General features: G+C 38.9%; 2 protein-coding genes across 4 annotated transcripts; both read left to right on the top strand.

The window, feature by feature from the left end:
* Nucleotides 1-1,911: 1,911 nt before the first annotated feature.
* LOC122638577 (probable inactive dual specificity protein phosphatase-like At4g18593) lies at nt 1,912-16,903 on the top strand. Of its 3 annotated transcripts, XM_043831442.1 has the most exons (4): nt 5,379-5,383; nt 13,897-13,906; nt 16,304-16,561; nt 16,655-16,903. In XM_043831442.1, exons 3-4 carry the CDS (start codon nt 16,333-16,335, stop codon nt 16,807-16,809), a joined length of 384 nt encoding a protein of 127 aa, XP_043687377.1. In that variant the 5' UTR covers nt 5,379-5,383; nt 13,897-13,906; nt 16,304-16,332; the 3' UTR covers nt 16,810-16,903. The 3 variants fall into 3 exon arrangements, with proteins under 3 accessions (XP_043687376.1, XP_043687377.1, XP_043687375.1); XM_043831441.1 differs by lacking the exons at nt 5,379-5,383; nt 13,897-13,906 and adding an exon at nt 1,912-1,976 and having other exon boundaries at nt 16,306-16,561; XM_043831440.1 differs by lacking the exons at nt 5,379-5,383; nt 13,897-13,906 and adding an exon at nt 15,806-15,950 and having other exon boundaries at nt 16,306-16,561.
* Nucleotides 16,904-49,727: 32,824 nt separating this feature from the next.
* Nucleotides 49,728-51,537, top strand: LOC122639392 (plant-specific TFIIB-related protein PTF2-like). The gene has a single exon (XM_043832241.1). It carries the CDS (start codon nt 49,759-49,761, stop codon nt 51,361-51,363), a length of 1,605 nt encoding a protein of 534 aa, XP_043688176.1. The 5' UTR covers nt 49,728-49,758; the 3' UTR covers nt 51,364-51,537.
* The last annotated feature ends 20,552 nt before the right edge of the window (nt 51,538-72,089 follow it).

Raw genomic sequence — 72,089 nt, forward strand, 5'->3', positions numbered from 1 at the left:
ATGGCCAAGGGCCGTGGGCGACAGGCCATGGGCATGGGCGACTAGCCATGAGCAACCAACTATGGGCAACCTACCACGGGCCACCGGGCAACGAGTGACCGTGAGTAGGCACAGACTAAGGCCAAACGGCCTGCTGCGAGCGACAGGCAACCAGCCAACGGGCGACGAGCCACGGGTGATGAGCGATTGGCCGCGGGAGAGTGATCGAGACGACGGGCGAGCGGGTGACTGACCGCAGGCGACGGACTACTGGCCGCGGACAACAACTGAGTGGACATGCAGACGAGCAGGCGAGAACGAGAGCAGTGATCGTGACCGAGGCCGAGTGATCGGGATAGAGCCGAGCGAATGTGACCAAGAGACTAGTGACCAAGGAAGGAGAAGGCTTATTTACAACAAGCACCTTACTGACACAAAAATAGGAAAACTACTCTCTTGAATACTCTGTACCAAAAGAGTGGGGGGCAAGTGATAAACTCAAAATTACACCGGCCAATCGTGAGCCGCCACATGTCCTGGCCCAAGTGGGAAGGCCATCCCAAGCCAGGCCACTTTACATCTCACTTGATTAGCCCGGAAGACAAATTAAGGACCAACAAGGAAGCCCAAGGACCAAGTCCAGGTACTATGGGCAACTACCATCAAGGACCAAGTTCAGGTACTACGGGCTACTACCATCAAGGACAAAGTCCAGGTACTACGGGTAACTACCATCAATGACCAAGTCCAGGTACTACACGCAGGCTACTACCGCCAACAACAAGATATACATCATCTCATGGGTACAGGGTACCGCCTACCAACAACATAGTTCCAGATGTACTCAAGCACCAAGGATCTTATCTAACACACTAAGACGTATAAAATGTCTATCTACTAGGAACATCCACCCTACCAGGACTCTATCTCCCGTAGGAGAGCAACCAACCAAGAGAAGAATCCTACTACCTAGGAACATCTATCTACTACGAGGGTTACTCGTCATCAACTGGGACTCTCCACACCGCCACACTCTACTATAAATACAAAGGTATTCTACCCCATCAACCCATCTTGAATTCTAACTATTTATCTGTTTGCTCAGAGAGATCTAACTTAGGTATCGGAGAGTCCTAAGTCGGAACCACACCGGTTCTCCTTTGTCACCCAGGTCCTTTTGCAGGTTACGACACTCGAAGGGATCACCGGACGATTTCTTGACACAACATTGTTCTCCAGCACTCCATGATAAAATCCTCTTGAAAATAGCTTGATGTCTCCACTTTGATGCTTGGACTCAAAGATGCATTTCTCAATGATTGAAACTTGGTTACTCATGACAATACTTGGAAGAGCAAATAGCTTTTTCATTCACAAATAATTTGTAAGCATCAAAACCTATAAATCATTAAAATCATGAATTTTTCCCTCAATGAATTCTTTTTTTGGGTCATGTAGGATGAGGATGATGTTATTGGCTCATTGGCACTTGTACTAGTGCAGGTGTGTAGAGATCTCTCAATTTGGATCCTCTATTGTCGAGCTGCCTGGCATGACTCTACTGTAAAGACACAGCAAGGTGATAAATGATCGCCTTACCCCCATTTGGGCAAGGCATTCGGGCAGGGGTAAGGTGGTAATTTATCGCCTTGCTATGTCTTGGCAGTAGGGTCCTGCCGGGCAGCTCAGCAGTAGAGGATCAAGGTCCGAGATCTCTTGCCCAAAAATTATTAGGTTGACCCAGCGAGTGGACTCGCCAACTCCTGATTACGGTTGGATTGGCATAACCAGCAGGTGAGACTTGAAGCAGAGAGCTCTCCCGTGGGCCTCCGGTCTATGTACCCACAGCCACGTGTCCGTACTGAGAATCGACCTTTGAGGGAGAACGAGAAGGAAGCCAGGAACCATAAACCCTTGGCGAGCGAGTTGGACGAACAGAACGAAGTAGAAAAAGCAAATACTTCTACGCAGGAAATGCAGAAAGAGCATACTATAAGGTACAAAACTTTCGCTTCTCTAATCTCTGATTGTTATGCGACATGCTCATGTCAAATTGTTCTTTAGGGCCGTATTTTTATGCCTGAAAACCTTAGTTTTCCTGAAATAGAACGTCGTTCATGTGTTCTTAAATTTGTTAGAAAAATCCACCATTTTTTCTGATAACAGATATGGGCAGTTGATGACTTCAATAAGAAATTACATTATAACAACATATCTTGACATTTAGGGTTTAAAGATATTGGTGCTCCACTGTTGCTATAAACGCATCAATATGTCCTTGAGATTGGAATCGATTCTATATCTACTGATTTAAGTTGGATGCAAAAGCAGAAAATTGAAATGTTAATACATAAAGCCTACTGCAGTTATTGATCTAGATTGTATGATACAAGTGAGCTGGTAGTTGTAGAAAAAAGTGACAAAATGTACTCCTCCAAATGGGATTTGGTTGTCCTTTGATCATTGAATTACTTAATGTAAGTAGCTTATATGAAAGGACAAAGTGTCAAGTCATGGAAATATTCAATTTAGAAAGGTCGTTTAGCTGCAATGCATGGCACTGCGATAGTATCCACGTATAATAGTATCCCATATTGGATGAGATGCTGCTAATAGTTGTTAGGATATTATAAATTAGTTTCTATTTTCTTGTACTGTGATTGAATTAATAGAGTCTATAATTAGACTTTCTATTTTTTTCAGCAAGTTCCTATTTTGGAGTTACAGTGTACAAGTCCCAATATTGTCTTGTACGGGACTTTCTTATTGTTTGATTTCCATTTTGGTTTTAGCAACTTTCATTATATATGTAATAGATCATTGGAGTCGTCCCCACAATTTAATGAAGCTTGAATTCTGGTTTTACCAATGACTGTGTGAAACAGTGTAGGAGAGAGAGTCCTATATGAGGTAAGAGACCTTGAGGTGAGAGGCCTAGGTGTGAGTGAGAGACTCAAACCATCTATCCCCTTCTTCTCCTTCTTCTCTATGTTTTGTTTTAGTTCTGTAGAATATCCATCATCTGAGAGGCAATCGAACCCTTCTGCTACTGTTGGAAGTTGCTGATTGGCCTTAGAAAACTATCCTGTACTGCTCCATCGAAGTACTGACTAACGACTTCAGAACATACCTCCTTCTCTATTTTCTGTTTTATTGACTACTGCAGTTACTGTAATTGGTGGTCTATTGTAGCAGACTTCAGGCATCAGAACTCCAGATCAGGTTCTTGCTTCAAGTCCAAAATCTGCCAGAGTAATACCTTCCTTGGAACCCTCCTTCAATTTTAGTTTCAGCCTAATCCAAAGGGTGGTTTTGGCTACAGACCATAGTTGCTTATTTGGGCTCCTACCTTCTAATTTTGAGAGCCCCACATAACTTTCAATCTAGCCTTCAGAATTGACTGTAAATTTGAAGAGTTCATCTATTCCTATTACCCTACATTCGACTGGAAGGTCTGTTCCATGTGGAGTTTTACTTTCTAAATCTGTAATTTGTTAAATTCTGGTTATTAACCTGCTTTCCTTGCTGTCGATAGACCAGAACTGGTCTTATTCTTGTTGTTCTGTTGCTGGAATCATCTGTTAAGCCTACTGTTAGTTCCATGATCGTACTGTAGGTTAGGACATCTTTGACCTAGCCCTACATTATTTTTGTGTCAAAGATTATTACTACAAAGAAGATGAAACCAGAGGTTCCTTACTTTGCTGGACAGACGAACTCATACCTGTTCCTTGATTGGTTAGATCATTTGGAGGGATATTTTAACTTGTACAACTTGACACAAGAGCTGAAGTTTAGATTTGTTTACTTGCGATTTACTGATTGTACTAAATAATGGTGGAGATTCCATGAAGAGATGCTCAGAGTTAGAAGACATGAGCTTGGGACTTGGGAGGAAATGAAGAACGAGTTGAAGAACAAGTACTTACTTGAACATATCCAAAAAAAGCTCTTCCTACGACAAGATTACCATCAACGGCATTTAAATTTGAAGAGAACTTGACGCAACCATCTATAACGTTCAGTTCGCTAGTCGAAGAGTGATGGGAGTCTAACACCAACAATTTTAAGTTAAAGGCTGAACTCTAATTGACATTGCCAGAGGAAATTTAGAGAGAAACAGTCAAAGAAAAGGAATCTGAAGTTGAAGAGAAAGCTGAAGTGATCATAGTGAAGGATCATGATAAAGAAGAGACTGTACTTGAAGCTTCAAAAACAAAAGATCAACAACTAGAAGATTCCACTGAAGAGGTTTACATTGAAACACTCAGAGCAAAGAAAGCTAAAATAGTGGAAGATAAGGTAGATGTTGAGAACACCCTATGAGAAATTGGCAACATTCATGATGTTTTTCTTGAAGAGGTAGAGTTTGTGCCTCAATTCTTCAATGAGAAGGCTCCCGAAGTTGAGGACTCCAAGGATATGACATCCACGGTTGATATTGACTTAGATATTGATCATATCGAGTTTATGATCCCATCTAAGTTTATCGTCGAGAAAGAACGACGTCTCAAAGATTTCATTCCCTATGTTTGTGAGTGGCCAGAATACTGTTTCGGTCTGAAACTAGACATGCACCACATCAAGCTTATCCCTAAATTCTATTAAACTTGAGGTCGAGTTTCTTCTAAGTGGGAGAGAGTTGATGTAGATCGAAGCATGAAGAAGTAGAAAAGGACCAAAGCACTGTTCATGTGAACAATGGTGTGGGACCCATATCTACAGATGGCTTGGATGAGATGCTTCTAATAATTATTAGGATATTATATATTAGATTCTATTTCAGAAGTTTCTATTTTCTTGTACTATTATTGAGTTAATATTTATTAGGACATTTTAGATTATATCTACTTATTGAGGAGGCTTATGGAAAGATATAGAGATAGCAAGAAGGATCTCCATATGGTGTTCATTGAACTGGAAAAAGCCTATGACCGAGTCCCTAGAGATATAATCCAAAATGTCCTAGTAAAGAAGGGGGTGTCAAGTAAATATGTGGATGTCATTAAAGATATGTACGAGGGTGTGGTGACTAGAGTGAGATCTATGGGAGGTCAGGGCAAGGAATTCCCAATTACGATTGGATTACATCAGGTCCCATGGTGTATGCTCTTTGCTGATGATGTTGTTATGGTGAATGAGACAAAAGAAATGATTAACTCTAAGCTAGAGCTTTGGAGGTCAACCTTGGAAGCAAGAGGTTTTAAGTTTAGTAGAACGAAGACGGAGTATATAATGTGTAATTGTAGTCACACCTTAATGGATACTGATATGGTGCGAATTGGGGAAAGAGAGATACCACAAAGTGACTATTTTAGATACTTGGGATCAATCATAAATAAAGAAGGTGACATAGAGGATGATGTTTCACAGAGAATTAAAGTGGGTTGGACGAAGTGGAGAGGTGCGTCCGGAATGCTGTGTGACCGACGTATTCCTCTAAAACTTAAAGGAAAGTTCTATAGGACTGCTGTTCGCCCGACCATGATGTATGGGCAGAATGTTGGGCAATTAAGAAGTGTCATATTGATAAGCTTTGTGTAGCAGAGATGAGGATGTTACGTTGGATGTGTGGAAAAACAAGGAAGGATAAAATACGGAATGAACATATAAGAGTGGACTTGGGAGTTGCCCCGATCAATGGCAAGCTCTGAGAGAGTCGTTTAAGGTGGAGTGGTCACATTCACCGGAGACCTAGGGAAGCCCCAGTAAGGAGGGGTGATATGATTCCGATTGAAGGAGCTAAAAGAGCTAGGGGCAGGCCTAAAATGACCTAGGAGAAGTGGTGAGGAAGGACATGCATAGTCTAGGTCTGGTCCCAAGTATGACCTCGGACAGAGCCTATTGGAGGGCAAGGATCCATGTCCCAGACCCCATTTAGCTGAGATTATCCTGATGTGTTGGGTTGTGCCTTTTGCCTCTTACTATCTTTCATCTGTCTATTTATTTTCAATCCTCCATTTGTCCTTTTCCTTTGTCTTTTCTCATCTCTTTTCCCATCCCTCTTCTCCAATCTTTTCTTCCCTTTTTTTTTAAGAGTATATCTATGTTTTTCTCTATTTTGTTTGTTTGGATCCATGTAGCTGACCCCATTAAGTTGGAAGAAGGCTGTGTGTTGTTGTTGTTGTTGTTGTTGTAGAGTCTATAGGTAGAGTTTCTATTTTTTTTCAGCCAGTTTCTGTTTTGGAGTTAGTGTTCAAATCCCAATCTTATCTTGTAAGGGACTTTCTAATTTGTTATATTACCTTTTTGGTTTTAGCAACTGTCATTATATATGTACTGGACCATTGGAGTCCTCCCCATGATTTAATGAAGCTTGAATTCTTGTTTTTACCAATGACTGTGTGAAGCGGTGTGGGAGAGTCCTATATGAGGTGAGAGGCCTAGGTGCGAGTGAGAGACTCAAACCATCTATCCCCTTCTCTTTTTTCTGTTTTATTCTTAGTTTTTATTTTATAGTTCTGTGGAATATCCATCATTTGAGAGGCAATCAAACCCTCCTGCTATTGTTGGAAGTTGCTGCTTGGCCTTAGAAAAATATCCTTTACTGCTCCATCGTAGTACTGACTGAAGACTTCAGTACATACCCTGCAGCTACTGTAGTTGGGTGGTCTGTTGTATCAGGCTTCAGGCATCAGAACTCCACATCAGGTTCTTGGTTCAAGTTCAAAGTCTGGCAGATCCCTGGAACCCTCCTTCGATTTTAGTTTCAGCCTAATTCAAAGGCTGGTTTTGGCTACAGACCATGGTTGCTAATTTGGACTCCTACTTTTAATTTTGAGACCCCCTCATAACTTTCAATCTAGCCATCAGAATTGGCTCTAAATTTGAAGAGTCCATCTATTCCTATTACCCTACACTTGACTGCAAGGTCTGTTCCATCTGTGCAGTTTTACTTTCTAAATCTGTAACTTGTTCAATTCTGTTTAACTGCCCATTTTTGCATGCCGCCGATAGACCAGAACTGGTCTTATTGTTGTTGTTCTATTGCTGGAATCATCTGTAAGCCTACTGTTTTTCAGTTCCATGATCTTACTGTAGGTTCGGACATCATTGACCTAGCTCTACATTAGAAGTACAAACCAGCATGTAGGCAATATTTATCTTGTAGCGACATATCTCCAAATAACAATGTTGTACATCATTTCTATCCATTATTATGACTTCGAAAATAGTGTTGCCATTAGTTACAGCTTTGATTAAAAAATTCTCTTCATGGTCTCAGAGAATATCAGCTAACTTGTCCTGCAAAGACCTAAACAGTCTTGATTGGATGATTTATTTATTCTCAAGTCAATCCTTGCCCTTTGTTCTCAAATTTCGCTATTGTATATTGTCCAACAGTATCCCTTTGTAATTCCTTATGTTGTTCATAGTATTCCTTTGTAATTCCTTAGTTTCATCCTTATTTATTTGATTGTCAAAGCTACATCCTCATCTGGCAAGGAAACTTAGTGGTAATGCTATTGTTATCATAGTTGTCATGGCGCCGCCATGGCGTCCTGGCGCTGGGGGAAAGGGCATATCGAGATCCGCCATGGTATATGTATAAATATCGAGCGATATGGCTTCCATGGCGTCGCCATGGACACCATACCACGATATATGGGTATGTCGACCGATATTTGAACATTTAATGTATAAAAGTCAGGTTTATATATATATATTTTTTTAAAACGATTTAATAACTTAGATGCTTTTTCGTTAATGTGTATTGGAGGTGTAACTTGAAAAGTTACACCTGCAATACACATTATCATAAAACTTAAAAATATTAAACATAATAACTTATACGGTTATACCCTAATGGGGAAATAGAAATCGCAAAAGGAAAATCGAGAGGAGAGGGATCGTGACTCGAACGGTAACTTCCTCGCTTCTGCAACTCTCGAGTCTCGGCAGCCTTCGAACAAGTTCGAAGTTCGAACAAGTTCGCAGATTCGAACTTCTCGAGTTCTCCGGCAATCTCCAGGACTCCAACTCTCCAAGTAAGTAATTTTTTTTTTTTTTTTAATTTGGATCTTCTTCCTCCTCCCAGGCAGACCTCGTCTTCTTCTTCTTAACTTCTTCTTCTTGATTCTTCTCCTCCCAGCCTCCGGTAGTGATTACCCGTAGTATCGTTTTTTTTTTTTTTTTCTCTTGCCTTGCTTCCTCCTCCCAGCGAGACCTCTTCTTCTTCTTCTTAACTTCTTCTTCTTGATTCTTCTCCTCCCGGCCTCCGGTAGTGATTCACGCCAGTAGTATCGTTTTTATTTTTATTTTTCTCTTGCCTTGCACAGCCACATTTACACACACAGTGGGGGAGAGAGTCGAGAGACAGAGGGGAGGGGATTTATTTAAGTTAGTAGTCCTCAACTCCTCTCGGTTTTTATTTTCTTTTTCTTTTTCTTCTTTGCTTGTAGATCCACGAAGACAGGGGACATAGTCGAGAGGACGAGAGGGGAGGGATTTATTCCGATCGTCTTGTAACCATAGCCCTCTCGGTTTTTTTTTTTTTCTTTTTCTTCTTTGCTTGTATAGTCACAGAGATAGGAACATAGTCGAGAGAGAGGGGGAGGGATTTATTCCGATCAGTCTTGTAACCATAGTCCTCTCGGTTTTTTTTTTTTCTTTTTCTTCTTCTTGCTTGCAACTAGCTTGCTTACGATTGCGAGACCTTGGGACTTCTTGCCTTGCATTTTTTTTCTTCTTCTTGCCCGCACTGCACACATACACAGAGTGTCACACACAGAGACAGGGTGATGCAGATTCATCATTAAATAGGGCTTGTTTCATTGGGAATAAGTGTAGGGTTGGGATATATATATGTTGGGCCTTTGTTCCCAAGGGTTTTCTATGTATTAGGCCACTTTAGTGGGCCCGAAATAGGGGTATATAGGTTGCATACGGGATTAGCCCAATACTTAGTTTTTATTTTGTGTTTTTAATTGAACCGGTTTAAATTGGTTGCATCCAATTGGTTCAATTGGTGTAATTTAAGTGAAGTGATCCTATTGGCTAAGAGGTTCTTATATCCTATTGGCTACTAGGGAATCTTCTTTATTTTAAGTAGTTTAAGTTGTTTTAAGTCATTAGGACTTTATTTTGAGTCTATTTGAGTTTCCTAGTCAGTTTAAGTTGCCTAATAGGTTAGGGATAAGGTTAGGCCATTCCTTTTTAGTGTCTAAGTCTATTTTTGAGTCTTCTATATAAGTTTGTAAGGGAGGCCAGCATTGTACACGAATTTGATTAATGAAAAGCTTTTGTTTGTTGCCATAGTCTTTGCTCTGCTCTGTTGAGTGAACCTTGTGAGTAATATCAAGGCTACCTTGTGGGTAATATCAAGGTGAAGGGATTGGTGGACTCGATCGACTCCTTGCATCTTGTAGATCGGAGGTCCTTCTTCTAGTTCTTCAAAGTGCTACCATTGAAGATTTAATCTTTCAAGTAAGTAGTTTATTAATTCAGCATTTAACCTTCTTCTAATCCTCTAACCTAAGCTCCATCTACTCCTATTATCACCCCTTCCATTAATCCATAGATCCATTAGAACCCTAAAACCCTAAATCCAATTCTGCCCTAAATTGCAGAATTTTGTAACTCATCCAAACCCTAACTTCTTTATACCAAAATAACACCCTAGACCTGCCCATTAATACCCTATAAACCTCTTTCCTAAAATCTGTCCCTAAACCCTAGATCTTACAACAGTCCATTTTCATAAGGCATCCTACCCAAAACCCTAGAATTCCAACCTCAACCAAATTTGATCCAACTTATACCATTAGACTCATAAAATTCTGCACATCATTACCAAATAAAACCCTAAGTCGAAACCCTAACCATAACCCTAATTTTGCCCTAATTAGCCTAAGTCGTCCCAATCGGCCACCTTGTTAAGAGATCCTATTACCCTGGTTCCTAGTGGGATTACTCCTACCTAGGACTACATTACAGGGAGAGAGTCGAGAGACAGAAGGGGGGAGGGGATTTATTACAGCTGAACTATCTCGCATTTTGTTTTTTTCCTTTTTCTTGCCTTGCGATTGCGGGTTGCACTGATCCACAGAGAAGGTGTTTGTTTTTGATTTTTCTTCTTCTTACCTTGCACACAGGCACACGACCAGGCCCACACATACACAGTTACACTTACACACACAGAGACAGGGAGAGAGTCGAGAGACAAGGGGGAGGGATTTAATAGTTATTACACCGTAGTCCATCACTATTCACGATTTCACTCACAGTCTCGATCCACAGACTCAAAGTGTCACACACACAACAGCAATGACAAGCACATATTCAACTCCATAATTTCAGTTTTTTTCCCTCCATCCATTAATGTTAATCGCTAAAACCAGTACTTGGATTTTGTGTTTTACGTTTTCCATCCTAGTTCACTTAATGTTAATATGCTAAAACCAGTTTAATTGTTTTTTTTGTTTTGTTACCTTTTGTAGTCTACTAGTGTCTTTCACTCAACTAATGGATGGTTCTACACCAATTAGTAGTGGGGGTGAAAATATTGTAAATCTTGGAGCTACTCCAGGATATGATCAAGCAAAGACCAGCAAGAAAGGCCAAATCAAATGACCCTGGGTGGAAGTATGGGTATTGGCGGATCTAACAAACAAGAATGTTGTTAAATGCACCCTTTGTGGCAAAGAAATGAGTTGTGGAATTAAATGATTGAAGCAACATTTGGTGGGTGGATATGGAGATGTTATTAAGTGTACCAAGGCGAATGATTCTATTTCTCAAGTGATGAGGGAAGCTCTAAATAAAAAAAGAAGAAACAAATTACGAAGTATTGGATGATGATGATGGTGATGATGATCTTTGTAGAAGTTGGAGGGCAAATACAATCGAAGATACACTAGAAGCACAATCCCGGACTCCTACGTGCTAGGGTGGCTCCTAGCTCGAGGACAATTGCTAAGAAAAGAAAGGTTACTCGCCTCAAGTAAGGGGTCCCATGGATGCTCATGTTAGACGGACTCTGAGCAAGTAGTCAATGAGAGGCATAATAGTAGTTCTACTCGGACTACTATGGAGAACCGTTTTAGGACACCAGAACAAAAAGCCGAGTTGATTATCACATTGCTAAGTGGATGTATCGCAAGGTATCCCATTCAATGCTATTAAGGCAAGGACCTTTGAGGTGATGTGCGAGTCTATTGCACAATATGGTTCGGATATATTCCACCTTCATATCATCAAGTGAGAGTACCATTGTTAAGAAATCGTGAATGAAAGCTGCAGAGATGAAGAAAAATATGAAGAGTATTGGAAGCAATATGGGTGCATTCTTATGTCGATGGATGGAAGATAAGCGGGAAGGCACTTAATTAATTTTCTCGTTAAGCGTCCGGAGGAGACTTATTTCATGGGATCTGTTGATGCATCGGTATGGTTCAAAGTGCACAAATGCTATTTGAATTGCTTGATAGCAAAATTGATGAGATTCGTGAGGATTATGTCATTCAAGTTGTATGACAATGCTTCAAACTATAAGTTGGCTGGTAAAATGCTTATGGAAAAGAGAAGAAAGCTATCTTGGACTCCTTGTGCAGCCCATTGTTTAGACCGATGTTGGAGGATATAGGTGGTCCGAAAGACTTTAAGAATGTGATAGGTAAGGCAAAAAAATAACCACCTTCATCTCGAGCACACACGTCTTCTTGATGCAATGAGGAAAAGAAGCTGGACAAAAGGATCTTGTGAGAGCTGCAGTTACTAGATTTGCAACTGCTTGTTTGACATGTCGAGTTTGGTTAAGCATAAGGATGCATTGAAGCATTTGTTTATTTCGATGAGTGGAAGGGTTCCAATTTGTCAAAGACAGAGGCTCGAAAGAAAGTGGAAGAAACGGTGTTTCTTTGTACCATTTTGGAACTGTGGAAGATTTTATTAGAGCATCGGCGTCACTTATTGTTGTTTTGAGGATTGTTGATGGTGATGAGAGGCCCGCTATGGTGAGGTTTATGTTGCTATGGAAGAGGCAAAAATCCGTGAACATTTAGCACATAAAGAATGGTGTGGAAGAAAATTATAAATATCATTGACGGGCGTTGGGAGTGTCGGATGGAGCGTCCATTGTATGGAGCCGCACTATTTCTTAATCCGGAAAATTTTTCATGTTCAAGGAAAGTGAAGATGGCGAACCGATTGCCAATCTACACATCTCATTGATTGATGTCACGACCAGGTGGTGGATGACCACGCTATACAAGACAAGATAACTTTGCAAATTGATGATTATAGATTTTCAAAGGGTTCTTTTGGGAGGGATATGGCGATTAGACAACGGACAACCATAAATCCTAGTAAGTAACTTAGTATTTTTAGTTTGTACCTACTTTGTATGCTACTATGTGTATGATGTATTACTATTAATTCAGTTTTTTTATTATATTTTTATAGTTACTTGGTGGAGTACAAATGGAGGTCGTGCTTTTAAGCTTTCAAAGCTTGCACGGCGCATATTAGGCCTCTGTTGCTCTTCTTCTAGTTGCGAGCGCAACTGGAGCACATTTGAGTTTGTAAGTATTAACTTACATGATTACATTTACATTTAATTTATTTTTAGACTTTTTTTTCACTTTTGTTATGTCTTTTATTGAAAAATGACTTTTTGTTCTCTCTTGTTTATGAATTCAGATTCATACCAAGAAGAGGAATAAGCTGAACAGTCTCGTTTGAATGATCTAGTCTATGTTCAATACAATAGCCGCCTCCAAGAAAGGTTTCAACAAAGGCGTGGTGGAAGGCAAAAACAAAAATATGATCCACTAATTCTTGATGAGCTGGATTGGTCTAGTGAGTGGATGGTTACCCGGCCAGTGGAAGATTTAGTCCATCCCAATGATGATCTCACGTGGGGACGATGTTGGTAGAGCAATGGGGGCATCGATTGAAGCCCCCATCCGACCAAGGAGAACTGAAGCATCAACCTCTAGAGTCAATGTGACATATTCACACCGTGGACATGGTAGAGGAGAGGTAGCTCAAGGATGGCTAATGTTCGGGATGACTCGAACCGGATGAAGCGAGGAAGAAGAGGAAGATGATGTGAATGACGACGAGAATGTCGTAGATGACTATGATGGTGTCGAAGAGCCACGACAAGAAAATCTGCCAAATGCGAGATCTTTTAGATGAATATGATAATTAATTAGTTTTGGACCTTTTGGATATTGTGGATTGTTTAAACTTTGAAGTTTGAAGATTAGTTAAGGACTTAAGGTTATCTATATTTGGTATTTTGGTTGATTACTTGACTTTAAATTTTGATCTTTGATTACTATTATACTATATTCAGTTATCTATCTTAAATTATTTTTTTTGCTTTTGAATACAGAATTTCCTCTCCTCTTTCATCAAATTCATATATATTAATATATACCTATTACTTTGTTCAGGTTGCTTTGCTCCAAATCATACACACGAAAAAGACTATTGCTATCAAGCTTGAAAGAGTTAGCCACTTAGCCTATCATTTGATTTTTACTATTGCTTTCAATTATTTGATAGGCTAAACTATATTTTCATACTTTCATATACACTAATGGATATTACACTTTCATGAATTAAACCATAGTATATTAGTAGTAGTGTAGTACACTTTCATGTTGATTTTTGATGTTATAGGACATATATTATAGCATACTAAATGACATTAAAAATAGAGAAAATAAAAAATAAAACATGATCAACATGCTCACCATGGCAACGCCATGGTGGGCGACATGTCAATATATCGACATGACACCCCTCCACCGACTTGGATCACCGTGACGCCGTGACAACTATGATTGTTATGCCTGGTTTTCAAGTTAAGAGATGGAAATTTTGGTTGAAATCACGGTAGTATAGATTATTTGGAAGATAACTCTGGAGATAACTTGATATTAGGGATCATGGTAGAGTAGGAAGAAGAATTACTACAATTATGCATGGAATATTGGGCACCTGCGACCTTAGTTGCTGGAGTCATTTGTTTGCAAAAGATTTTAATGGTTCTTCATATATTATCCTCTTGGCAGTTGTTTTGGGTGACCGAGTCTACTGCCATATAGGTGATATTAGTTTTTTTTTTTTTTTGGGGATAGGTAGGCCCCAATGAGAGTCAAACTCATAACCTCTTAATTGTGAGGTGGTCCTTGCCAACTGAGCTACCTCCTTGGGGTGGTGGTAATAGTTCTTCAGCATACAATTACTGAAAACTAAGAAATGTAATATTATGTTCCTCAGGAAGAAGGCTAACTGCTTTAGTCAAACTGAATTTTGAAGCAAATATCAATGAGAGATGGTATCTTAGCAAAGACTGTTGGAAGGTTCCTCTTCCCCTCTCTCGCTAGGGAGCTTTTGATGTTACAGAGTTGTGAAACAGACTCCTTTTTTCTTCGAGATAGAGATTCATTATTAGGGGAAAAAAAAAACCCCCTCCACCGTACAGTCATTAGTCATCCCATACTCCAGACATTTTTGTATCTTTTAGTAGTCAAATTCCACAACAATTATGTTGAGTTTGCCTCTTTCTATGCATGTAACCTCATGTCTTTATTACATCTTCTTTTTCAGAATTTATCACTCTAAAGAGAAGGTTATAGAAGTAGTATATTCCATAAATCCCTGCATCACTGTGCTTTGCACTTTATTTCTCTCTTTGAACCATCTTTTTGGCATCAACTTACTGTTGTAATATGAGAGAACCCTCCAACTACAGCCATATTTGTTAACCACCACAGTTCCCCATCTTTCATGTGTTAATGACTTCAATTTTTAGTCTTATAGCATCTCTTTGTTATAAGACACCCTCTCCTGCGAAGTGGGCGAGCCTTAGCGCAATGGTTAAGTTACGCTATTGCAACCTGTTGGTTGCAGGTTCAAAACTTGGAAACAGCCTCTCCTGCGAAGCAGGGGGTAAGGCTGCATACATTTGTCCCTTCCAGACCCTGCAGTAGTAGGAGCCTTGTGCACTAAGATGCTCTTTATAGTATCTCTTTGTCTTTTCACTAAATTGGTGGCATTCATTCCTCCTTACTAAATTATTATCCAATATGAGCTAACCATTTCCAGGTTCCCTACATTTTTCATGAGGTTCTGATCCTCGATTCCACTTGGGCTTTCTTTTCTTTACCTTGTGCATAATGCCTATCCACAAGCATCAGAGAAAGGATAAAATGGGTTAGAGCCAAAACTGTCGAGGATTAGGCAATAGCCTTAACCGAAATTCATCTAAAGCCTCATTTCCATTCGGACTCTTAGTGCGTTTTGTGACTTTTATATAGAGTCACATTGATATATTATAGTTCCTTCCATGCAGGTAAGAGAATAATAGAATATAAGAATCATGATAGCACATCTCAAAAGGAAGTATACTTACATACTGAATACCTTACGTATCCATATACCTCAAGGTGTGAGGAATCAGAATCATATTGGGAGAATCGCCCAATACAAATCGGGATTGACTTTGGCCAAATTTTAAACCCCTTTTTGAATTGGTGCTGAGTCATGTTTAAATTTCTTGCCATTTAATCCCCCTTTTAATCAGTAAAATAGCAGAAAATCAATTGAACTTACCTCTGAAAAAATCCCAAGTTTATTGAATAAAAAACCCAGATTTTGTGAAATCTTTGCTTCTTCCCATTTCCATTTCTAGGGTTCAACAGATTCCGGCTAATTCCAGGCCGATCCTGGCCAATGCTGATCCACCCCGAATCAGAATAAGTTGCTGGATTGGAATCGGCCGGAACGAATCCCATCCCTGATCTTGTATTCTTGAACCTTGGAATACCTTGTTTCATATGAGAATGAGGACAGTGGTGGGAAATTAGAAGCAACCCAGATGGTGACAAGATGAGGGATAGTTCAGTGAGATGGTGTTATGTGCAACAAAGAGCAATTACTGAACTGTAACGAAATTGCAGTTGGGTGCAATGTGCAAATTCATGACTGTTGAGAACAAGTGGAAGGCCAAAAAGGAGGTCGGTTGAGGTAGTGAGAGAAAACTAGATGGTTCATAATTTGATAGAAGATATTATTTGTTTAGCTGATCCGAAATATTTCGGATAATGCCCAGCTTAGTTGATGTGATTGCCTGTTTTTTCTTCAACAGTTATAGTTCTATTTTTTGCTAAGCAAATTTCCATTTTTTTTTTTAGTTAAAATTAGGGAAATTTTAGTACTTTTCTTTGCATATGGATTTTTGTCCCCCGAAAATGATTTATGGAGGTTAAGGTGGATATTAATGACATCTTTTCTGGATTATAAAACATATAGTCAACTGATAACCCTAAGCCGCCTATTTTTTTTCTTTCCATTTCTTTTGGTCTTGTACAGAGCAAAGAGAGTTATATAATACATACAATGGCAGCAGCTAATAGCTCAGATCTGGTAACTGATCCAAAACTCATATTCCGCTGTAAAAAATGTCGAAGAATTGTTGCTGCACAGGAGAATGTGGTTATTCACGAACGTGGAGAGGGTGAGATATGCTTTAAATGGAAAAAGAGATCTGGTGACCCCGGGGAAAGGGACAAGGAACCACCCGAGTGTTCATCCATATTTGTAGAGCCCATGAAGTGGATGCAAACTGGTCATATTCCAGTCTTCAGCAATCTATTTCTGTTTATAAATGATGTACATTTCCTCTGTAATCTTACTGAACTCTTGATCTTGACCTTTGCAGTTGAAGAAGGTAATGTGGAAAACAAGCTGCAGTGTTTGGGTTGCAATGCACGTTTGGGCTCCTTCAACTGGGCTGGGATGCAGTGCAGCTGTGGGGCTTGGGTGACTCCAGCATTTCAGTTACATAAAAGCCGGATAGATGAATGCCGTACATGAATTTCTGCCAATGATCACGTGTGGTAGCAAAGCAATTTACTAAACTTCCATGCAAAAACCAGTGAACATGTGCTTACTGCCAATAGCCTATTATGCTTGGTTATCAAATGGTTTCAAAATTGTCATTTGCTTGAGCACAAGTTACACGAGGATGTGTCAACTGTAAAGTTTTAGCTGGCATCCTCTGTGTAGGTTGCAAAAGCAGCTCTCCGTTTCATGATAAAAGTTACCTGTTTATGTGAATGAACTGGTGCTAGTGATCTGAAAACTAAGTTGTTTTAGTGGTTCTTTGGGAAGACTCCATCGAACTTTTCCAGATGCTCTGATGCGGATCTCATCACAAGGGAAGAGAAGGACATCAGCAGAAAGCCCAGTCCATGAAACAGATTTTGATTAATCCACGGGTTCCACTTTTGATTGATTGTTCTAACGATTTCTTGTACCTAAGTGGTCTTCTGTGATGGTGGTGTGGACTTCTTCATCCTCTGTCTCTGCTTCCGTTGTAGTAGACTCCTTAGACTAGGGGTGTAAATGAATAGCCGAAATCTGTTTCCGTATCCGTGTCCGTATCCGTTTAGCACTATCCGAATCCGTCCGAAAGTTAAACGGATGCGGATATGGATAGGTTATAGCTATCCGAAAAGCTATATTTATATATAAACGGATAAAATATTCGATCCGTATCCGTGTTCGTATCCGTTTAGTACCATCCGAATCCCTCCGATAGCTAATCGGATGCAGATGCGGATATAGCCCTATACGAGCCGAATCAGATCCGTTTACAGCCCTAGCTTAGACCCTCCACCATTGTCGTCTCTATTGATGGAACCAAACATAAGACATGAATCGGCTTATTGTCTTCATCACCAACATCAATAGGTTGTCCTTCAATCTCCTCCTTAGGAGGGAGTCTATCATTAAACTTTATCTTTGGATTGGCTTCAACGGCTGCCATGATCATAGTTAGCAAAAAAATGGAGCTTTATGGTATGGGTTTTAAGTGGTAAAAAATTGCAAACGGGCAGTCAAATAAAACAGCCAAAAATACAAAGAATGGTAAAAAAGGGAAAATGGACTATATGGGTTTTCAACATTTATATTTCAATAAAATGAAATAAAAAAAAGGCACTATTTTCATATAAATTGAAGAATTTTTATTTAAAATACATATTTTTAATTTCGGTGTTCATGCATTGACCTTGAGTTGAAGGTGATATCATGAGAAATGTAGCCCTACTAGTCATCTTTATATTGGTGAAAGAATCAATTCGATCAGAGTTTGAGTGAAAGAGATATGGTCAGTTAAATAAACCATTGTTCAACAAGTCCAAGGTCTTCAAAGACACCAAAAAATCGGGAACGTGTTTAAACTAAGAATGCTTACCGTTTGCCCTTTTTTCTCATATGTTTGGAGAACATACGACAAAACATGTTTAAAATGATAAAAAATGAGTCCGTTTTAAACGCGCTTTTGCTAACAGAGGCCATGATAGCATTCTCTAGGTGTCGAGGGCAGAAATTGGGCGAAGTGAGCCATTGCCACTAGCCATAGGAGCCTTTAACCTTCTCTATAGTAATAGGTAGTGTTGTAAATGGATAGTCGAAAATCCCTACCCAATCCGTGTTCGAATCCATTTAGGGGTTTTCGAATCTGGAATTTTGGTTTCCGAATAATATCTGCGTCCATTCGAAAGATAATCGGATTCAGATTCGGATATTTTCATTTCGGACCAAATAATATCCGATTAATTTAATATCCAATTGTAAATTAGTTTATAAGGAGTTTTTAATGATATGCCTTTTCCAAACCCTAAGTCCTAACCCAAACCCACAACGAAGTCTCCCATTCTAACTTTTCTTCTTCATTTTTGCACTTCTGTTCCGTCTCCAAGTCCATTTCTTCTTCATTGTTGTTGATTTGGTCTAGATCCATGAGGAGGTTAAACGCCAACACCTTCCCCTTATTTTTCATCTTTTTTATTTTTATTTTGGAGCTTTTAATGACGGGACTACTAGTAATTTGGTGAGGTTTCTAGGATGGAAAGTAGGGATGTAAACAGATCGGATTCGGCTCGGGTAGTGCTATATCCGCATCCGCATCCGATTAGCTTTTGGACAGATTCGGATAGCGCTAAACAGATATGGACACGGATACGGATCAGATATTTTACCCGTTTACATGTAAATATAGCTTTTCGGATAGCTATATAGCCTATCCGTATCCGCATTCACTTAGTTTTCGAACGGATTCGGATAGTGCCAAACAGATACAGACACAGATACGGACACAGATACGGAAACAGATTTCGGCTATTCATTTACACCCCTAATGAAAAGGTAGAGCTAATACATGTATATTACCGATTGGTATTTTACATGACGGTATCTGGATAGATACTTCTGAAGGAAGAAAACACTATAAATTGATATCAGACCATGCAGGTTTGGAGAAAAAGAAAAGGGTTGAAGAACAACTCAAACTTTTGAAATCCAAGGACACGCGGGTGCCTAAATTGGAGGCTCTTAGTGGGAGGAAAAATGTTTGGGAAATCCCAGAGGTGGTAGCTCATCTTTTATGACTATTATATCATTTTCTTGAAGCCTTTGTATATGTCTGAACTTTGAACGAAATTTTTCTGACTATAGTTTCCATTAATCTCTCTCTCTCTCGCGCGCGTCCATTGTTGTAATGTTGCTGTTGATTTGCTTCAATAAACAAACTCCATTGCTATTTGCTTCAGAAGTCGCAAGAATTGAACCTAGCAGTCCCCCACTGTGTCGCTCTTCTCTGTAGTTATGTCTCACTCTCTCTTTCTTTACCTCTTTCCCTCCCCCATTTCACATGTATCTGATCTCGTAGGATTTTGCAAAGACAACTTCGTTGGTCGATTGTGAACAACTTGGATCGAAGGTTTTGGTCCTTCTCCCGGGTTATTACTTCAACATATGGCATTAGTTTGGTGTTTATGTTGCTGATTCATTTTAGTTTCGCATTTCTGATTTGTGCTTTTATTTTGATACTTCTACCTTTAATCTGAATTTAAATCTAAGTTTGCATGATTGATCGAGTCGATTTGAATTTGCTATAAAAATTTCCCTTTGATGAACTATTATATTCCCTTTTCAGATTTGGTTTAATTTGATAAAGAATTTTATTGAGAAGTTTAGTTTCTTATTAATGAGGTTAAGAACTTGATTTCTTTTAATTCTAGCGTAGCCTACAGAGAACTTACATTTTTTTTATGGGACTTGGACAGACCTTTGTATGTTTATTACAAGTTTAATTCTTTAATTTCTCATTAAAATGTTGGGCTATGGTTTAGCATATATGAAACAATCATCATGGTGGTAGAATCATTGTCGGATCTGAACAGTAGATAGTTAAAAACGTAGGCAGCAACATCAGTTCATTGTTTTGGTTCTTTAAATTCCAATAGAATAGGACTCTTAACATGCAAGGTTTTGGTTGATTCTATTTGTATTTTACTTCCTGACCATGTTCTCCTATAATGGATACTTGAGTTTCACTTGCTGTACATGTTCTCTTATAATGAAAATCTGAATTTTAATTGTTGTACATGCTCTCTTATGATGGGTACCTGAGTTTCACTTGTTGTCCATGTTCTCTTATGATGGATATCTAAGTTTTAATTGCAGTCCATGATCTCTTATGATGGATATCTAAGTTTTAATTGTTGTACATGCTCTCTTATGATGGATACCTAAGTTTCACTTGCTGTCTATGATCTCTTATGATGGATACCTGGGTATTACTTGTTAGACATGCTCTCTTATGATGGATATATACATGAGTCTCATTTGTTGTCCATGATCTTCTATGGTGGATACCTGAGTTTACTTCTTTTCTATTTTTCTTTATGATAGATATTTGTGATCCTCTTGTTGTCCATGAGTTTCCATAATGGATATTTGTAATCCTCTTGTTGTCCATGCTCTTTTTACTTCAATGAGGTTCAGGTCAAGCCAATACTAAGAATCAACGGGCTCAATTCTCGAAGTAGATAAAATCATTTGCTAAGACTTGTCATATTTCTATTGCAGGCAGATGGTCTCCAATTTTCACATTGATTGAAGTTGTTATCAATGGGGCTTCCTTGTTTGAAGCACAGACTAAAGACAAGCTTGCAGAGTATTTAAATATGAAACTTCATTTACAAGGGTACTAGTGTAATCATTTATCTCTGGTAGTTCACTTCAGAATTGCAAAATACTATGATGCTGTCTCTGAGCAAGATTTTGCTAAATCTTTACTTTGAACTCATGCTCAAGGATTTGTTGGACCTGATCTAGTATCTATTTGTATGGTGTCTCTTGCCTTATGGAATATCCTCGTTGGTTGACCCTTCTTATGTTAAGGGATAAACTTAGAGTTTTTCATAATTGATTTTAATGGGTGAATGGGTTCATCTCGTGGAAGTTTTTAGTGGCACTTTTGAATACTCTCTGTTCTATAAGTATATGGCCTCATGAAGAGTATTTAATATTTACTATGGAATTGTGTAGTTTTCAGATCGCAATGGTATAAAAAGCTTCATTTTGGGGTTTAATTTGAAGATCACAGATTTAATCTATCCATTATTCCACTGTCTAATAAATGATAATCCAATTCAAAGAACAAAACGACACCTTTTTAAGAATGGGCAGCAATTTATTTCCATGAAAATGGAAATCAGAGTCGAAAATCGGTAATCGGAGTTGGAAATTCATAATCGTAAGGTCAGATTCGTTCACTAATCGGAGAGTTTACCGGATCGGATAATATCCGGATATCCAATAAATTCCTGGGTTCGGCTATGATAATAGTTTTTAAAATTCCATCGGATATAGGATCAGTTTTGAACATGTCATTCGGTAAACAAATTCAGATTCAGATCGTAGTGAATTCGAGCCAAATTCGATTCGCTTACAACCCTAGCAATAAGAACATGTTTCTGTCGAACACTCAGAGGAAGTTTCAATAGTTCTTCGGCTCATGGAGCGCTTTGTAAATTATTACCTGTCAATTATTCCAAAACTAACCGTTGGATTGGCCTCCAATTTGGCCGGACACCCTTACCAATTACCATACCTAGTCCATTCGACTGGCTTTGGACCCCATTAGATTACTTCTAACTGAACTGCTCTTATTTGAGTTATTCTTGACCTATGATGGTTCTAGATCACTGTTGGTTGTCTAATCTCAGCCATTGGGTAATTAAATAACCTCACTGTTTTTGAGTGTTTTAGGTAGTGAAGAGCGTGTGGACCAAGAATTTCTGGAATTCTTCTGGAACTTTCCCAAATTGCGCCCTAATTTTCTGATGTACTTATTTGTTTTACATTGTGATGATGTAAAGAAAGGGTTCTTTGATTTAGAATGAGGCTACTCAAATCCTGCATATATTGAAAATGATGATGGGCTTGAAAGTGGGTGAGGACTCAGCTCGAATATTTATCCTCTCCTGTTATTGCATGGTGCAATACTGTATCGTGCGGCGTTGCAAAGATCATGTGGCACAGCGGATCCCACATGGTGCACATGGCCTCTGCAGTCGCATGATGCATTACTGCACTGTGCAGTAACAGGAGAGGATAACGATTCGACTCAGCTCTGCCCAGTTGGAATAACCCATGGGTTGCTCTCATTCATGGGTTTAAAATTCCACAACATTGTAATAGGGGTGGTTGGGTTGAATTGGGTGAGTTAATTCGGAGACCAATTTCTTTTGCTGCTACTACGGGAATTGCTTTTGTTTTCTTTTTGTTTGGCATGGCCCAACGATCTCCTATATATTTTTCAAGTAGTAATTCTAAGTATTATTGTATTTAATGTAGGCTTAGTTGATCTAGAAACATCAATGATTGGTGAACCAGTTAAAGATCGTTTTACTTTTACCATATGCTTAGGAAGCTTTATTCATCCTAGGTTTAAAATCATTTTTTGAAAAACTTTAAGTGGTGGTGTGCTATTTGGGACAAGTTGAATAATTTTTTTTCCTATTAACCTTGTCTGTTTTTCATGTAAAAATAACACGAAAATAATTTGGCATCTGTTTCTTTCTTGCTCAATTTCTAAATGGGATTTGTTTGTCGGGCCATTAGGTTTGTACATGGAGTACCTCTGAGCTTCTTCTTTTCTTAATCTATTTGATTTCATTCGTGTGCTCCATATATGTTAAAATCCGATAGAATCTGCTTTCTCTCTATTGCTACTATCACTATTTCCTATATTTGGATATTTAGAAGTAGAGATGTGTTTTCTTACTTCTCCATTCTGTTAGTTGTTCGATCATTATAAGATGACCAATTGACTTAAAACGTTGCAATACGTATTCTGATATTTTTTTCGCATTTTGTGGGGGCGTATGTCTTTAACTGAATACCTGGTCATTCCATCTATGGATCAACTTAAAATAATCTTTTATAGATGTTTTGATCCTCACGCTTCTACTGTAGGTTGGGCAACAATTTTTTTTTGTTTTAATTCCAAATCTCATTGTGTTGTGGTGAATTATGGTATAACAGGGCACATGTTGGCACCAAAAGCCAAAAGCCTCGTGCAAGGTTTGCAATAGACCTTAATCTAAGGGTTCGGAGAGTAGAGGTATGGGTAAGTAGTGAGAAGTTGTCGAGGTGGTTATCATAAGGGCACCAAGAGGGCTGGCCATGGGACTTGTTTCGATTTCATTTAAACATTTCATGTTTGATGTTATTAATGAATGTAAATATTATGGTTAAGAATGAATATTATATGTCTATGGTTTATAGGGCTGCTCTTAAGGCTCCAACTACTAACTTATGTTATGTAATAAAGGATGATGTGTTAGACTATTTACTTTATTAATTTTTTTTTTTTTTTGTCAAAAAAAAAATTGCTTTGTCATAAAAAACCAAAAACAAAAAAGGGGAAAAAAAGATCCCCACGCAAGCAACATGGGGATCCCTTCCCTCACTCTCTCACATAATGATCTATGGGCCACTTGACAGTCTCTCCTTAGAAACCATGCATGCCTCCTACTAAAGAAACTATTTCCTGTAACATGATTGGTGCGGCATAGTAGATTCCCCCTAGGCTAGCGGTTTGGGAAAATCTGGCCCTAAAATTAAATAACAAATTTCAAATGGTTTTGAATTAGTTACACAATCATATGAAATAATAATTACAAAAGTTTCAATTCTAGTATTGATTTGATTTCACTTCCCAGTGAGGTATGTAACACTTGATGGCATTGTCAATGCGCTACTATAGATAAGTTGTTAGTAGCATTAAAATTTTTAAAAAGAGAAAAAAAAATGGAATTGTTGGAAATTTAATTGGCAACTAAGCTTCCCCCCTCCCAGCCTTTAGATAAAAAAATTAAAGTAGAAAATTTTTCACAGTGATGGGTCATCCTGAATAACTAACCCACCTCTTTTTGGGTGAAAATAATTATTATTTAAAAATCTTAATTTCTATCTTTTGGAACTTTTTTTATTGTTATACATAATCATCCAATAAGTATATTTGAACGTGATTGAGAGAGGGAAAGAATTAGTGCCAAGAGTACCAATGATCAAGATACCATTACTATTCACGAAAAATAAGATCATGAACTTTGAAATTGATAGTTTTCTAACTTTTTTTATTTCATCATTAAAATATGAAAAAAAGAACGTTGCTTGATCGTGCGCTCCTACGCACAGACACAAAGGGTGGCAAAATGACCACCTAACCCTCATGTTGGATGTCTGACATGCACTCCCATTCGCTCCCATGTTGACGCAGGGGCCACACAACCATACATCATTCTCTCTCCCTTCAAATATTTTTCCCCTTTGTAATCCATATATCAACAAATTCCCTAAAATATTTTAAGATAAAACAAATGAAGCCTAGAGGTTTTCACCTTCATGACAAATAATGCTAACAAATATAATATTCTATTTTCATTTTGCATACCTATTTAACCAAACTTAGGTTACATATATACGTGCCATTTTTGTCCATCAAAGTATATTTTGTTATTGAGCCATTGTAATTCTCTTCATTATATGAGTGGTAGAAGATAAGGTATTTTTTAATTTGTGTAATCACAAGGGTGATTTGTAAAGTGTAATTGCTACCATTGGGAAAGCAATTGGAATGCTCAATTTATTTATTTATTTTTTGATGAAAGAAAAATAAAATTAACTAGATAAAAATAGAAATATCTACATTGTTCTTGATGTACAAAAATTCTTTACGGAATCTGGTAGCAAAGTGGACTATCCTAGTCAGCAATTGGAATGCTTAATTGGTGCTATTGGGAAACCAATTAGTGAGAATGTTTAGTCATTATGATTAGAAAGTGATTTGTTACGATTCTAGAATCTGGAAAGGGATTCAAGAACCATAGCAGGGGATTTTCTCACTATTTCGAGTAAGTGAGGGACTCCTAAGAAAGGGGGAACAGAGAGAGACTCAACTATTTTCTTCAATCTTTTCATACTCAATGAATACAAGGAAATCCCTTTTATAGGGGTGATACAACCAACCTTTTGTAACATAAACCTAACTAATCAACAAACAACCTAATTAATCTAATCAACTAATCCCCTAATTCCACATTCATAACATGATCAGGATAGTGAAAGTCCAAGAGAGTGCTCTGGCAATGGACATAGACAAGTGTGTTGAACCAATTTAGATCCTTCATCTCAATTGTCTCTCCATATATTCCTTCTTTATTTTGTTCCTTGTGTTTTAGTTTACATCCTTTTGTGTTCATCATTGAGTAGAGCTTTTTTTTAGTTGCGAAAAAAGATATAATTTCGCATTACCCAATTCACCTCCTCTTGAGTTGCCACGATCCAACTGTTGGTGCTACTAGTTCTTTAGACTTAGGCTCCCAAATTAAGGGACTCAAGCAAACTCGTCTTCCCAAGAGAAAGTCATTGGTCTCTTTCAAGCACATATCCTCTCGTTCATAAGTTCAATTTATGGAGAAGGTGCAAGAGATGATCAACCATCTCTCCCGCCACAAGGTATGTTATATTTTTTTTCCTTTTATCCTTTCTGCTGTTGTGTGTGTTTTGTTTCTTAGCTCACTCCTTTTTTGTATTTTAAAGGTAAACTAGCACCCGTGGGTTGAAATCCAGGTTAGGCGCCTCCACAAAATTGCGATTTGGCTCCTGTCCTACAGTAGCAGGAGCTGGAGCGAGCGTTCAACCCAGTTAAACGACAGCAAAAACAAGGGGTGGGGTGGTCATTTCACGGGTGGGTCCTACCTGGGCCCCACATGTGAAATGACCACCCCACCTCCTGTTTTTAGGTGGTTTTGCTGGGCCGGACGCTCCAGCTCCCGCCACTGCAGGACAGGAGCCAAATCCCTATATATCCTTCCCTTTTCTCTCATTTTTTTTTTATTTTTTAGCAGATCCCATATTTCTTATACTTTGTCTTTCTTTGTAGGGTTCTTTTTGTACGTACACCCCCCCCCCCCAACTTTTTTTTTTTTTTTTTTTTTTTTTTTTTTTTTTTTGATGAGAACAAAAAATATTTAAAAGATTAGTCTATACACGCATTCTTGGCCAAGTTCTGCGCTAACCCTATACTAAAAGTATTAGTACACAACCTAAAATATACATTCTGAGTCAAGTCTAAAATTTCGGTTGGTCCTTCTGTCGGATAGAAGAACATCCCACTCATGAATATCTCTCTCACATGGTTTTTCCAAGTGGAGTTATTGGTATGTGCAGATCGTGCAACAGATCTCTTGTCCCTCTAAGATGTCGGAGTCTCTTCTGGCTACGACTACGTAAAAGTTCCAACCTTTTCTTTTCTTTCCTTTTTTGATATTTCTTCTCCTAATCCATGTATATCCCCACACATTGTTACAATGATTGTCTTAATTATGCGAATGGTAGCGAGTTTGACGGGAATTTTTATCCTCTCAATTACACTGCCCATACTTGACCTCAAGTACATCTAATAGAAGGGGGTGGACCCCACCTTGGACAATGTGTTCGGACAGGGGATAGGATAGTCATTTCTGCCTCCTCTGAGTACGGACAATGTAAATTGAGAGGATAAAGATCGCAGACTTGATAAATCTTTTAGTTATTTATTTATCTTTCATGCAAAGTGAAGTTGGTGCATAAAAATATCAAACATTGCAGGCAACATAGGAGTACAACATGGTCGGGTACAATAAGACAATCGCCGAGCTAAAAACGTAATAGACCAAGCTAGACCAATGCACCATCGATGAGAACACCAGAGATGAAGGCATACTGTGACTCATTCTCTTTTTCTTTGCACATGTTTTTGTTTTCTTGTTTTTTTTTGTTTTTTTTTGTCTTTTTTGCAATCCAATCATTGGCTTGATGCAATGATGAGGATCATTTGATCAAATTTTTTTTTTAAATAATGCGATTTTAAACTTCTAGAAGTGGTACTTTGGTCATTTAAAAGCAATTTTTGGGGAAGTGTCCCTTTGTTTTGAGGTTATATATAATGGGCACATTGGTTGTCACACCCCGATCCCACTCTCTGGAAGGATCCGGTAGGTGATCCGAATGTCCAAAGTGTCCAAATATTGGCCTCCAAGATTCAGATGCAGTAAATACAACTCATAAGCATATACAAACTTCAAAGATAGAGATATTTCATTGATCAAAGTACTAAAAAGGTTAAGATTTACAAAAAGTTATATTCACATTGTTTACATTTAATTTCCCCACTGCCTGAGTTATACCATATATTAACCCATAAGGCCAGAAACTAACTATTCAGAAATATTTACTATGGATCTCAATGATCTCATCCACCAAAAGAATGTTATGAAAAACATCAAAAAAGAAGAGTTCACCATCATCAAGTCCCATCGTCCAATGACACCCTAATCACATGCATAAGAGGGGTCACACCCTTCGGGGTCCAAACCAGAATAGTCACAATCACCATCAACCTCCGCCTCGACGTAATTCTCCCCGACACCATGATATCCACCTGCGAAATCATCTAAAATGAAGGAATTCCACGGGGATGAGCTCCACTGAGCCCAATAAATGAAGATAAACCACACAAGCAGTTGCAAACATATGATCCTAGTGCATGATGTTCAATTTTAATCTTTATAAACCACCTAACATCAATGACTAAGTCTCTAGGTATATGCTACTGTGACAACTCGGGAGGCATACTTGGCTTCTTCTTGTCATCACCTTATATGCAACTTCAATTGCTACATGAAACCCGCACAGGTCATGACATCACATACTACCCATTGATAGACTCTTTATAACCATAGTCAAACCAATCCTGGGCAGATGACAACTCCTCAAACAATAGGATGCTATGATTACCCAATACCTAACCCCTATTGGTAAGGGTCGTAGCATACGAAAGTGTCAATTCCTAACCACATACTTCTATATGACATAGTATGAGTTGAGTGGTGTTCAACCGCATCTCATAACTACGGGCCCCACACACCTCATTTCCAAGCCGACTACGACGTCTAAAGTAGCATTTATATTGGCACACATTCTAACGCATCACTAATATCTCAACATTATCCATTCACAGTTACATAACTCATGCAATAATAAAGAGATGAATTAATAGGTCAAATTCTAACAATATATAAAGGAAGTCACATATGCATGTATGACACTCATTAAGAAAATAAATAAATAAACATTCCAAAATGAATCAATGTTTATCCCCACTCACCTTGTTATATATGCGATCGCGTAATCTAATTGGTTCTCAAGATGGTTGCCAATAGATCTCGTCGATCGATTGGTTCTATCCTAAGATTGACAAGCCATACATGCGTGTTAATCATGTTTCAGTGAAGATGGAGCCCTAGGGTGTATCTGGGGTCAGATTAGATTAGGTTTTAAAACCAGAAATTGTTTGACAACAAATCTGGTCAATGGGAGTGGTCGGTCCTACATCGACCAAAGACTGGCAGTGGCTAGGCTTATAATTTTCCTGAGAATATCATTCTTTGGTCGATGGGAATGGCTGACCAGAGACATCGACCAAAGATTTTGCAGTTGAATTTTTAAGAATGAAAACAAGGTTTTTTTTTTTGGGGGAGGGGTTCATTGGATTTCGTCCAATTTCTCTCAGGGGTGGTGTCTAGGGTATAAATTACTCAATTTGCATTCAAGTGTAGGTTCGGGAGAAGAGTAATTTGATGAATTGATATGGGATTGGGTGCATGCATGGGGTTTGGGTTCTAATCCATGATTCAACCATGCATGACTGGAAATGGATTTCTAATGTCTCAAATTAGTGTATAGGATGAGGGATAGTTAGAAATTTGGTTAGAATCATGGTTAGGTTTAAACTAATGGGCTTGGATTAAACATGCATGGGGATTTGGGTTCCAGATTCATAAATTTTTAAACAAATTCATATGTAAACTTGGTAGATAACCCTCTCCAGCTTTTAATCTAAAATTAAACCTAATCCTAAACTTAAAAAGAAAGAATTCAGAATATGAGAAGATGATTAATCAGATTTTTACCTTGAAATTCGAAGTGAGAGGGATTCCAATTGGTCCCTCACAAACAAGCTAAACAACAAAAGAAAACCTGGGTTTCAGTAATTAACCTATGGAGTTCTACAGATTTGAAGGGGAGAGAGAGAGGAACATGAGGCCCCCTACCAAGCTTATAAGTTTAGGTCCTCCCTTCTTTCTCTTCTTCTTCTCTTCCTCTTTCCTATGTTTTGAATAGTAGAATAGGTTTAGAATTTAGTTTGGTTTATATAAGTATGGCTTAAGGGTCTGTTTAGTAATGGGTTAATTGGCCAATAATTGATTATTTATCCGATTTTGTGTACACGGGTCGAACATGGGTCTCATGTACCTACATTGTCAGAGGAACACTCCTATTAGATAATTGCAACATGGCGATGAGAACCCGGACTCGTGACATCGGGCCTCATACTCACAGGATAGAGATTTGACAGTACAACAGCTCTGGTTGATGGGAGTGGTCGATCCTACATCAACCAGAGTGATCAACCAGAGTCTGACTCCTTGCTCTTTTTGTGTCGAAACACACCGGGTGTTGGTATCTTCGCATACTAATTTTCCCCCAACATAATTCTCAAGAAACATTAAATTTACGACTATGGCTTGTCAACCAGGGGTACTTACTATGATCTGTACATCTGATGGTGGATCTTGCAGTTGCATGGAGGAGGTATCCGTTTATTTTTCGGAAAGTGAATCCTCACTACTGGGGTTCCTTCTTCTTGATCAGTCACCCAGTTAATATTCCACAAAGTATTGGGGGCTATGACCTCAGGTTTCGGACCTACAATCAGGGTTCGGGTCAAGGTTGAGCCAAGCTGTAACACTGGTCATGACATTCCCACCTAGCCCTCGCAATGAAAATCCATAAATGACGTCGGTGACCAAAAACTCTTCTTACGACCTGATTTTATGAATTTTTTCTAAATATTTAACAATCTATTTAACTTTAAGTTCTATCTTCGCCATTTGCATTGTCCCTCAACATCGTTGGTTGTGGGAGTTATTAGAGGTAAGTCTCTCTCTCTCCCTAAAATGGAAGATTGTTTTTGTAAGTTATCAAGGTGCACATTGGGCTTTAGGTTTTTTTTTATGGGAGGGGGGGGAGTAAGGTTCAAAATCTAGGTACCAGACTCGGGATTGGTCATGGCTGATACCGATCCGGATTGGACAAAAATGACCAAAATCCAAGTTTTTCTGGAGCAGGCTTGGATCGATAAAAAATATTAATAAAATATATAAAATCAGTACAGATTGATAAAAAATAAAAAAGGGTCAAAAACCCAAATTTTTTATCAAAAAACCCAAAAAAAAAATAGCAAGTATCAAAGGCGTGATCAAACACAGAGAAAGAGTAGGACGAAAGCTAGAGAATAAGGGAGAGAGAACGTGAGACAAGGGAAAGAGAGTGGCTGCGAAAATCTCTGCTTGTGCAACAAACCGATGTTTTAAATCATATTAATGAAGGACATAGTGATGGAAAAAACAGGTTGATGCCCTCGTCCGTAATGTTTATGATTTTGTAGGTGTAGAATTCTTTATTTTTTTTGGGATATTATAAGCCTAAAATTGAGAGTTAGTTTTTTTTTTAGTTAAAAAAATTGAAAGTTAGTTAAAACCTATATTTTTTCTGTTTCAAAACATCTTCCCTTTTTTTTTTTTTTTTTTAATGTTTTAAACACATTTTTTTATATAGACACAAAAAAAGGGCGTTTTTCTACCTCAGTTTAACTTTAAACTTTAAACCACAGTTGAAAAACCTGGTTTTGACTCGCCCGAGTCAAGTCAAAAATATAAAACCTGGTCAAGAGTCTTGAAGACTCGCGCAGTATTAAAAATGACCAAACTTGTTCCGAGTCCTCTCCGAGTCTCATGTGACTATGTGTTTTCACCCGAGTCAACCGAAAATCGCTGAGTTTGGTCATTTACCGCTCCCATTAAATATTTTTTTCTTGTTAGTGAAACCAAAACTCCAAGCCCTAACCATTTTTTTTGTAATTTCACTTGCCATTCTCTTTACGTTTTCTCCAATGGAGCAAGGGGCAAGGGGCAAGTGACAAGGGAATTTGCGGCTCTACAGCTCCACCGCCCACGCCCTCTCTTCTTCTTCCAGGGGGCTTCGGTTGTGGTTCTACAAGTCCATTGTCCATTCCATTTCTCTTTCTTTTAAGCTCAGCTGCAGGCCTGCAACTTCAACAACGATGAAGCGATAAGCCCATCTATCTCTCTCAAGGAAACTATGGGAGGCAACGGATCTAATTGGTCTAATTTCTAGATTTGGACTTTCAGTTAAACATCAACACTACCAAACAAAATGTAGGACTAAAGGGACTCTTGTGAAACAAATTTGAATATTTTGGGATCTAGAAAGCATCGAGTAATTTACTAAGTGCTCTGAGTTGTATACTCTTAGAAAGGGTTGAAACTTTAAATTTTATTCTCTATAATTACTTACAACTAAAAGGAATAAGAGAAGTCAGTATTTTCTTATTGCAATGGTATGGCTTTTGATGGGAGTTTGCCAGTTGGGGTTGCTACATATCAGCAACACCAGAGCTGGTAGTTAAGATGATGCTCAAAGTGATGGCAATGGCAACCGAGAACACGAAGAGGGATGCCCTCCCATTCTTTCTTTTTTTTTTCTTATATTTCTGATTTTTAATAAATTATATTTATTTATTGTATTTAGAGAAAAAAAAATACATTAAGTCTAACTCATCCGAGTCACCGGGTTTTAACGAAGCTGAGTCAAGTCGAAAAACCTGGTTCTCCAACTATGCTTTAAACACGTATAATATGTGTTCCTCTTCTTTAACAAATAAAAAAAAAAATTTAAAAACGTATGTGTTATTAAAAATAGCTCTCCTTTCGCCAATGGTCCCCAAACCCTGAATCCCTTTTTGCCAAGGTCCCCCAAACCTTCATTCCCTCGACTCCCTCCTTTATCTTTGAGAGGCAATGGCATAGCACCGTGGATCATGATTCGTGAGCAACACCAATAGTCGAATCTGTAACTGGGGTAGCACCCTCCTTCGTCTGTGAGAGATAGCGGTGCAACACGATCGTCAGTAACCCAATGGTTGACTCTGCAGCTGAGGGCTTTGTTGTAGCGGGAAAAAGGTCAGAAAACCTTCCTCTCTCTTGCTCTCTTTCTCTCCAGCTCAAACTATAGGCCGGTAAATTCTTCCGGATTCTTCATTTTAGTATCTTTCACTTATCATGATACATTAATAATATAGGATTGTTTGCAACTTTCAAAAACCCCAATTCATTACTTTCAGCTCTACTACTTTATTATGGTGATTGTCGTTAATAGTAATTTTTATGCGGTTTTCCTATAGGTTCGTGGATTGCTGTTACGTGTCATTTTTATTGTCTGTGGTGGAAGTCGAGCATGGAATGGGATTGAGGGGTGACGTGGTGGTGTATGTAGCTATCTACTAATTTGGATAGATAGAGTTCAAGTGTTAGTGGGTTGTTAGTAGTTTGAATAGATAGAGTCCAAGTGTTAGTGGGCTGTTAATTATTAGTGGTTATTTGAATGAGTTATAAGTGAATGAGTCATAAGAGTTGCATCTCTGTTTGTTATTATGTTATCTAGGGTTAATGCCTATTAAGTTGGTAAGTTGTTATTATCAGTTTTAACCTCTATTTAAGGAGAGTAAATTAATGAGAATGGCATCTGGAGTTTATAAATCAAATGTGTATACGTTAGAGGCCTTGGTTTTCTCGACCAAACCAATTCTGTGTCCTTATCTTATCTTAACAACATAGGTTTCAATAGAAAACAAAATCAGTTCATACCAAAGTGGTATCAGAGATTGGCGATGGACCAATGTGTGGAGCAGTTAGAGAAGACCATGGAGGCGTTCTCGGCCAGCTAGAAGGAGGTCTTGAATTAAATGACGGAGATGTTCAACAAGCTTAGTGCTCGGGTGGAACAAATGTCTAAGTAATCTGCTAATGAGGTTGCTGAAAATGTTGCTGCCCACATACATATTCGCGATGAGCGTACAGGAGGAGATAACGGCTCCCACCAAACAGGTTCTATCAGCTCTTATACTCCTAGACATGTGAAGCTGGATTTTTTCCATTTTGACGACGAAGAAGACCCAATTAGCTGGTTATATCGAGCTAAACAATTCTTTCAACTTCATATGACGTCGGCTATCGATCGTGTCTCCTTAGCATCATTCTATCTTGAGGGCGATGTACAATTCTGGTATCAATTGTTTAAACAAGAGATGGTTTCCATCTCTTGGGATGATTTTAAGGAGGGGCTTCTCTCCCGATATGGCCATGATCAATTCTTTGATTTCTTTGGAGAGCTTACCAAGCTATGGCAAACTGGGATGGTACAAGAGTATCAACACGAATTTAAAAAGCTGCTTGCCAAGGCAAAGCCTCTACCTCAACTGCGAGAATCTATTAGAACTGATGTGCAGGCTAAACAACCTACATCTATGTCAGCTGCAATCGGGTTGTCTAGGTTGTATGAAGCTTGCGATTCATCCCAAAACCAAACAGTGCCAATGAATTCCAAGGAAAATGCTTCAACTCCCATAAAAGATTTCATCAACCAAGCAATAGTTTCGGTTAAAAGGATGTCACAAGGCGAGTTGCAAGAAAGGTGCGTTAAGGGATTGTGTTACAATTGCAACGAGAAGTTTGTCCCAGGACGTCGATGCAAGAAACTGTTTCTCATTAAGGCTTGCTTCGAAGACGAAGAGGAAGGTGATATCGTAATAGAGCATGGGTAAGAGATCATTCGGAATTTGGGTCTTGAGAACAAGACCAATTTCAAGTAGGGAGGAGTGTTACGTGTAATTTCTATTGTCTGTGGTGGGTGTCGAGCATGGAATGGGATTGAGGGGTGACGTGTTGGTGTAGGTAGTTATCCATTAATTTGGATAGATAGCATTCAAGTGTTAGTGGACTGTTAGTAGTTTTAATAGATAGAGTCCAAGTGTTAGTGGGTTGTTAATTGTTAGTGGTTATTTGAATGAGTCATAAGTGAATGAGTCACAAGAGCTGCGTCTCTATTTGTTATAATGTTACCTAGGGTTAATTCTTATTAAGTTGGTAGGTTGTTATTATCGATTGTAACATCTATTTAAGGAGAGTAAATTAATGAGAATGGCATCTGGAGTTTATAAATCAAACGTGTATACATTAGAAGCCTTGGTTTCCTCGATCAAACCAATTCTGTGTCCTTATCTTATCACAACAACATAGGTTCCAATAGGAAAGACAATCAGTTCATACCAAAGTGGTATCAGAGACTAGTGATTGACCAACGTGTGGAGCAATTAGAGAAGACCTTAAAACCTATTTTTTTCTGTTTCAAAACATCTTCCCTTGTTCTTTTGATTTTTAAATATATTTTTTTATATAGATACAAAAAAGGGCATTTTTCTACCTTAGTTTAACTTTAAACTTTAAACCACAGTTGGAAAACCTGGTTTTGACTCGAACGAGTCGCCTGAGTCGAGTAAAAAATAAAAAACCTGGTCAAGAGTCTTGAAGACTCGTCCAGTGTTAAAAATGACCAAACTCGTTCCTAGTCTTCTCTGAGTCTCATGTGACTCTGTGTTTTCACCCGAGTCAACCGAAAATTGCCGAGTTTTGTCATTTGCCCTTCCCATTAAATAATTTTTCTTGTCTGTGAAACCAAAACTCCAAGCCCTAACCCTTTTTTCTACAATTTCAATCGCCATTCACTTTACATTTTCTCCAATAGAGCAAGGGGCAAGTGACAAGGGAATTTGCGGCTCTACAACTCCACAGCCTACGCCTTCTCTTCTTCTTCTAGGAGGCTTCAGTTGTGGTTCTGCAAGTCCATTGTAGATTCCCTTTTTCTTTCTTTTAAGCTCAACTGCGACCCTGCAACTTCAACAACGGTGAAGCGATAAATCCCTCTATCTCTCTCAAGGAAACTATGGGAGGCAACGGATCTGACTGGTCTAATTTCTAAGTCTGGACTTCCAGTTAAACATCAACACTACCAAACAAAATGTAGGACTAAAGGGACTCTTGTGAAACAAATTTGAATATTTTGGGATCTAGAAAGCATCGAGTAATTTACTAAGTGCTCTGAGTTGTATATTCTTAGAAAGGGTTGAAATTTTCAATTTTATTCTCTATAATTACTTACAACTAAAAGGGATAAGAGAAGTCAGTATTTTCTTGTTGCAGTGGTTTGGCTTTTGATGGGAGTTTGCCAGTTGGGGTTGCTACACATCAACAACACCAAAGCTGGTAGTCAAGAAGATGCTCAAAGTGATGGCAATGGCAATCAAGAACACGAAGAGGGATGCCCTCCCATTCCTTTTTTTTTTCTTATATTTTTTTATTTTTAATAAATTATATTTATTTATTGTATGTAGAGAAAAAAATACATTAAGTCTAACTCATCCGAGTCACCGGGTTTTAACGAAGTCGAGTCGAGTCAAAAAACCTGGTTCTCCAACTATGCTTTAACACGTATAATATGTGTTCCTCTTCTTCAACAAATAAAATAAAAAAAAACATATATATTATTAAAAATAGCTCCCCTTTTGCCAATGGTCCCCAAACCCTGAGTCCTTTTTTGCCAAGGTCCCCCAAACTGCCATTCCCTCGACTCCCTCCTTTGTCTTTGAGAGGCCGTGGTGCAGCACCGTGGATCATGATTCATGAGCAACACCAATAGTCGAATCTACAACTGGGGTAGCTCCCTTCTTCGTCTGTGAGAGATAGCGGTGCAACACGATCGTCAGCAACCCAATGGTCAATTCTGCAACTGGGGGCTGTGTCGCAGCGGGAAAAAGGTCAGAAAACCTCTCTCTCTCTTGCTCTATTTCTCTCCAACTCAAACTATGGGCCGGTAAATTCTTCTGAATTCTTCATTTTAGTATTTCTCACCTATCATGATATATTAATAATATGGGATTGTTCACAACTTTCAGAAACCCAATTCATACTTTCTGGTCTGCTACTTTATTATGGTGATTGTAGTTAACAGCAATTTTTATAGGGTTTTCCTATGAGTTCCTAGGTTACTATTACGTGTCATTTCTATTATCTGTGGTGGAAGTCGAGCATGAAATGGGATTTAGGGGTGATGTGTTGGTGTAGGTACCTATCCACTAATTTGGATAGGTAGTGTTCAAGTGTTAGTGGGATATTAGTAATTTGAATAGATAGAGTCCAAATGTTAGTGGGCTGTTAATTATTAGTGGTTATTTAAATGAGTCATAAGTGAATGAGTCGTAAGAGATATATATCTATTTATTTTTATGTTACCTAGGGTTAATTCTTATTAAGTTAGTAGGTTGTTATTATCAGTTGTAACCTCCATTTAAGGAGAGTAAATTAATGAGAATGGCATCTAAAGTTTATAAATCAAACGTGTATATGTTAGAGGCCTTGGTTTCCTCGATCAAACCAATTTTATGTCCTCATCTTATCTCAACAACATAGGTTCCAATAGGGAATAAAATCAGTTTATACCAAAGCAATATCAATGGCTGGCGATGGACCAACGTGTAGAGCAGTTAGAAAAGACCATAAAACCTGTATTTTTTCATTTTCAAAACATCTTTCGGTGTTTTTTTTACTTTTTAAACACATTTTTGTATATAGATACAAAAAAGGGCGTTTTTCTACATCAGTTTAACTTTAAACTTTAAACACCAGTTGAAAAACCTGGTTTTGACTCGGCCAAGTCGCCCGAGTCGAGTAAAAAAAAAAAAAAAAACCTTGTTAAGAGTCTTGAAGACTCGCCCAGTGTTAAAAATGACCAAACTCATTCCGAGTCTTCTCCGAGTCTCATGTGACTCTGTGTTTTCACCTGAGTCAACCGAAAATCGCCGAGTTTGGTCATTTGCGTCTCCCATTAAATATTTTTTTCTTGTCAGTGAAACCAAAACTCCAAGCCCTAACCCTTTTTTTAGCAATTTCACACGCCATTCTCTTTACGTTTTCTCCAACGGAGCAACGGGCAAGTGACAAGGGAATTTGCGGCTCTACAGCTCCACCGCCCATGCTCTCTCTCCCTCTTCCAGGGGGCTTCGGTTGTGGTTCTACAAGTCCATTGTCAATTCCCTTTCTCTTTCTTCTAAGCTCAGCTGTGGGCCTACAACTTCAACAACGGTGAACCGATAGGCCCCTCTATCTCTCTCAAAGAAACTATTGGAGGCAACGGATCTGACTGGGCTGATTTCTAGATCTGGACTTCCAGTTAAACATCAACACTACCAAACAAAATGTGGGATAAAAGGGACTCTTGTGAAACAGATGTTTATATTTTGAGATCTAGAAAGCATCGAGTAATTTACTAAGTGCTCTAAGTTGTATACGCTTAGAAAGGGTTGCAACTTCCAATTTTATTCTATATAATTTCTTATACTAAAAGAGATAAGAGAAGTCAGTATTTTCTTGTTGCAGTGGTTTAGCTTTTGATGGAAGTTTGCCAGTTGGGGCTACTACACATCAGCAACACCAAAGCTGATAGTCAAAATGATGCTCAAAGTGATGGCAATGGCAACCGAGAACACCAAGAGGGATGCCCTCCCATTCCTTTTTTTTTCCTATATTTTTTAATTTTTAACAAATTATATTTATTTATTATATTTAAAGAAAAAAATATATGACGTTATGTCTGACTTGTCCTAGTCATCGGGTTTTAACGAAGCCGAGTCAAGGCCAAAAACCTGGTTCTCCAACTATGCTTTAAACACATATTATACGTGTTCCTCTTCTTTAACAAATAATAAAAAAAACTTAAAAAATGTATATGTTATTAAATATAGCTCCCCTTTCACCAATGGTCCCCAAACCCTGAGTCCCTTTTTGCCAATGTCCCCCAAACCATCATTCCCTCAACTCCCTCTTTTGTCTTTAAAAGGCAGTGGCGTAGCACGGTACCGTGGATCGTGATTCGTGAGCAACACCAATAGTCAAATCTGCAATTGGGGTAGCTCCCTCCTTCGTCTGTGAGAGACAGCGATGCAACACGATTGTTAACAACCCAATGGTCGACTCTGGAACTGAAGGTTGTGTCACAACGGGAAAAAGGTCAGAAAATCTCTCTCTCTCTCTCTTTTGCTCTCTTTCTCTCCAACTCAAACTGTAGGCCGGTAAATTCTTCTGAATTTTTCGTTTTAGTCTTTCCCACCTGCCATGATACATTAATAATATGGGATTATTCGTAACTTTCAGAAACACAATTGATTACTTTCTGCTCTACTACTTTATGATGGTGATTGCCGTTAATAGCAATTATTATGGGTTTTCCTATAGGTTTGTGGGTTGCTATTACGTGTCATTTCTATTGTCTGTGGTGAGAGTTAAGCATGGAATGGGATTGAGGGGTGACATGTTGGTGTAGGTACCTATCCACTGATTTGGATAGATAGAGTTCAATTGTTAGTGGGTTGTTAGTAGTTTGAATAGATAGAGTCCAAGTGTTAGTGGGCTGTTAATTGTTAGTGGTTATTTGAATGAGTTATAAGAGCTGCGTCGCTGTTTGTTGTTATATTACCTAGGGTTAATTCCTATTAAATTGGTAGGTTGTTATTATCAGTTGTAACCTCTATTTAAGGAGAGTAAATTAATGCGAATGGCATCTGGAGTTTATAAATCAAACGTTTACACGTTAAAGGCCTTGGTTTCCTCAATCAAACCAGTTCTGTGTCCTTATCTTATCTCAACAGCATAGGCTCCAATAGGAAACAAAATCAGTTCATACCAAAGTGGTATCAGAGACTGGTGATGGACTAGCGTGTGGAGTAGTTAGAGAAGACCATGGAGGCGTTCTCGACCAGCTAGAAGGAGGTCTTGAATCAAATAACGGAGATGTTCAATAAGCTTAGTGCTCGGGTGGGGAACAAATGTCTAAGCAATCTGCTAATGAGGTTGCTAAAAATTTTGTCGTCCACATGTGTGTTCGCGATGAGCGTACAGGAGGAGGTAACAGCTCCCACCAATCTGTACCAGCTCTTTTACTCCTAGACCTATGAAGCTGGATTTTCCCCATTTTGACGGTGGAGAAGACCCAACCAGTTGGTTATGTCAGACTGAACAATTCTTCCAACTTCTTATGATGTCGGCTGTCGATTGTGTCTCCTTAGCATCATTTCATCTTGAAGGTGATGCACAACTCTGGTATCAATTTCAAGGAGGGGCTTCTCTCTCGATATGGCCATGATCAATTCTTTGATTTCTTTGGAGAGCTTACCAAGCTACGATAAACCGAGAGGGTACAAGAGTACCAAAACAAATTTGAAAAGCTGCTTGCCAAGGCAGAGCCTCTACCTTAAACGTGACAGGTCAGTTGTTTCGTTAGTGGACTGTGAGAATCCATTAAAACTGATGTGCAAGCTAAACAACCTACATCCTTTTCAGCCGCAATCGGGTTGTCTAGGTTGTATGAAGCTTGCGATTCATCCCAAAACCAAACAGTGCCAACGAATTCTAACAAAAATGCTTCTACTCCCATAAAGGATTCCGTCAACCAAGCAACGGTTCCGATTAAAAGGATGTCACTAGGCGAGTTGTAAGAATGGTGCGCTAAGGGGTTGTGTTACAATTGCGACGAGAGGTTCATCCCAGGACATCGATGTAAGAAACGGTTTCTCATTGAGGCTTGCTACGAAGAGGAAGAGGACGGTGATATCGTAATAGAGCACGGGTAAGAGATCATTCGGAATTTGGGTCTTGAGGACAAGACCAATTTCAAGTGGGGAGGAGTGTTATGTGTCATTTCTATTGTCTGTGGTGGGAGTCAAGCATGGAATGGGATTGTAGGTAGCTATCTACTAATTTGGATAGATAGAGTTCAATTGTTAGTGGGCTATTAGTAGTTTGAACAAATAGAGTTCAAGTGTTAGTGGGGTGTTAATTGTTAGTGGTTATTTGAATGAGTCATAAGAGCAGCGTCTCTGTTTGTTATTATGTTACCTAGGGTTTATTCCTATTAAGTTGGTAGATTTTTATTATTAGTTGTAACCTCTATTTAAGGAGAGTAAATTAATGAGAATGACATCTGGAGTTTATCAATCAAACGTTTATACGTTAGAGGCCTTGGTTTCCTCGATCGAACCAGTTTTGTGTCCTTATCTTATCTCAAGAACATAAGTTCTAATAGGAAACAAAATCAGTTCATACCAGTTGCAATGCCTAACAATGAGCAAGATGAATTGGGCTCAAATGGAAGGATGCTTGAGAGCTTCTGAGCTTTGTGGGTGCCAAGACCTGCTATTTGTAAGTTCCATGAATTCAATCATGGTTTCTTGCTATCAATAACAAGGCTCTTGCAGCTTCTCCAAACAATATTATTGTAGCAATTGCTGCTTGTTTTAAGTATAGAATTTCCATATATGGTCCACTGATCTACTTGAGAGGAAACCAAACCAAGTGGTGGTCTCTCTGAATGTTCCTCTCATTGAAGATGTGATAGAAGTTAGGACAGGTCATCGCTAGTGTTTTCTAGGGAACAAAACAATGAGAAGGGAAATTGGAACATATTCTAAAAATTATGTTGCACAAAGACACTACCGACTTTAACATGGCTTTGTTCTTGGTGTCAGTGTGTTGATCGTAGAAATTTTGTAGTAATGATCCCTCAGCCACACTGTGATTTGAGAGGGAGTCTGATATATGCCTGCATTAATTACACGTGGCATTTTTGTAATCATTTTATGTTTTAAAAGTTGATATGTGACATTTCCATAATTAGTATGTGTAATTCCAGGATAAAGATCCTCTCCAATTCTTTAATTTAGCAATTCCTGGCAATACCACCTTCCCTGCACGACACGTGGATTTTTATAATCCAACGATTGTAAGAACGTTGCCCCATATTTGAGATGAAAACCCATTTTCTGATCGGGTAGGACAAGAACCCGCCCCAACCCCTCTTTTGTATCTCCAGTGATGAGAGACTGAGTCAACCGAGGCACCAAGCTCTCATGCATGCTTCTCTGCTCTGCGCTTTGTTCTTGGCTGAAGGCCGGCTATCTTCTCCGGTGGTTCTCTCATTGCTATTTCCACTTTTCCAAAGAGTTGGAGCCAGCCTCTCATATCTTTATTTTTTCTGAGAAAAGTTATGGAGTCTTAAAGAGTCAGCCTAAATTTCAGATTTTTCTGGGGAAACTCAAATCTTAAATGCTTCCTATAAAATCTGTTTTATTCAGATTTTTCATGTAAATGGCAACTTTGCATTCTGCTCCAGGGAGTCTGAGTCTCAGTGGCACTTAAGTTATTTTTCTCATCTGAATTCTGTAAAAGAATTTGAGAAGCTAGTCCTCTTGGATTTAGATCGAAACTGCCTTCTGCTTCTTCCGTAATGGATTTTGTGAGCTAAATTCCAATCAATTTTCAGCTCCCCATCTATGGAAGGCAATCAATCATTGGAATCGTTGGAATCACATCTTATTTCATTTGGGCAGAGCAAGAAAAAGGTGTACCTTCAATTGAGAGAAACTCAGTCCCATCAGTTTCATGTCCAGTATCGATAAGTAGGCAAATGAGTTGGGTTTTGATTGAGAAACTTATGCGCCCCTCTTGTCTTGATTCTTGCATCCTTCTCACATGAGAAACTCAGCCCCATCAAAGCAACTATTGCACATTGAATGGTCTCAAAAAAGCTATTGAAGGAGACAACGATCATCTCTGGGTATTTCTTCAGAGTTGCTACTTGTAGTAGAAAACCAAGATTGGGTATCATTACCCACCCACAAGATAAAGATGAAAGCCTCTATTCCTATCGGGGTTGCAACTGCGTTTTTTTTTTTTTTTCATTCCTATTTTCTGCATTTTAGGTTTAGAACGAGGGGCTGGGGCGGGTTCTTCTCCTACCCGATCCAAAAATGGATTTTCATCACAAATATGGGGCAATGTTCTTACAACCGTTGGATTATAAAAATCTATGTGTCGTGCAGGGAAGATGGTATTGCCAAGAATTGCCAGATTAAAGAATTAGAGAGGATCTTTATCCGTAATTCCATAAGATAATGGCATTTCCATAATTATTGTATAGTGCCATAAGTGATAATAGAATTTTTGTAATTTTGGATTTTAAAAGTAAGGTGTCATAATTGCATCTTCGTATTCATTGACCGTAGTGACAAATAATTCTGTAAAAGGGCCTTCCAAACACTATTCTTGATACTTTTTGTTTCGGATTCAATCCCAAAACAGATATACCAAAAACCATTTTACTCCCACGGCTCATTCTACTGCGGCGGAATCAACCAAATATAGCCAAATAATGTTCCCATTGAACGAAGCGGTCTTTGTACTGATACGGGAGCAAGAGATCAAGATAGAAAAAAAATTATTCTTGAACATTAGACATCACCTTCCTGAACAGCCCCTTACCGTGCATTTATCCAAACTGCAGGTAAGCCTCTTCCTGCACATTTTTCTCTCTCTCTCTAAGTGGCAATTTTTTGTGGTTCCAATCGGCTGTCCTTCTCTTCCTGTCTCCTCATCTTCTTATCTCCTTTTCTATCTTTCCCTCTGTAAGTCATATCTAAGTTAGGATTTACCATTTTGTGATTTTTTTTAATCTCTGAGTCTCTCTCTCTCTCTCTCTCTCTCCCCTTCCTAAAGTAGAATCAAACCCTAAGCATCGAACGATTTAGGAATTTCTCACTCGTCAATCCCCAAATGATGAGCTTAGGATTTTGAATCCTTAAGTGCTTGCAGGAATAAAATTCAGTATTCCTTTTTCTACTATTACAACCATTTTTTATGATTTTTAATAAATTTTCAAGGAATCTTTTTATTTTTTTTTGTTTGTTGGATTAGGGGGAGGATCTGTACAAAAACCAGAGAACAGTAGCAGTTCCAGTAAGAGCTCTGTTGTGTTTCTACTGTTTCACAGTTTTATGTTTATAACTTTCTCACCTAACTATACCTCTCTATGATGTGTCAACTGCCCTACTCTATTGTTTGGTGATTTCAAATTTGCCTCAACCCAAACGTACTGACACATATGTATGATTCTTTAACTCCCTTGTTTATAGAAAAGGTCAGCAAATTGAGGTGCGCCAAAGACCATTTTTTATTCGTTCATGATCACCTAGATATTGCTCCATTAAATTTTCAGTTGCACTGCAATCTTAATTAAAAGCCAACTTTCAAAAACACTTGAGCTAAAGTTTCGTCAGTAGTCTAACAGGGATACTGGTTGTGGCTCTTTGGATAATTGTATTCTTTCCTTGTTTTGAATTTTACAATCATGAAATGTGCCAAATAGAGATACCAATTGTTTAAAAATTTTAAATTAGTCAACTACTGATGTGAGATTGATGTAAAATTCGATAATATTAAGCATCATCAGATGCCTACATGCTGCCTCAGAATTTTACAATCATCATCTATGCCAAATAGAGATACCAATTGTTTAGAAATTTTAAATTATTCAACTGTTGATGTGAAATTCGATCATATTAAGCATCATTAGATGCCTGCATGCTGCCTCAGCATTGTAATAATAATATTCTTTTAACAATGACTGCAATGTGTCCTAATCTGTTTGATTGTGGTTGTTGCTTGTTGATTAGAATTGTTGAAGCTTTTATTGATGACTTTGACTAGTAAATGTTTTTCTTATTGGAGTTACCAGTTTAGCTACAAAGGATTTCCTTGGTCACATGTTATCATTTGATATTTTCATAATTATTTGATATTTAAAAGTTGACATAGAGCTAGCATTGTTGGTACAATAGTATTTTTATGATACAATGCAAGGTAAAAATGATAATGACATTTTCGTAATTATGGGGTGTAGTGCCAGAAATGATTTTGTAAAGTGCCATCCAAACATTGTTTCTGTTCTTTTTATATTCCAAAATCATTTCTTATGCGTTGTTATTGAACGCCACACTACCCTGAAGATCACTCTCTCGGAGAGGGGTCAGGAAAAAGCATTTCCACCTCAGGATCACTCTTATAGAGCAGAATTGCAACCAGGAGGAGTCATAGTGTCCACTATCATTGTGGAGCTTCTCTTACTATGTAAGTGCTATGCAACAGGGGAGCCTTTTCATACTAACGTCTATGGAAGCAAGCAATAGATTAAACCTTTTCTTCCCTGAACACATACATAATCTTCCCACTGTGTCCCTTTGCTGTTCTGCGTTCGTCCTCTCCCTATTGTATCTGAGATCCTTAGATCTCCAATACAGTAGTTGGTCCTAGATTAATTCTGCAGTTTGCCTTAGGTGGTCCTAGAATTTCAACAGATTTACAGTCTGTATGCCGCATCACAGATTTTCTTATGTGATTTACATTGTCACGGCCTTCTTCATTGTTACTTTCAAACAAACTTCTTGAAAGTGTTCTATAGTTGATATTTGGTGCTTGGATTTTGGAGGTTGGAATGGGGTGTGGATATTAATATACTTTTTGCTTAGATGTTACAGTTTCTTTGAACTTTGTATTTAGGCATTTAGGTAATCATCCCTCAAGTTATGTGTATATCGTCGGATTTTCAGTCCTTTAGATGTTTGAATCCTGTATTTTCCGTTTCAAATTATTGCCGTTCTCAAATTTTTGACCATCCCATTCAAATTCTGAACCGTTTTAAACATGTCATGCCGAACACCATTTTTTTACCGTTCCCATTTTAACTATGGCCTGGATCCAACCTGCATTGTTGGAGACTTTCTTTTCTTTCCCACAAAGGTAAGGTATAGTTTCATTTTCTTCTTTATTTCACGCTATCCGGCAATCACCCATTTTTTGTATCTGAGAAAGAATGGCAGGTGCGACAAAATGAATTTGGTTTTATTAATTTATTTTATTTTAAAGTTTAAATATTGGAGCTTATAGGGTTTAAACTTAGAAGGTCACAATTTTTCCTCTTTCATAAAAAGAAAAAAATAAATAAATAAATTGGGATGTCCTACTCTTCCTTCCGAAATTCAATGGTATACGGGATTGTTGGGTTTCTCTAAGAAATTCATCCAATAAGGAATATCAGATTTAAAAAGTTATCATTAATATGAAGCATTACCTCAAAGGCTAAGGTACCATTTGACAACGTGTTGTTTCTATTGTTTCTGTGCCAATAATGTTCCCAGCACACAAATGGCACAGAAAAAACGTTTGATAAACCTGTTTTGTTTTAGGTGTTTCTGTTATCATAAATTAAAATTTAGGGTTATTTCCAAATGCCCCCTGAAAATGATCAAACTTATAATTGCCCCCTGAACTTTCACTAATTCCACGTGCACCCCTGCTTTCCAAACTAAATACCACTATAGTCCCTCCTGTTAGTCAGAGTCGTTGTGTTATAACAGATTCTAATTTTTTCACATTGATGGACCATTCTGCCCCTTGATAAAATAAAATCACAAAATTGTCCTTACTTGAAAAAAAAAAAAAATATATATATATATATATATATATTCAACCCATCTTCCCCAAACCTTTGCAATTCTTCTTTTTTTTCAAACCCTAAACGATTTTTAGAGGAAGAACAGAAAAATCCTCCATTATCCCAAATCTGTGGTCATGATCATCATCATCCAGTCCAAGGAAATCAAAAGGACTAATCCCCTCAAGCTCTTGCACAAAGCCGCCTTCACAATGAGGGCAAACTGCATCTCGCCCTCGAAGTTGCATAGGCCGCCTGCATCTGTGACACCAATGTGTGTTCCCACTGCTCGATATTTTCCCCTCTCACTCCAGTTGGACTCTCAAACAAAACCCCAAATCAGATGCTCCAATTCCTTACTTTTCTTGCAAATCCTCTCAAAAGCTACCAATTCAACAAAATACAACAAAAAAACAACAAGAATTAAACTAAATCAAGCAATTGATGCACACAAGAAAACTAAAAATCAGAATGGAATTTTGAAAAAGGCGGCAATGGCTTTTAAAAAAAACCCTAACCCTAACCCATTTGGGTCTTTCTCTCTGCAACCACAGCAGCAGCAGCGGCAACAACAGAAACAATTGACGCAGGACAACAAATGGCTACAACTACTCCGGCAGCAACCTAAGCCCCGGGAGCCAAACCCAAGTGAGGCCGGCATTGTGGTCGCCGGAGGACAAACGTCGTTCGCCTTGTCGTTCTGAGGTCGGCGCCTCCTAGTTCGGCTGCCGCAAGAGGTGGCAATGGCTTTTAAAAAAAACCCTAGCCCTAACCCGTATTTGTTTTATGATTTGGGGAAGAAGGATAGGGAATATTCCCTCTTTGATTCCTTATTCTTATAAAATTAAAAAAAAAAAGATTTTGTATGACCAAATTTTTTAGGTCAAATTGGTCATTCTACCCTATCAAGGGGCAGAATGGTCCATCAATGTGAAGAAATTAGAATCCGTTAGAACATAACGACTCTGACTAATGGGAGGGACTATAGTAGTACTTAGTTTGGAAAGCAAGGGTGCACGTAGAATTAGTGAAAGTTCAGGGGGCAACTGTAAGTTTGGCCATTTTCAGAGGGGTATTTGAAAATAAATAATAATTTATGTAATAAAAAATGTTTTTGTAATAACAACTTTTTTCTTGTTATTACCACTTTGTGGTCCAAACTTGAAAACTGTTACCCGTGTTTTGAAGCAACGACATTACAACTCATCGTCTTCAGCCTTAGGAGCTGAAGGGAAAACATAGGAGAAGGGAGACCTGCCAAAGCAATTGGGATTTGGCTTCTGTCCTGATGTGGCGGGAGCTGGAGCGTCCAGCACCCATCTAGGATGCTGCCACCTGGACAGGAGACCATCCAACGGTGAATTTTTGGGTCTCCTTAGTTTAACCCCTTTGCTTCCTTCGTCCTCTCTCACTCGGGTTCTATGACGAACCCAACCCGTTTCCTTTTTGAAATTTGAAACCTAACGAAACCTAGATTTGTTTAACCCATTTCGTCTTCCACCTTTTCTTTCTTCCCCCTTTCTTTTCTCTCTCCATTTCTTGACCTCGCGACGAACCCTAGCAGCGGCGACACCTCATCTCGTTGTGACAAACTCTATTCCAGAGCGACAAAGGGGAGACCCACTGGTTGAGCGACGAACGGCGATGAGCAACGAGTGGCACCGAAAGGTTCTTCACAGACACAGGTATTCACGTCCAGTTCTTTTAACCTTCTTCTGCTGCAAACTTTGTATTATTCATGCCTTCAGAGCATGGATCACGATGTGTTATGCCTTCCTTTTTTCCCTTTTCCTTTTCGTCTCTTTTTTGTTTTTTAATTTTTTTCTAGTGTTTTGCATTGTCGCTCTAGAATAGAGTTGTCAGAACGAGATGAGGTGTCGCCGCTGCTAGGGTTCCTTGCGAGGTCAAGAAATGGAGAGAGAAAAAAAAGGGGGAAGACGAAAGGGGTTAAATAAATCCGGTTTCGTTAGGTTTCAAATTTCAAAAAGGAAACGGGTCGGGTTCGTCATAGAAGCTGGGTGATGAGAGAGGACGAAGGAAGCAAATGGATTAAACTAAGGAAACCCAAAAATTCGCCGTTGGATGGTCTCCTGTCCAGGTGGCAGCATCCTAGATGGTGCTGGACGCTCCAGCTCCCCCGACGGCAGGACTGGAGCCAAATCCAAGCAATTGACGCTCATCGTCTTCACTGCAGAAGTAATCGATGCTCTGAGATCCAGGTACCCTTTTTCTCTTTCGCTGTCTCTCTCGCTCTCTGATATGGTATGGTCTAATCTTCTTCAATGGAAGACCATACCAGGTGCGAAATCATGGAAATCCTCCTGATTTAGGGTTAACGGTGACTGGAAGCCAATATTGGCTCGAAACCTCCAATTTCCCCTTCGTTGTTCTCTTATCGTTGAACTCTAGAGTTCAAAAATAATTTTATGACCTGTTGGATAATTGTGATCTAACCATTCAAATCAACCCTGTTGGATAGTTGTATTTCGAACATTCTATCCTTCACATCTCCTCCAGATTCGTGCAGGTTGTCGGTTGTTTCTTCGGCTTTTCGATCGGCGGCAAATTCTGACTCAGTGTGGGAGAAGTTCTTGCCCTCCGATATCCACCAGATCCTCTCCTCATCGGTTTCTCCGTCGTCTCTGTCTAATTTCTCGTCTAAGAAGGAGCTCTTTCTCCATCTCTGCGATAATCCCCTTCTCATCGACAACGGCTCCAAGGTAAAACCACCATACACTGCACACCCTATTATTTCTAGCTCTCGAACAATCTCTGTATCATGAGGTGGGATATCCATAGTCCTATAACTGTTTGTTTTGTCCATTCTTACTGATCTTGCTCAAACAGAGAGAGTGAAGTGAGACAAGCAGTGTTAATCCAAAACTGCTATTAATCATGTCTTTGTCGGGATTTCAGGTTTATAAGATCAAAGACAATTTGAATTCTATAATTTGAAAAAATATATTCAGAGTAATTGGTTTCCAGGGGGAAACTTTAGGGAAGAGAAAATCTGGGTTTTACAGAATTTTGTTTTTTTTTTTTTTAATAAATGATGGAGATATTTTGGTAGTTCTCTGATAAGGATTTCTTTCAAATTAAGAATTAATGTAAAGGCACTTTAATTAGCATAAACACTGAACAGAAAGAATTTAATAGAACTATTGAATGGCAATTGCATGGTATTGCATTCCAATTTGCTTTCTAACCCATGATTTTGGATATTAATAAATTGATTTCCCCACAAAATAGGATGGGTTAAAACTAAGCTAGAATTACCGAACATTGGTAAGTGAATCCTGAAGTCTGGATCTCTGAGGAGTTGTGACATCAAAATATGGAATTTCAGCCTTTCACTTTGTGATAATTCAAGAAAAAACATTCATGTTCTGTAATAGGCTTACTGCTCAATCCTTTCAACTAGTGATGAATGATTTATATTAAGTTAGAATTACTGATGCATTTTGCACTGAGATTCTTATAAATTTAGTGATTTGATATTCATGCATTGATGCTGTTGGAACCCTAGTTTATGGTATTAAATACACTTTTCCTGAGTTTGTCTGCACTTTCCTTGTTGCTGGAGGGGTATCAGCATTTGCACTTTTAAAGGTGAGGAGTTTTAGCCTTCTCTTGGTTATGTATGTGCTCATATAGTTGCAGAAAAGTTTCTCTGCTTGATTTGAACCTAGTTTAGAAAACTATAGACATGCAAATGAAATACGGTGGCTTCCTTTTGATAAATCTGTATTTTAGATGCTATTATTGTGTTTGATGAATGATGTCAGTGTCAGCTGCAGATTGATATAATGCCCGTACTCCTGAATTTTAAACAGGAAACATATTAAACACCTGTTGTATTGTTTCCATTTCTGTTTTTATTTATGCTGAATTTTGATATTATTGTTGAAGCCCATGGCCGTTTAATGGCCATATGTATCTGTAAATTTTTTTTTGCCTTACCTGTATTTATTAACTCTGGCTTCACCCATTGTGGACTGCGGTACTGCCATGTCCTCTTAAAATAACCCCAAAGCCAAGTCCACTAACTAGAGATTTGTCTTGGCAGAGATGTCGACCTCTCGCTCTTGCATGAGATGTAAGAAGAATACAGTTATCCGTGATGACATCACAGGCACCTGCATCTGTACGTCTTGTGGTATCGAGCAAGAATTTGATAACTTCCAACACAGTTTTGGCGGCATCAGCGGCCCTCAGGGAACCTTTGTTCGTGTCGGTGCCTCAGCCTCTGGTTATGACTTCAGTTACAGAGAGAAGAAACTTTATGAAGCTCAGAAAGTGATCGAAGCCATCTCATTAAATCTTGGCCTCCTTGCTGCCACATCTGCCGAGGTCAAACAAATGGTCGAGACAATCACCGAAAGAGAGTTTGGTTGCGGCACTTGGTTCCCTATCCTGGTTGGGGCTTGCTCTTATATTGTTATGAGAAAGAACAATCGATCGCTCGCAATTGCCGAAGTCGCCTCGGTGGTTGAATGTGATATTCATGAGCTTGGCCGCATGGTTGCTCGTGTTGTTGATTTCCTTGACTTGAAATTGCCTGAATTTGATATCGTGGCCCATTTTGAACGGGCGATTCGGAATTGCCCTAGTTTTGCTGGGATTTCCAATGACAAGATGGATAAGATGATTAAGCAGGGTAGGTTTCTATTGCAGTGTGCGGTGAATTGGTTCCTGACGACAGGACGAAGGCCCCTTGCTGTAATTGTCGCTGTTTTGGCCTTTGTAGCTGAACTGAATCAAGTTCGAGCTAGGATTGAAGATATAGCAAAGGAATTACACGCAGCGGTGCCTACGAGCAAACAACGGCATAAAGAGCTCTTACAGACACTTGTAAAAGTGGCACAAGCCTTGCCTTGGGGGAAGAACATTACGGTGAAAAACATTGTCCAAAATGCACCTTTCGTGATTCAATACATAGAGATGAAGTCAAGGTCGAAGTGTGGCATTAGGAATGAGAATGTAGGACTTGCTGGGTTCAAAGTTAAAGAGATTGTCAACCAGTGCTTGCAGGAAGATGATTTATATTCTACTTATGATGGCAAAGCTGAAAAGGATTCACAGTATTTTGATGTTAGGAACAGGAATGGAATCCCGAGTGTGTGTTCTGATGAGATGGAGATGTTAAAGCTATCACAGGAGTGCTTGGCTATGATTTATTCAAAATTCAAGAATGAGTATTATTTTCATGAGTCAACAGATGAGAGTGGAGAGTCTCATAGAATAAAAAGGAGAAGAGGAAGTGGTGTTCCGGTGCATGAGTGGTGGACTGGAGAATCGGATTTGTGTAAAAAGCTCTCACTGAAGCAAATTTTGGAGAAGAATGTGGGGTTTAATACTTTGCCTCCATCTTTTGTTGCAAGTAGATTGTCATGTAAAAGAAGGAAAGAGAAGATAATGGCTGCTAAACAACGAATCAATAAGGTTATGCAACCTTGTAATGTTGTTTTAGGTGGAAACGAAGATTGTTGCCTCTCAGAAGACTTGCAAGCTGAGAAACAACAGCAGCAGGTAGTGAAAGATCATCTTATTGATTGGGAGGACTGTATTATTGAATTACTACTACTTCATATGGTGAAAGAGGATGAAATTGAACAGGGTCATTACAATACCTTATTGGATTTGCACATTTTTAATTCAGGGTGTAACTGCTAGATATTGATCCTCAATGGTGTCTTTTGTCTGGAGAGAATTTTTCTTTGTATATCCTTTATAGCTTATAGACCGAACACATTGTTTATCCCATTCCTTCAATTCTTTTATAATTCTTGTTATGGATATTGCTACAGATTAATTATACATCCGTCCATCAAGTGATTTTTCTATTGATCTAAGTCCGTCTTTTTAATTTATTTATTTACTTTTAAGGTTTATTTATTTAATTTTAAGGGTTATCTTTCAGGTTTGTATATTTTTTTTTTCTATAGATTTTATTGAATTTCTACAGTTATTCTATTTCCTTCCATGGGTTTCTCCTATATTTGAGGATGCATAACATACGATTGTAGCCATAGTTTAAAATCTCGTTTCGGTCGGCCATTTTGGCCTGACCTATTTTTTTTCTATAGATTTTATTGAATTTCTACAGTTATTCTATTTCCTTCCATGGGTTTCTCCTATATTTGAGGATGCATAACATACGATTGTAGCCATAGTTTAAAATCTCGTTTCGGTCGGCCATTTTGGCCTGACCGAAATATCCGAGATACTAAGATTTCGGTTAATTTCGTCGGAATCTTGTCCTTTTTTGCGCAATATTTCAGTTGACTGTTTCTGTGGGTTTTAGGCCAAATTAAGGCCTGATATTTCATGGAAACCCTATTTTAGGTTATAAACATACGTAAATATTCATATTGCAAAAATAGTCATCCAAAGTGGTGTTTTGGATTTGCACCCTTGATTGGCATTATACGGTCGAATGCTAATGTGTACTTACACAGTGTTTAAGTACTAGAGGATATAATAAGCAAGTTGAAGAAGTAAATTATACAAACATAGAGTCAATGAGTCATAGAATTAAGTATATAATTTGGATGTCAATACACTTTCCTAATACAAATGTCTACTAATAATAATTATTGCGTCGTCTAGGATTGATCCCACTCATGGTCTGATGGAGCTGATGTGCATTGTCCTCTGACTGTAGAACAAATGAATGCCATGTCATAGTCTGGGGAAAAAATGAGTATAGTCTTCCACAGTTGCCATGTATTGAATCATCGGCATACTGATGTTAACTTATCCTAGGATATGGGTTACCAGACTGTGACAAACTACCCATTGATCCACTGTGATATGATACTGTTGGCAGAATGTACGGCTGATGGGTTGGGTGGGTAATGTAGAAGACAGTTCTAGTATCTATAGTAGGATCGTTATATAATCGTATCAGTTGGCTACAGCAAAGATATTAGCAACAAAAGTGGACAAAATAAGATTGAAATTAACCAGAAAATAACCAACAACAGATTTAGTAACTCAGAAACTCAGATGGAGCTGGGGGACCAATTGAAGGTAGGTTTTCTTGGGTTGAATGAATCTTTAAAATCTCAGCCACAAGTGATGGCTAGATACTGGGATATCAACAGATCTCAGAATTAGAAGGTTAAGGTTTAGAAATTCACAGATATAATCAAACTTGACCATTGAAATGGACTCAATTTGCCATCGAAGGAAAGGTTCAATGAGGGTAATATCATCAACAACTGATGGATGGCTTTGTAGATCAGAGTGCTTGAAGTTGCTGCTATAAAACTCTGATCTGCAGAACCGCAAGTGATTTGAAACCTTCTCTAATCAGCAACCATAGTTGTTAAGGTGGTTAGGTGGCCCAAGACGTTGGAGAGGGTAAAAAATCAAGATGACAACAAGTAGGCGACCAAGGCGCCTGAACGCCTAGGCGACGCCTTGACAACTATGTCAGCAACAATGGCAGCAGTGAGTGGGTACTCTTCTATTGAACTGATGGGGAATCTCAGCAGTAGTAGAGTAGCCCTTGGTTATCTTAGTTATGCAAAAAAAAAATCTCAGAACAGTATAATAGAAACAAGGAATTGATGGGGAAGAAGAAGGAAAAGGAAGGATAGGGAATCAGGAGGGGGTAGGCTATCTTAGCCTTGGGTCTCTCATCCACAACTATCTCAGCTGTTGAACACAAGTCTTTCTTAGACCAAACACTTGCAAGCAAGTAGTCTGAATTCTAGTACAACTGATGGGGCTAATTTATTGCTTGGCCTAAGCTTTACAAAATAGAAAGTTGAAATTAGAAAGTAATGAAAAAATAAACTACTAGAAGCCTCTTACAAGAGAATATTGAGGCTTGTACACTAAGTAATCTAAGACTTGAGTAAGTGAGACTTAACTAGGCTTGTACACCAAGTATTCTAAGACTTGACTAAGTAAGACTTAACTAATTAAACTGAAATAAAATTAGAAAGTAAACAAAAATAGAAACTTAAATAAATAGTAACTAACTAAATCAGCAATAAAATCTTCCTTCTCTTGCTATCTTCAGTGGGGCGCATAGAATCTCAAATATTTGCTTGGATTTCCTTCTCCATGCAAGGCTTATGGACCCACCACATTGTTCATGTGAACAGTAGTTCGGGTACTGTTCATGTGAACAATATTTTTTTAAAAATTTTGTAAGTTTGTTTTTGTCCTGTTCGTCATGCTTTGATCTACATCAGTAGAAGATGTCGTCCATAAAAGACGATCCAGTACGTGTGACTGGGAGTCATACTCAAAACTGAGAATGGATGAAGAAGATATATACTCTCCCACCCCAGTGTGCTGCCCATATGGATGTGAATGGGATGTATTGAACTCCGATGGTGATGGACTTTGCTCTCCACCATAAGATGGGGCACGCCAAAGCCCACTCGATCTCTTGTCACCCATACTCAATCCCCCAACAAAGCTAGATAAGTCATCAATGTCCATAAAATTAGCTTGCCTACCTTGACGGAACTGGCTACGAGACCCTCTCGTGTAACCCTTACGTGTGGGGGCACATGCACCGTGGTTCGTATTCTGTATGGCATGATCATATTGTGTTACTCCGGTGAATCAGATCGGCTCTATGGACGACATATAATTAATTCACCACTAACCAACATGTATTGATCATATGTTTTTCAAAAAAACAATTTTGGAGAAAGGGGCTTTGCCAAAACAGTGGAGCAAAAGCTTCATTGATGTTCACCGGAGAGTTCTCAGTCGAAATTTCGACCGAGAGTCATAAGATTTTGCCTTTTTATGACCTGTGTTTGTAACATTTTGGTGAAATGAAATTTCAACCGAAATTTGGTATTTTTTCAATTTAACATGTCATTTTGTCTTGGTCACACCGAAATTCTCAAAATTTCGACGAAATTTAGTACTATGATTGTAGATTTGGTTAGCATTTCAAAACACTGGATTGTTGTTTAAAGATATAAAAGACAGGAAAGTATGCGTTTGGAATTAATTGGAATTGTATGCTTTGTAGTGACGGTGGACCTTGGCGCAACAGTAAGGTTGCTCCATTGTGACCTAGTGGCCATGGGTTTGAGACGGGAAACAGTGTCTCTACTAAGCGGGGGTTAAGGCTGAGTACATTATGACCCTTCCTAGACCCTGTAGTGGTGGGATCCTTGTGCACTAGGTACACCCTCTTTTTGTATGCTTTATTTAATTTTAAGGGTTATCTTTCATGCTTGTATATATTTTTTTTCTATAGATTTTATTGAATTTCTACAGTTATTCTATTTCCTTCCATGGGTTTCTCCTATATTTGAGGATGCATAACATAGGATTGTAGCCATAGTTTAAAATCTCATTTCGGTAGGCCATTGCGGCCTGACCGAAATATCCGAGATACTAAGATTTTGGTAAATTTCGCCGAAATCTTGTCCTTTTTCGTACGATATTTCAATTGACCGTTTCGGTGGGTTTTAGACCAAATTAAGGCCTAATATTTCATGCAAACCCTATTTTAGGTTATAAACATATGTAAATGTTCATATTGCAAAAATAGTCACCCAAAGTGGCGTTTTGGATTTGCACCCTTGATTGGCATTATACGGTCAAATGCTAATGTGTACTTACACATTGTCTAAGTACTAGAGGATATAATTAGCAAGTTGAAGAAGTAAATTATACAAACATAGAGTCAATGTATCATAGAATTAAGTACATAATTTGGATGTCAATATACTTTCCTAGTACAAGTGTCTACTAATAATAATTATTGCATCGTCTAGGATTGATCCCACTCATGGTCTGATGGAGCCGATGTGTATTGTCCTATGACTTAGGACAAATGAATGCCATGTCATAGTCTGGAGAAATTATGATTATAGTCCTCCATAGTTGCCATGTATTGAATCATCGGTATATTGAAGTTAACCTATCCTAGGATATGGGTTACCAAACTGTGATGAACTACCCACTGATCCACTGTGATGTGACACCGCTGGCAGAATGTATAGTTGATGGGTTGGGTAGGTAATGTAGAAGATAGTTCTAGTAAGAACCATTATGTAGTAGGATCATTAAATAACCGTATCAGTTAGCTACAACAAAGATATCAGCGACAGAAGCGGACAAAATAAGACTAAAATTAACCAGAAAATAACCAGCAGCAGATTTAGTGACTTAGAAACTCAAATGGAGCTGGGGGACCAATCGAAGGTAGGTCTTCTTGGGTTGAATGAACCTTCAAAATCTCAGGCGCAAGTGATGGCTAGATGGTGGGATATCAATTGATCTCAGAATTAGAAGGTTAACTTGCGATTTAGAAATTCATAGATATAATCAAACTTGACCATTGAAATGGACTCAATTTACCATCAAAGGAAAGGTTCAATGAGGGTAATATCATCAACAACTGATGGATGGCTCTGTAGATCAGAGTGCTTGAAGTTGCTGCAATAAAACTCAGATCTACAGAACCGCAGGTGATTTGAAACCTTCTCTAATCAGCAACCATAGTTGTCAGGGTGGTTAGGTGGCCCAAGGCGTTGGAGAGGGTAAAAAATCAAGATGACAACAAGTAGGCGACCAAGGTGCCTGAATGCCTAGGTGACGCCTTGACAACTATGTTAGCAACAATGGCAGCAGTGAGTGGGTACTCTCTATTGAACTGATGGGGAATCTCAGCAGTAGTAGAGTAGCCCTTGGTTATCTCAGTTATGCAAAAAAAAAATCTCAGAACAGTATAATAGAAACAAGGAATTGATGGGGAAGAAGAAGGAAAAGGATAGATAGGGGATAGGGAGGGGGTAGGCTATCTCAGCCTTGGGTCTCTCATCAACAGCTATCTCAGCTATTGAACACAAGTCTTTCTTAGACCAAACACTTGCAAGCAAACAGTAGAAATTCCATTAACCAAATCTGAATTCTAGTACAACTGATGGGGCTAATTTATTGCTTGGCCTAAGCTTTACAAAATAGAAAGTTGAAATTAGAAAGTAATTAATGAAAAAATAAACTACTAGAAGCCTCTTATAAGAGAATACTGAGGCTTGTACCCTAAGTAATCTAAGACTTCACTAACTAAGACTTAACTAGGCTTGTACACCAAGTATTCTAAGACCTGACTAAGTAAGACTAAACTAATTAAACTGAAATAAAATTAGAAAGTAAACAAAAATAGAAACTTAAATAAATAGTAACTAACTAAATCAGCAATAAAATCTTCCTTCTCTTGCTATCTTCAGTGGGGCCCATAGAATCTCAAACATTTCCTTGGATTTCCTTCTCCATGCAAGGCTTATGGACCTACAACACTGTTCACGTGAACAGTAGTTCGGGTACTATTCATGTGAACAGTATTTTTAAAAAAAGTTTTATAAGTCTGTTTTTGTGCTGTTCTTCATGCTTTGATCTACATCAGTAGAAGATGTCGTCCACAAAAGACGATCTAGTACGTGTGACTGGGAGTCATACTCAAAACTGGGAATGGATGAAGAAGATATATACTCCCCCACCCCAGTGTGCTGCCCATATGGATGTGAATGTGATGTATTGAACTCCGATGGTAACGGACTGATCTCTACGCCATAAGATGGGGCACGCCAAAGCTCACGCGATCTATTGTCACCCATACTCAATCTCCCAACAGAGCTAGATAAGTCATCAATGTCCATAAAATCGGTCTGCCTACCTTAACGGAATTGGCTATGAGACCCTCTCGTACCCTTATGTGTGGGGGCACTTGTACCGTGGTTCGTATCATGTGTGGCATGATCATATTGTGTTTCTCTGATGAATCGGATCTGCTCTACAGACGGCATATAATTAATTCATCATTAACCAACATGTATTGATCCTATGCTTTTCAAAAAAACAATTTTAGAGAAAGGGGTTTTGCCAGAAATAGTGGAGCAAGCTTCATTGATGTTTTCCCCATAGTTCGAGAACTCGTTTCGTTTCGGTATTTCGAGCTGACCGAAATATCCAAAATATTCAAAATTTCAGATATTTCGGTCGAAATATTGTATTTTTTCTAGTATGTTTCGATAGGTCATTTCGGTGGGTTTTAGGCCAAGTTAAGGCTTGAAACTTCATGGAAACCCTATTTTAGGCTATATAACACATTTAAATGTTCAAATTGCAAAAATAGTCACCCAAAATGGTGTTTTGGATGTGCACCATTGATTGGCAATGTACGGTCGAACCCTAATGTATAAGTGTATAACTTAGTTAATTACACATTTACACATACACATTGTACATTAAACAAGTAAATTGACTTGGAACTAAGTTGGAAACATAATGACTCATAAGTTAATTCATAAATCATAATATTAAGTACATAAGACATCAAGTCAATAACAAGTTAACAAATAACAACTTAAGAGTTAAGATTTAAGAAGATGATATCAAACATTCCAAATCACAATATGTCAATATCCCCAATTGTCCCCTACAAGGCTACAAGTCAAGTAGTCAACTAGTCATCATTCATCTCAAATGTTTACAAATTTGCTAATAATAACTACTCCGCCGTCCAGGATCAACCCCACTCATGGTCTGGAGCCGACGTGTATTGCTCTCCGATCTAGGACAAATGCATGCCACGTCATAGTCGGGAGAAGAAGCGAGTGTAGTCATCCACGGTGGCCATGTAAATCGCATCATCAACATGTTGAAGGTAACCTATCCTAGGATATAGGTCACCAAACTGTGAAGAAGTACTACCCACTGATCCATTATGATATGAGTCATATGACGGCTCTGGGAGCATGTACGGGTTGGGTAGCCAGTATAGGAAAAGAAGTCATGCACAAAAGACGATCCACTATATCCTTGTGAGTGGGAGTCATACTCAAAACGGGAATGGATGGAGAAGATATAGGCTACGCCCCAAGGGTACGCCTGAATGCCCTTCGCCACATGGATGTGAATGAGATGAACCATGCTCTGATTGTGCTGGAGATGGACTGCTATCTACATGAAAAGATGGGGCACGGAAATGCCCACTCGATCTACTGTCTCTATCGCCAATACTCAGTCCACCAACAGAGTCAGATAGGGCATCAATGTCCATAAGCTCAGCCTGCCTACTAGTACCACTACCATGACCACCAGGACGGGACTGGCCACGCTGCTTTCTCGAGTAGGTCGAGGTGGACGATGTGGGCCGTGTGGCTGGTGTGGGGCCGGTGGGGGCACGGATTGCCTCTTCTTTGCTCTTGTACCACAAACGGGACTCGAGTTCCCTCATATGCTTGACCACCATTACCATCATCATCACGTCCATCATTACCTTCATCATCACCTCCATCATCACCATCTCCACCAGGACCACCACCACCATCTCCACCATCACCATCTCCACCACCACCATCTCCACCAGATGACATAGACCAATCTTCATCCTCCTCATCAACACCACCAAGGATCGAACAGTATGGGTGACGCATCCCGTGCATGTACCTCACCCTCTCGTAGCCATGAAGTCATCCACATCAGCTTGTATGTGTTCAGCTATCATGGGGTCAGGTCTACCTCCAGGCTGATCTAACACTGGCTCACCTCTATCCCTCACCCAATCAACAATAGGATCTTCATCATCTGACTCCACCTGGAAAATATCAGCGAGATCGATATTTTCCCTGATACCCTCTTGTCCCATGCGTATGTGTTGCATCTTCAACCTCAAATTATAATGCACATACACTAAGTCAGAGAGACGTTCAGAACCCAATCTATTTCTCCTCTTGGAGTGATGAGAGAAAATGTACTCCAATTCCGTTCACAGCCAGATGCTGAACATGTCTGGGAGAGAACCTTGATTGCTATTTTTCTTAAATTGTTTGCCGAACCCCCATACAACACCCACCATTCAGCTGCATTACAACAAAAGAAACATGTCACCTTCATTTCAAAAGAATAAGATATTGAATTGAGTAATGACTAATGAAGTAATGACTAATGAGTACCGGCATCACCGCGTGTCCGGCCTTGCTGTGCGGCTTCGGTTCCAAAACTTCCCAATGCATCCCTAAAAGTCTTCAACTATAATCATTTGGAAAATATTTAAAATTAGTAATGACTCGTTACTATTTAGTATTGAATTGAGTAATTCCAAATGAATTATAACTTATAAGACTCACCTCATTGTTGCATATCGCCTGTAATTTACTATTCGGCTCCAACTTGGCAACTACTTCTTTGACTGCGTCAATAAGACTATTATTCAACCCAAGCCTATGACTGTATTGGTACTTGGGGTTCAAATAATATGCTGAAATTGACATTACATATTCACTAGTTAGTAATATATCCTTCAAATTAACTTTAAAAGATGTAATTGCATAAAAAACAAAGAGTGTACACTCACCGACCTTATGCAAGTGGATGCATAAGTTGATTTTCCCAGCGCTCCTTGATAATTTTGAGAAAGTGTTTGCTACCTCGTGGATTTGCATTGTAAACACCTTCATTCATCAAGTCTATGGCAGCATATAGATGTGGCATGGTTGGTCCCTTGATAGCAGAATCAACTATATGCAAAACCTTGACCACCTGGGTCCGGAAGTTGTACCACTTTATGCAACTTAGACCAAAAGTCATCTCGATGAAATTGTAGCTTGTGCTTCCCTACCACCATGGGTATTGGACCCTTCCATTGCACCAGTCTTGAAGCAAACATTGATCTCATCCGGACTTCTTGGTTTCTATACTCTTGAGTGCAATGTAGTTGGTGGCAAATCTAGTTATGCCTGGCCTCACTAAGTCACCCCCACACTTCTCCCTCAAGAGGTTTAGTGCAAACCCATGGTTGTAGACAAAGTTGGTCATTTGCCTTGCCTTTTCCACGACATGTTGTACCAATTTGATCTTTCCCATGTCCTTCAACATGAGGTCTATACAATGGGCAGCACATGGAGTCCAAAACAATCGGTACTTATTGTTTTGCATCAACCTCTCACCGGCACTCTTGTAGTTGCTTCCGTTGTCCGTTACAATTTGGACAACGTTCCCCACTCCTACATCTTCTACCACTTCCTTCAGCAATTTGTAGATATACTTTGCATCCTTTTTCTCCTTGAATGCATCAACAGATTTTAGAAAGATTGTCCTCCCATCACAATACACCATAAAGTTGATGATGGACTTTCTTGTTGGACCAGTCCAACCATCACACATTATGGTCACCCCATAGTTCTCCCACAACCCCCTCATTTCATTGATGTAGTCTTCAAGCTCTCTCTTCTGTTGGGGCAAATACACATTCATAATCTCATATGGGGTGGGCCCCTTATACCTTGGGCCAGCCTCAGCAATGGAATCTATCATAGCCTGATAAAAGGGGCCTTGTGCTGTGTTTGCTGGGATGGTATGGTATAACATCCACTTAGCTATAGATTCCTTCACCATCCCCTTCAAATTTTTCCATGCTCCCTTGATTTTTGGTTGTTTGTTGCCTTTCTTTCTATAAACACCAGGTGCTTGGTGAAGTGCTGGGTCATCTTGTGGTGGTGGAGGCGGAGGGGGAGCTGCCCTCGTACTCTGTAATCTCCTAAAGGGATTAGGCAACCCACCTCCTCCACTTGTACCTGCTCCTCCACTACCACTAGCACCAGCTCTAGAGGTACTAGCTCCTCCACTACCACCTACTCTATGTCTCTCGACTCTCTCCTGGTCCTCATGATAACTGGCTCTGCTTATCATCCGTGCTCGTCTCCAATCCCTAGCCTCTTGCTCAGTCTCTATATCATCAGGAACATAGACATCATCACTGTCATCATCATCATCATCACGATGGCTTGATTGGCCTCCCGCTGTACACCTCACTGCTTCCTCAAGATCTACTTTTGCCTTCTCCCTCTGAGCCTTCCTCTTACTCCCTCCCTTCATGTAATCAATGACAGCCCTAGATACCTCCACAGGGACCATATGACATGCGACCACTTCAGGAGAATTCCCAGCTAGATGTTGTTTGAGTCTAGTGGCACCACCTCCCAAAAACTGCATGTGACAATAGTTGCATTGGGATTTTCTTTTATCTCCATCAATTGGAGTGCCATGCAACCATGCAATGTCACCCCTAGTGCGCTTGGGTGTGCTCCCCTCCTCCTGGGTCTGGGCCGGCTGCCTCTGCCCCTCTTGCCTCTGGCTCTGTCGTTTACCACGGTTCGTCATAATCAGACTAGTTTACTGTTGCATGAATAAAAGACAATTCATTAATCACTGAAGCACATCAATTCTTTTAGTTTAAAATTTTAAATGTTTAAGAATTAAGATTTAAGAGCACTAACACAAGTATATAAGTATATAACTATTTAGTATTTTTCCCCTAACCCTCATATTTTTCTCATATTTAAAAACAATTTTTAAAAATATTTTTCAAATAAATATTGGCCTAGCACAACAAAATCGAAAAGATATGTAAATGGGCAGCAAATAAGAAGTATGTACAATTTACTTTTATATTTTTCAGTAATTTTAAAACAAAAACCTCATTATTTCTTATTTTTTGCTATTTTTTTGAATTTTTTAAATATTTTTTATAATTTTCAAAAATTAAAATAATTAATTATTGGCAGAAAAATATTTTTGACACCATGAGGCCATAGATCGACCAATGGTGTCTAACATATATTTAATTCATCACCATACAATATACATAACCCCTATTATTTTTTGATTTTTGTTGTAAATAAATCCAATTTTTGAAGTAGAAAAATAAATAAATAATATATATACCCAAAAAAAATTTCGACACCGTGAAGTCGTAGATCGGCTTCCAGTGTCTAACATATATTTATTTCATCACAAACAAACATGTTGATCAAGCATTTCCCTAAAAAAAATCAATTTTGAGAATATGGTTTTACCTGAAATAGTGGAAAGGCTTCACAGATGTGCTAAGAAGTTTGTTCTCCAAGTGATTCCGGCGTAGATGTGACAAGGATTCAAGTGGGAAGTGGAAGATTGAAGAAGAAATAAGCAAAAACCTTCAAAAACCAAGCAAAAGAGGAAAAATGCTCTGTTTCTTACTCTCGGTCGAAATTTCGACCGAGACTATCGAAACATGGTATTTTATATAAAGCATTTTCTCAAGATTTTGAAAATGTCTCGAAATTCTTGAGATTATTTAGTATTTTTTTTATTCGAGGGGTCATTTCGTTTCGAGGGGGTCGAAATTCTCGAAATTCTAGAAATCTCGATCGAGATTTCGCGAATTGAACTATGGTTTTCCCAATTGATTGAGGCGTTGATGCGGCGAAAAATCAAAGAAGAATGCACAAAACTGCAAAAATCAACTTAAAAAGTCGAAATGGGAGTCACCGGAGAGTTCTCAGTCGAAATTTCAACCGAGAGTCACGAGATTTTGCCTTTTTATGACCTGTGTTTGTAACATTTCGGTGAAATGAAATTTTGATTGAAATTTGGTATTTTTTTCAATTTGACATGTCATTTTGTCTTGGTCAGACCGAAATTCTCAAATACCCAAAATTTCGACGAAATTTGGTACTATGATTGTAGATTTGGTAAGCATTTCAAAACACTTGATTGTTGTTTAAATATGTAAAAGACAAGAAAGTATGTGTTTGGAATTAATTGGAATTGTATGCTTTGTAGTGATGGTGGACCTCGGCGCAATAGTAAGGTTGCTCCATTGTGACCTAGTGGCCATGGGTTTGAGACGGGAAACAGTCTCTCTACGAAGTGGGGATTAAGGCTACGTACATTATGACCCTACTCAGACCCTGCAGTGGTGGGATCCTTGTGCACTAGGTGCACCCTCTTTTTGTATGCTTTGTAGTATATATGCGAATTCGAGTTCATCTTTTTTCCAAAGGGGGAAGGAAAGCCAACTTATTCCACTTTTTTTCGTCTTTCTCATTTTTGGCAAATGAGTGAAGAGCATAATGCCTTGATAAATTAACTATAAGGTAGTCTCCGAAGCTGCTTGGTATGTATTATATGGTTAGTGACAACCTTCAATTAGTGGTCGTAGAGTATTTTCCCAACTCTAGAGTAGCAGTGTTGCTACATTGTGCTAGTTGAAACTGCAGTTGGTTTTCAAAGTCAGGCTTTTGATAGAGTGGTACATGTTTCTAAGTGTAAGTCCTTAGTTTGCATTCTGTAGTGTTTTTTTTTTTTATTGCAAACCGATCATGGTGGAGTAGCCTTTTATTGTTATTTCAGTTCTGCATAATCTGGTACATTGTCTATATCTATCCTGGTCGTTGAGTTCAGGAACTCATACTTGGTCCAGGGAGGTGATGGGTTATGATTTAGGGATAGTCACAGTACAGTTTGTTGGGCAACTGAATCATAGGTTGTCATTGTTGGCAACTTGTGTGAGGTGTGTGGTGGCTTTCTGGAGCTGTCCAGATGATATAAAGGTGATGTGGCAGCTCCGGCAGTGACAGACACTGAGTTCGTGGAGCAGACAGATCAATTTTCGTGCAAACAAGGTTTGATAGTGTTACAGAGGTTTCTGGATAGAGTTGATAGCTTTTGGCAGCTTTGGAAGTCTTATTACATATTTATACAGCGTTTGGAAGAAGGCTGAATCAGTAGGTGAAGGCCCTATACTGAAAAAGTTGAGATTTTATAGGTTCGTGCACTGGAAGCATGTTCAAAGCTGATTTTCGAAGGCTTAATGGCAGAATTGGGAAAAGTATTCTACATGAAATTTGTAGTTCGTTGAGTCATGGTTCCAACGCAACTGGTTGCATGTTATTCGGATCTCGGATGGAGGAGTTATGGTGATTTTTGTGTGACTACGTAGAAACAGAGCAAATTGAGAGAGAGTTGACAGCTTTGAGCTAGCTACTGGAAGTTTTTCCTGCAAACATATGTGTATTATAATCACATGATTTAGTGGTTTGCCTGCGTATCGTAGTATTAGAGGAGATACTATTGTGCAGCTTTTGGTTTGTTTGTGTACCGAGAATCGGTATGACGTTGCACATAGGAGCAGAGATGGAATAGTTACTAATGTGTATTGGCGGAGTATGGAGCACTCCTTTAAAGATTCCATATACTTGGGCTCTATTAAACCCGAGTTTCTTGAGCTCTAAGATTTCAGATCCGATGGATTAAAACACACGTGCATTTTAGAAAGAAGATCAAATGGTCAGAATTTGACCCGCCCTATGTCGTGACGTGCAGAATGCCACTTCACTGCCTGGTGAATGTCTAAGTGTCACGACTCACGAAATTACCTCAGTAATTACATAATTGCCCCCGAATCGTAGGGTTTCAATAAAATTGCAATACCTTTCTAGTTTTAACTCCGTTTTGCGAGCTGTGAAGTGTTGTGTGCCATAGTTGTCAAGGCTTTGCCTATGCATCCTGGCACCTTGGTCGCCTTGGGCGCCTAGGCGGGCATCTTGGTTGCCTAGTTGGTGTCACCTTGATTTTGGATCCTCTCCAATGCCTTGGGTTTCCTAGACACAATGATGATGACAGGATGGGTGTGCACTATTTGGTATACCTGACCACTTTGTGGTGACGAGGAAGATGTGCATACGATAGTGTGTTTGCATCAGTGTTGATGGATACAACCATCATAGTTGGGAATACCAAGGGTTAGTTACAACGTGTGGGGGAAAATTTTTGGAGAAATGTTGGGACCCTGATTCACCCCCACTCTCAGTGTCAACCTGGGAATATCACAGTTCTTTCTGGAAATACTCAAAAGGCTGAGTTGCTAGGTTCTACAATTTTAGGATTCATATGATTGGGATGGTCCATAATCTTATCCTCTTCATGTGGGATTAAACTGAAACTTGGTTATATGGTGTTATTTAGATCCAGTAGGAAGAGTGTTTGATCATTACTGCTGTGTTTTTGGATGCATGGGGTAGAGTGAATTGGTTGAATTCCATAACACCCTTTAAATTACATTTTGCATTTTCAAAACTTTATATTTTTTTGGTCTTGCTCCTTCTGGGAATTTTTTAATTGTTGGAAACTGTGGGTTCCTATCATGTTGTGGTGGAGTGCTTTTTAATTGCACTGACATCATTTTATGCTACAATTTCTTGGTAGGTATGTTGGGCAAGTTCTCTGCAAGTCTTTCTTTACTTTTTCTGCTGTTCTTGTACTAGTACCATTTTGTTCTAATTTCACTATTTTCCATAGACCTGTTCCTGAACCAAAATTGTGGTTAGTGTAAAATCTGGAAACACCAGATCAAGTATTACCTCACTTCAACTTTGGCATCAGCAACGAAAAAACTCATATCGAAAGTCAGATTAATTCATTTCCTTTCATCTTTTTTTTCCCCCTCACGCACCTTATGCCGTCCATCTCCAACTGGTTGGGGGTATGTAGGATGAACCCTAAGTTCAAACACTCTAACATGATCCTAAGTTAACCCAGATCCAAAGTTGAACAAGAAGTCAACCTTCTCAGATGAAGGTTAAACTCTGACAATCAATCACAAATAAATAATAGAGATGTCTATTATTGAATGTCTATTTCCTCCAGTCCTTACCCCTGCGCAGGTCCCCACCTTGACAACCCTACCATCCCACAATGAAATTAAAAAGGCTGTCTTCTCTATTGGAGCTTATAAAGCTCCTGGACCTGATGGTTTTCAAGCCTGCTTTTTTCATAAAAAATGGGTCATTATCCAATATGATGTTTACCACTTCGTTAATAATTTTTTCTTGATCCCCAAGAAGGTGAATGCCTCTTCCCCGGCAGCCTTTCGACCTATTAGCTTATGCAATGTGTCCTACAAAATCATTGCTAATCGACTAAGGCCCCTTCTTTCATCTCTTATTTCACCGTTCCAATCTGTTTTCATCCCTGGCCGACAAATCACTGACAATATTATTATGGCACATGAAGCCTTCTTCTACCCTAATCATCTTAAAGGTAAAATGGGGTATGCTGCCATTAAAATTGACATGTCTAAGGCATATGATCGGATTGAATGACAACTTTTGAATAATCTTGCACTTTTCCTGGGTTTTAGCCCTGAATGGACTGCTATCATCCACTCACTTATATCCACTACCTCTTTCTCTTTCAAGATTGCTCGGGGCTCTTTTGGTTATTTGAAACCAAATCGGGGCCTTAGACAAGGATGCCTCCTTAGTCCCTATCTTTTTCTATTCACTATGGAAGTCCTCTCTAGACTCCTTAATGGGTATCGTGAACTCAACCTGTTTCATGGTATCAAAGTGGCTCGTGGTGCTCCTGAGCTTAGTCATCTCCTCTTTGCTGATGATACCCTCATATTCTGTCGAGCTACTATGGAAGATTTTCTTACAATCAAAGCTATCTTGGATCTTTTCTCTGATCTCACAGGCCAAGAAATAAATTTCCAAAAAAGTGAGGTCCACTTTAGCAAAAATACTCCTTCCCCCTTTAGATCTGAACTCTGCTCTCTTCTGAAACTCAAACTGATGCCCTCCACCTCCTCTTACTTGGGAACTAAGCTTTTTCCTTTTCGAGCTAAAACGAAAGAACTTACATAAATTGTGAATAGTGTTAAATCCAAACTTTCCCTATGGAAAGCTTATTTGTTGTCTTTTGCTGGGAGAAAAGTTTTAATCCAATCTGTCCTGGTTGCTGTTCCTTCTTACCTGATGTCCTGCTTTCTCTTCCCCCAAAAGGTTTGTAAGTCCCTGGACTCTATCTCTTTGAATTTATAGAACAGCTCTACACTGGACAAAAGAACTTGTCATATTATTAAGTGGGATAAACTCTGCCGACCATCTGTGGAGGGGGGTTTGGGTCTTTGCAATGCTAAACACCACAATAAGGCACTAATCCTTAAACTTGGATGGAGACTCATCACTGAACCCCCCCTCCCCCTGGTCCAGGATTATCAAAGCTAAGTACTTCCCTAATCAATCTATCTTTCATCTAAAAACCATTGCCAAAAGGGGTATTTGGACTTGGAACAACATTGCAAGTACACTTCCTCTCTTGCGAGACATGGTCTCCAGAAAGATTGGAAATGGTAAGAATACGTCATGCAAGTATGACCCATGGATACCCTCCATGACAGGTAAGTGCCTACCACCTACATCCATGGCTTCATCTAATTTCCATTTGGTCCATGAACTGATGCATGACTTTGCTTGGGATAGGTATAAATTGATTTCTTGCTTTGATGATCTTTCTGTCTAAAAAATTCAACAAATCCCTATTTCAAATTCTGATGATGTGTGGAGATTCAATTTGAACAAAACAGGGATTTTCTCCACTAAACTAGTGGCCAAGCATCTGCTTGATACTAAAAGTCATCAACCTAGGCCTCTAATGATCCATTGGTGGAAATTCTTTTGGAAACTTAATATTCATCCTAGATTTAAAATCTTTTTTTGGCGTGTTTTACATGCAGGGCTTCCCACACGGGTTTATCTCTCGAAATGGATTTCAGTCGAGCCTACATGTGTTTTCTGTGGTTCACACGATGAATCGATCTGGCATCTCTTCCTTTTATGTGATTGGACTAAACATATTTGGGCTGTTGGCCCTCTTGGATTAAGAACCGAGCACCTCTCTGCCCCATCCATACTTGACCTTTGTGTCTTCCTCCTTGGCAAGTTTGCCTTGGATAAACAATCTTGCAAGTGGTTTTTTTTCAGTTTTTATCATTACTTTTTATTTTATATTGGTTGTAAGAAACAAGATAATTCACCTTATCGCTCCACTGATTCTATCGATCGTTGAAAATATCATTCGATGGTTGGCTGACCTTCACATCCATCCCCACGACCACACACCACACCAGGCTTGCACCATTCAACACAATTGTACTACTACTAACACTCTTTTACCTGCTAACGTTAATTTTCAATTCCCTGGTTTACTGATCGCATGAATTTTTCAACCCGAACTTAATCTAGCTCAGTGGGCTTTTTACATTTTGATAGATGGCCAACATATGTTAACAGACGCAGGTAACCTAAACACTACTGATGATACTGAAGCTGCATTGATAGGCTTCTACCATGGTTGGCTCACTGCACAGGAGGCGAATATTAGGCTACGGAGTATTTGGACCTCTGATAGAACTTTATTTAAACTGTTTAATGAACCTTTCTCCCTCCCCCTTCCTTGGACCACTACTGGCATCTATTTTGAATTGTTAGATTCAATTCTGAACTCTACTACCATAGGTGTAACTTATATCCCCCTAACCCTTACAAACTCTAGTACTAAGGATGGTTTCTTAGGCTTGTAGTCTTTCTTAGGGTGTTTATGTTTATTTTCCATAAAAAAAAATAATAATAATAGAGATGTCCTTCAGAAGATGGTAATGATCCAACAGTCGGATTAAAAGTAATTGAAGAATATTCAAATCTGTAATTAAATTTCAAGGACAGGAGAAAACTTAATTACACAAGATCAGAAAATCCAATCAGCTTATAAAGCTAGTCGAATATCAGTCTAGTTTGTCTATTTCAATCCCCAAAAGTATAACTCAGGTTCATTGGTTAAATTTAGAATAAACAAACTTCAGATCTGAATCAGAAAAACAGGCAAAATTAGGAGAAACTTAATTAAGTCAGATTTGTGAATCAAATCAGCAATTAACCCTGGACAAAGGTCAACCCTACGGAGGAAACTTGAATATGCCAAAAGATGGAGGGAACCTGATGGATGGATTCTCCAATAAAGTAAATCTAGTTTTTAGAAAAAGAGGCTAAAAACAGGGTATCTACCAGGTCTATTTGAGAGGGTTCTTCCTGTGATTCAAACCCTGGTATGGACATAATATAATCAGTATTCAAGGAGATGAAAATCCCTCACAATCTTAGGTTAAATTGAATTCCAGCAAGTACACAAAGAACAGATGATAACCATATTTACTAGAGAAGGAGAAAACAGAGTAAGAGAAGAAAGAGAAGGACAACTATGGCTTCCCACCAATAAGGTTCAAAATATCAGTGCCTTCCAGGATATCTTACCCTCTACTGAATCACACAACACTTTGTAAGTACCATGGTCCTCGGGATGAGGGTTCCTCAGCCTCTTGGCGACAAGGATTGGCTTCGATGAATAACAGTGTATCGTTCCGATATATCATCATGGGGATTGGGATCATGCTTTATAAAAAAATGGAGTTACCACCCAGGGTTAGGGCCTAGGACCCAATGGGTGTAGCCCCATTCGGGGTTAGCGGAAAGGGCTACGTGATTCCATATGGTCTGGTCAGAGATTCAGGGTAAGTAGTCAGGTTACGAGGGTGAGAAGGTATTAGGCACCCACCTCGCCCGGATAAACCGGTCTCTCTACTAGATGCTGGTTTTTGAATATTCTCCCTTAATAATATATTCCATACTAACATATAAGGCTAAGTTATGATGCACTAATCATGACAAAGAAAGATAAATCATTTACTATGTACACTAAAACGAGTTACTTTAATTGTCTACATTATGCCAAAAATAATAAGAAGGAAAGATACAGATACCTATCAAGAAATACACGAAATAAACGAAAGTGCACCGAGTGCGAAATATGTGATGTCCCACGGCTCAGGTGGAGACGGACGATCGGCTTGTCTCTCTCTTCTCGGACAGAGTAAGGACTATATGAGATGGGTTTCACTATTCAAACTTCGGGCAGAGTAACAGCTATATAAGGGATTTTTGTTATCTGTATACAGATAGAATAACGGCTGTGAAGGGGGTTTTTTGTTATCCGTACACTGATGGGATAACAATACCCAAGAGCAGAATCGCTCTATGCTTGGATGGGTAACCGAAGGGTCTACCCACGTCGAAGTACTCCACTCACTCACATACTCATGCGGGAAAGACGGAGGAAAAGAGGGTGAAAAGGGGGCAAAACAAGCCCTAGAGGGTCTCCTTACCTCAGAAAAGCTTTAGAAATGAGGGAGGGGGACCCTCACCTTTGGCCGGATAAGCCCTCCACGGTGCCGTGGAGATGTCCACGGCACCGTGGGTGACGTTAGCAGGTTGATGTCACACCCCTTCATGGTGCTGTAGAAATCAAGTACATGTCCCCACGGTGCTGTGGGAAGGAGCCCACGGCGCCGTGGGGGAGGGTGAGCAGTACCTCCTTTAGTGTTTAGTAAAAGGGTCTGATAAGTCATTTTAGGGATGTTAGGGTGATTTGGTTCAGATGTAGGGACAAGAGTCCTTCTTGAGAGAGATACCGATGTCTGTCTGTGTCCTGTTGTCATCATCGTCGGGGGGTGACAAAATTCAATGTCTACACACTCCGTTGGAGCAAAGCCCAATTTTATTAATCAGCAAATTGTCTATGAGTCAATGGCTCTTACAAGCTATTGAAAGAGAAACTAAAACATATTCCTAATCTAAATAGGAGTGTAAAATCCTATTGCTAAGCAACATAAATAGAATAAAAGGAAACCTTCTAATGCAAGTTGAGGGAATTCAAAGCCTATTATACAACTTAAAATAAAAAAGAACTAACTAAGCCTAATCCCGTATGCCCTTCTATCCATATTTTAGGCCCATTAAAGTGCCCCATTTCCATGAAAACGCATGGGATCAAATTCCCAACACATATATAAACCAACCCAAAGCTTATTTTGCAATAAAATAAGTCCTGTAGGTCACTTATTTGCATCACCGACCCCCAGCATCAAGTATTACATCATTTTGGCTTCGGCATCAGCAACAAAGAAACTCAGATCTAAAGCCAGGTCTTCATTGAAACTGAGGTGAAATATCTGGGATTGTGATTTGTTCTCTGGTTCTGCTGCAGAAAAATTTCAAGGTCATCCAACACCAATTGGTCAGGTTGGTTTGAAACTCAAATCTCATTTCCAGCTTGGTTCTGTTCTCCACAATGCAACTATATAAACCATCTTAATATCCAGTTTTGCCTTAAATTTCAGTTTTGTTTTCTAACTACTATTTTCTTAACTTTCTTGTCAAGTTTTCTGTTTGATTCGCTTTAGTAATTAAAGCCAATTGTGTTTTCGTCAAGCCTTTCAGTTTATTACCTGGAAAAATAATCATACCATAAATTTGGTCAGTTACATCCCTCCTAAGGACAGAGACTTCTGTTCTTTTGTTTCCAAAAGGTCTCGTTGGACTTTCTGAATCCTCGGTTGCAGTTTCAGTCAATTGAGATGTGTTAAAACAATAAAGAGACAGGAATGTTGGGATGTAAACTAGCCACTTAGTGACGACTGTGGTTCTCCTCTTGTAGATGCAGGGAAATACCGGAGGTTGGTTGGGAAATTGATCTATCTCTCCTTGACACGGCCAGACATCAGTTATGTAGTTGGAGTGGTGAGTCAGTTCATGCATGCTCTCAAAAGTGGATACCTAGATGCTGTCTATCGCATCATCAGGTACTTGAAATCCTCTCCAGGAAAAGGCCTTCTATATGCTAGACAGAGTGACTTGAGGATAGAGGGCTACGCTGATGCAGATTGGGCTGGTTCTATTTTGACAGATGATCTA

This window comes from Telopea speciosissima, chromosome 9 (genome assembly GCF_018873765.1).
Source record: "Telopea speciosissima isolate NSW1024214 ecotype Mountain lineage chromosome 9, Tspe_v1, whole genome shotgun sequence".
Taxonomy (NCBI): Eukaryota; Viridiplantae; Streptophyta; class Magnoliopsida; order Proteales; family Proteaceae; genus Telopea; species Telopea speciosissima.

Excerpts from the sequence above, each read along its gene's own strand:
- LOC122638577 (XM_043831440.1), top strand. The coding sequence starts at position 15,903 with ATGTGCAAATTCATGACTGTTGAGAACAAGTGGAAGGCCAAAAAGGAG. Across the intron at positions 15,951-16,305 it reads AGTGGAAGGCCAAAAAGGAG|AGCAAAGAGAGTTATATAAT; the intron begins GTCGGTTGAGGT and ends GGTCTTGTACAG. Across the intron at positions 16,562-16,654 it reads CATGAAGTGGATGCAAACTG|TTGAAGAAGGTAATGTGGAA; the intron begins GTCATATTCCAG and ends TGACCTTTGCAG.
- LOC122639392 (XM_043832241.1), top strand. The coding sequence starts at position 49,759 with ATGTCGACCTCTCGCTCTTGCATGAGATGTAAGAAGAATACAGTTATC.